At 27.8% G+C, this 60,948-nt stretch overlaps 6 protein-coding genes across 6 annotated transcripts; 1 reads left to right on the top strand and 5 right to left on the bottom strand.

Annotated features, from left to right (window-relative positions):
* Nucleotides 1-4,890: 4,890 nt before the first annotated feature.
* Nucleotides 4,891-5,632, top strand: LOC124912484 (glyoxylase I 4-like). The gene is made up of 3 exons (XM_047453113.1): nucleotides 4,891-5,077; nucleotides 5,168-5,273; nucleotides 5,354-5,632. The coding sequence occupies exons 1-3, from the start codon at nucleotides 4,935-4,937 to the stop codon at nucleotides 5,594-5,596; spliced, it is 492 nt and encodes a 163-aa protein (XP_047309069.1). The 5' UTR covers nucleotides 4,891-4,934; the 3' UTR covers nucleotides 5,597-5,632.
* A 4,874-nt stretch (nucleotides 5,633-10,506) lies between these two features.
* Nucleotides 10,507-11,315, bottom strand: LOC124911657 (zinc finger CCCH domain-containing protein 39-like). The gene is made up of 2 exons (XM_047452160.1): nucleotides 10,766-11,315; nucleotides 10,507-10,688 (listed from the first exon to the last, which is right to left on the bottom strand). The coding sequence occupies exons 1-2, from the start codon at nucleotides 11,313-11,315 to the stop codon at nucleotides 10,507-10,509; spliced, it is 732 nt and encodes a 243-aa protein (XP_047308116.1).
* A 3,080-nt stretch (nucleotides 11,316-14,395) lies between these two features.
* On the bottom strand, nucleotides 14,396-15,412 carry LOC124911656 (zinc finger CCCH domain-containing protein 39-like). The gene is made up of 2 exons (XM_047452159.1): nucleotides 14,620-15,412; nucleotides 14,396-14,568 (listed from the first exon to the last, which is right to left on the bottom strand). Exons 1-2 carry the CDS (start codon nucleotides 15,410-15,412, stop codon nucleotides 14,396-14,398), a joined length of 966 nt encoding a protein of 321 aa, XP_047308115.1.
* A 4,518-nt stretch (nucleotides 15,413-19,930) lies between these two features.
* LOC124912603 (zinc finger Ran-binding domain-containing protein 2-like) lies at nucleotides 19,931-20,999 on the bottom strand. Its single transcript, XM_047453249.1, has 4 exons — nucleotides 20,936-20,999; nucleotides 20,487-20,830; nucleotides 20,225-20,295; nucleotides 19,931-20,134 (listed from the first exon to the last, which is right to left on the bottom strand). Exons 2-4 carry the CDS (start codon nucleotides 20,828-20,830, stop codon nucleotides 20,124-20,126), a joined length of 426 nt encoding a protein of 141 aa, XP_047309205.1. The 5' UTR covers nucleotides 20,936-20,999; the 3' UTR covers nucleotides 19,931-20,123.
* Nucleotides 21,000-30,098: 9,099 nt separating this feature from the next.
* Nucleotides 30,099-31,962, bottom strand: LOC124912465 (protein kinase PINOID 2). The gene is made up of 2 exons (XM_047453091.1): nucleotides 31,301-31,962; nucleotides 30,099-31,228 (listed from the first exon to the last, which is right to left on the bottom strand). The coding sequence occupies exons 1-2, from the start codon at nucleotides 31,885-31,887 to the stop codon at nucleotides 30,304-30,306; spliced, it is 1,512 nt and encodes a 503-aa protein (XP_047309047.1). The 5' UTR covers nucleotides 31,888-31,962; the 3' UTR covers nucleotides 30,099-30,303.
* An 8,437-nt stretch (nucleotides 31,963-40,399) lies between these two features.
* Nucleotides 40,400-41,979, bottom strand: LOC124911834 (probable receptor-like protein kinase At5g20050). Its single transcript, XM_047452359.1, has one exon. It carries the CDS (start codon nucleotides 41,884-41,886, stop codon nucleotides 40,540-40,542), a length of 1,347 nt encoding a protein of 448 aa, XP_047308315.1. The 5' UTR covers nucleotides 41,887-41,979; the 3' UTR covers nucleotides 40,400-40,539.
* Between the last annotated feature and the right edge of the window lie 18,969 nt (nucleotides 41,980-60,948).

The following is a 60,948-nucleotide window of genomic DNA, read 5'->3' as shown; positions in this document are numbered from 1 at the left end:
TTTTAATTAAGGAAACTAGTATGATACCCCACGATCATAACCCCATTTTAACTCAAAACGCTTTTATATGGAATCGAACCATTGACCTTTTGTTCTTTTAAGTCGACTTTTTTGAATTGTATTATGAGTTGAATAAAAAAAATTATTCATCTTTAAAAACAAAATATCATTTACTAAGTTTGTATTTGTTGCTTGTCCTATCTAAGAAATATTAAATTTATTTTGTGTAAAAGTTAGTTGATTAGGCGGCTGTGATCACATTATTATCAAGTTTTAATAATAAGTCAATCTATTTTAATATGATAAAAAATTTGATTAAATATGTAGTTGTTGGAGTTACATTAGACATTATCAGTTTATAAAAAAAAAAGTCATAATCATATATAAGCCTCAAATTATGAATAATATATTCCACTAGCTGTGAATGACTGAAAATATTTTACTACCAAAATGATGACTATAAAACACAAAATTTATCCCCACTTCTAGCCTACTTAAAAAAAGGTTAGGTCTAACTCTAATGTCGTAAGTTCGAGTTCATTAGTTGACAGTTTGCCTAAACAAATCGGTTGAGTGTGCTTTGGTAATTATAGGTTTAACTTGAGGAATTTAGTCGCACACATCTATTTAAAAAAAAAATGATAAACTCAACGAAAGATTCAACGAAAGTAAGTCCACGAATCAACGTGGCATGACATGTGGGTAGGAGAGATTTTTTTTTAAAAATGTCCCGAAACGCTTATTTTAGGTTCCGAAACGGTTTCATAATGTCCAAAAACGGCCATTTTGAGTCCCGAAAGCGCTCATTTTGGGTCTCGAAAGTGCTCATTTCGGGTTTCGGGACCCGAAATGAGTGGTTTCATTACTCGAAATGAGCGTTTTTAAGATGTAGGAATAACCTGGCAGGCCACGTCGGATTTGTGGACTTGTTTTCGTTGAATCTTTCATTGAGTTTATCATTTCTCTTAAAAAAATAAAAATAAAAAGTAAAAAAAAGGAACTTAGTGGCCAACTGAAAGTCTTATTTAGAACATGAGTTAGGCTTTCAAATTAATAAAAATTAAGATAAGAACATTGCCCTCCATAGATATTATGGAATTCTCCAGAAGTTCTATAGCACATTCCTACCATATATTTGAATATATTTGAACTATCTTAGTATGTTTTAATATATATAAATAATTGAGATTGATCTTAATTTATATATAGGACATGTAACCTTAAAAAATGACACAAATTAAGGAGAACCCAATTTCAATTGAAACTCTATTAAGGTTTGCATTAAATTTTGGTTTCTTTCTCCTTCACTTAATTGCATCATTGGCCCTACTAATTCATTTCTATCTCATGATGAATCGTGACCAACTTAAAATATATTACTTTGATAACTTAAAAAGGTTTCAAGCTGAAAGAAACAAAAAAGTAATAATTTAAAGGAAATAATAATCTCTATCACACTTACTGAAAACAAACTAAACACAAAAATATAAATATATATATATATGCTTATTTAGATGATAATTACACTTTTGTTCTTAATCTCTTAAACATATGTGGTATAAAAAACATTTTTTTTAAGCTCCTAATGCTCTTTTGATGATTTTTTTAATGTCATTTTTTAAGCTCCTGATTTATACAAAATAATCTTTAAGGTCATAAATCAAAATAATTAAGTTTGAGGGCTTATATTAATATTGGGAAAATAGTTATATAAGTGATAATTTGTCTTTTATCTTTTGCTAGATTAAATTATTATTATATATCTTAATCAAGATTACTTGTTAAGTAATTTAGATATTATTTTCAATTCGCAAGAAATTTATAGATATATCCAGTTGATAATTTAAAACTCATTAATTATTTGTTCACGAGCATTATTCTAGAGACGTTAGTTGTTCTATTCGATCAGTTTATACTGAAAATGTATAATTAAATTGACAACGTTTTCAGTTTATTGATGAGTACATCGATTTGGACTCAGATAAAAGGTTAGTTATTAAATAATATTAGTTTATCTAAAATTTGATTTTACAAACAAATAATTATAATATGAGTATATTAAATATGTTTATTCAATTAGTTCAATTTAGATCTTTTGGTTTAGAGTCTATTATATTTTACACATTTACTATCCTTTCTTTTTTAAGACATTTGCCAAATATTTTTTGAATTTAAGATAATTTATGAATAAATCAGTTAGCAAAAAAAAAACAAATAAAAATGTACATTCATGATAATGATATTTACATCCTCTTTTTGAAAAATAGATAATTAGAAAGGGTGTGACAAAGGACCAAGGTGTCATGTTTATCCAATAATAATTTAAGTCAAGAAAGAAAAATAAAATAAAAAACACATATTAGAACTCCATATACATATATCAAGTTTTATTTGTTTTTTTTTATAATTATTTATTTAATTTATCAACTAAATATTAAAATAGTTTTACTTATATTTATACAATTTTAATTTTAATAATTCAATCAAATAAAAATTTAAATCTTATTTTTCATCATTTTTTTACAATAAAAAAAATTAAAAATAACCCAACATAAAAAGGAAAACAACACCTAAATTGGTTCGGTTGAAGTTATTTAAGAACAAAACCTAATAAAAAATCATTTCATTACTCTCCTTTCATCGTATAATTTAATTCATTAATCAAAATATTAAAATATATATACCATCTATTTTAATTTTTAAATTATTAATGTTTATTTTATCCTTATATATTAATACTGTTTAAATTTCATTTTCTCAAAATCATCACCAACCCACGCCTTAAAAAAAATCCGAATCAAATTCAAACAATCCATTCATTCACCACCAACTTCATCACTAAAATAAACATGCACTTGTATCATTTAACAATTGAATGAATGTATACTGGTACTTGGAATAGTCAATAACATGTTGGTAAATTGTATTTTATTGTAATTATATATTAATTCAAGAACACACCAACTATCTTTAGGATGAAATTTACTAAATCTCGCTACAAGAAAAATCAAACAAACGAAATTATGTGAATGGTGGTTAAATTTACCAAATCTAAATTAGAAGCAAGGAAAATCAAACATTTGAGATAATCTGAATGATTAATTGTTAACACATTGAATATGTTGCAGTGGACCTGAATTCATAAAGAATATTGAACTTGAAGATGGAGATTTTAGATTCTAATTATTCTTTTTGAACTGTTTTAATGTTTTTTTACTTATAGTGTTTTATAGTTGTTATAATCTTTACATAGATAGATGTTTGATGAGATTTTTATAAATATTTTTCTAAACATTCAAAACAAATTAAATATTATTGTGAATGAAGATGATAATATTTTTAATAAATTAAGCTTAAGCTTAAAATTATTTAGCAAAATTCCAGAATTAATTAGGTTAGGTAAGACAGTAAGAAAATTTGACTATATATAATATGCCTCCTTATTTTTGTCATCACTTGTATTTCACACGTGTGCAAGATTTCTTTGATATTTATTTGATCTAACACTAGCTAGCCAGGGCTAATTTGAGTACTTAATTATTATTTATAAAATTGAATGAAAAAACGTTAGGAAAATAAATAACTTATGAGTAATTAAAGAGTAAAAACAATTACAAAGGAAAAAACAGACACTTCTAAAGCATAGCAAAATATAACAATTTTTCATTGATTTGTAATTTAAACATATATATTATTCATGAAATATTCTTAGAAACATGAAATTAAAGTGATTGAACACTTCTGTTGGAGATGAAAATGACATTTCGGTTATATCTTGAGCCTCTTGCGAAAACTCTACCTGATTTTTTTTTTGTTATTTTGGAGACGATTAGCGGTTGTTGAGATCCTTGACATTAAGCGACGAGGTTGGTAAGAGCTTTTTCTTCTTTTAATTTTTTTAAATTTTAATATTTTTTATAACAAAAATATTATTCTAACTATTTGTTTTAGAACGTTGAGTTCGTTTTTCCTTCAGAGTGCGACCAATTTACGAGCAGAACTTGCCGTATCAACTATCACGTGCTCGAACACAAAACCTAAACCTAAAGGAGGTTGGTGATATCGCTTTTGATGTCGCACTATGCTTGAAAATCACTAATTTTATAGACTAAAATATCTTTATTTTATTTTTATTAAATTTAAATAAAATAAAATGTTAATAATTAAGCAAATTAAAAACCATATAACATAAAACTATCAAACAAATATTTTTTCATAAAAAATTCTAAAAAAATAAAGATCAAACCGCTCTTAGTTATTGTTTGATATGGGTTTTTATGAAATTTGACCAAAACTCAATATTTTTTCATTCAATTCATCTATCTCGTCACTTATTTTTTATTTATCAATAAAATACTGTCAAATATAATTTATTTCTTTCAAAAAACACACCACTCTTTTAGTTAAAATCGAACCAAAATATATTTATTATTTTTTATCTAATTTATTTAAATTGTAGTAAAATTCAAAAAAAATCTAAATTTGATATTTGTCCCATCTTTGCCCAATTCTTCTTTTTCCTTTCTTAAGTTGTCCTTCAACCAAACATTCTAACTCAAAATATTCAATAATCAAAAGAGAGCTTTATGTTCCGATTTTGAATCACTCCTCTTTCTCTTCTGAAAAAAATGAAAAGAATTGTGTTTTTAATTCTTACAAACTTTATGCCAAATTAAAAAAAAAATAAAAAAATAGAAGAAGTGAGCAATTCAATTCAATTCATCTTTCTCTTTCTCTATTTCTATTTCTCCTACGTGTCTCTGATCTCAATCTTTTTGTTTTTTATTTCCCTTTTTCTATATATATATATATATATACACATCACATACAATTCATAACCCTGTTATCTTCTTCTTCTTATTATTATTATTTCTCCTTGTTCTTGTTGAAAAATCTTTTCAATTTCTTAATTCCATCTTCCCATTTATAAGATCATGGAGAATCCTCTTCATTTGAAATCATTAAACCACATCTCAGTCGTATGCAGATCAGTAGAGAAATCTCTTGAGTTTTACCAGAATATTTTAGGGTTCTTCCCCATCAGAAGGCCCAACTCCTTCCTCTTCGATGGAGCTTGGTAATTAATTAAATCATATAATTTATTAATTAATTAATCATTCTTCCAAATTTTGTATTAACAATGAATTAATTAAAATAAAATATTCAGGTTATTCAATTATGGTATAGGAATACATCTATTGCAATCGGAAGATCCAGAAAACATGCCCAAGATTAACCAGATCAACCCAAAGGATAATCACATTTCATTTCAAGTACGTAATCTTTTATTTATTTAAATTTAATTAATTGATGCATGCAAAATGTAAGTGAATTTGAACCGTACACGTGGCAGTGTGAGAGCATGTCGGTGGTTGAAAAGAAGCTTAAGGAGATGAAAATCGAGTACATCGAAAGTAGAGTAGAAGAAGGTGGGATCTACGTTGATCAGTTGTTTTTTCATGATCCTGATGGATTGATGATTGAGATCTGTAACTGTGATAATCTTCCCGTCGTTCCACTCGCCGGAGAATCTCTCCGATCATGTTCGCTAATCACCTGTAACATCCAGCAGCAGCTCCGATCATCAATTGTTTAGTAATTCCGATCATCATTGTCAGTCAGGGTCAAATATGTAACTTTCTTTCTTTTGTTTATGTTCTTGTTTGTGAGCTTTTATGGGAGGAGGGTATAAATGTAATTTTACAGTTTTTATGTAATAAAATTAATAATAATATATAAATATAATTATTTTCATGTTTATAATATTATTTCACAATTATAATTCATTTTTTTTGTTTTTTAAATTTATCCAAGAAAATAATTGACCCAATTATTAATTATTATGGTAGGGTAGGGTTTGCAAATGAGTCAAGCGGCTCGGTCAAAACTTAGCTTGAGCTTGACTTTGATCGAGCCGAGCTCGAGCCGGCTCGTTTAAAATTCGAGTCGAGCTCGAGTTTATATAATGCTTGCTCGATGGATTATCGAGCTTTTTCGAACCTAAATATATAATATATAATTTTTTTATTTAATATTAAAACTCAAATAATATATTTTTCTCTCTTTTTTTTTTCAAAGTCCATATGCATATGAAGGCCCACAATCCATAAGTAAAACCCTAATTTTTAACATATCTACTACTCTTCATCTAACTTAATCTTCTTCATCTAATCGTCTCTTCTTTCATTCTCATCTAACCTAATATTCTTCATCTAATCGCCTCTTCTTTCAATCTCATCATCTAATCGTCTCTTCTTTCATTCTCATCATCTAATCGCCTCTTTTTTCATTCTTCCTTCATTTTCTCTTCCATCTTTATCATATCTAATATTTCATTTTTAATCTTTTCTTCATCCATTCTTCACCATTTCTTTAGCTCTTAATCTCTTATTCTTTAGTCTTCACATATTTTTCACTCTTCATTTATTCATTTTCTTCTTTTTTTTCTTCACATCGATCTCATTCATAAGAGAGGCTTACAAGTAATTAAATTTATTTTCAATTTTATGATAACTATTGTTTTTACTTTTTATTTAACTTTGATAAGGTAAGACTGATAAGGTAAGTCTTGTTCATTTTTTTTCATGTATTAAAAGAAATTTATACTTATATAACCTTTCTTTTTTCCATTTATTAGGATAAACTTAGACTTCCATTATTCTATACATATACATAGGTTATACATATACATATGTTAGATGAATATATAGAATAACACTGAATAGTTATAAAAAAAACGGAAATAAAAAAAATTAAGAGATAAAAAAGAGTTAATATATTATATATAATAAAAATAATATTAAGATATAATAATTAATTTAGTATAAAATTAAATAAAAATGATTAATATTTTATTAATAATAAAAGTATATTATACTTTATATTTTATATTGAAAATAGATAAAAAAAGAGTTAATATATTATATATAATAAAAATAAATATTATGGATATAATAATTAGTATATTATAATATATAATTATTTACGTATAAAAATAGTTAATATATTATATATAAAAAATGTTTATTATATATAATATTGAAAGAGATAAAAAAATGTTAATATATTTTATATAATAAAAGTATAAAAAAAGTTAATATATTTATTATATATAATATGGAGGGAGAAAAAAGATATATATATTATAATATGTTTAGAGAAAAATATAATTTATAAGATTAATAATATATATTATAATTAAGGTTTTGAAAACTGTTCCGGTTATCGACCCGGTTTTTTTGGCGAACTTCGGTTCGACCGGTCAAACTGGTTGAACCACTGGTTGAACCGGATTTTAAATTTAAAAAAAATAATTTAAATATATTGGTATATAAATGATATATACATGTGCAAAATTAATCAAATACTTTTTAAATATTAAGACGTTTTCTAAATTTAATACATTTTTTTATTAAATATTATGTTCAAAAACACCTACCTAAACGTATAAATTAAAAGAGATATCAATTTAATAATTTATAATTATATTAAAATAAAATATAATATATATTTTTATTTCTAAAAATCTAATTTAATAAGTAATAAAAAAAACTACATTTGAAACCTCAATTAATAACAAGAAAATAGTACACTCAATTACTCAATTAATAACAGGCAAATAATACAGAGAGAGTAAGAGTCAGACAGAGAGAAAGAGTACAGAGAGAGAAAGAGACAGGTTTTGGAGAAACCTTTCTAACCGGTTATTTCCGGTTCGGATTTCCGGTGGAACCGTCTGGTCGGACCGGATTTTGACCGCTTCGAAAGATAGCCGTATTAAAGTAAAAAATCGAACCGCCTCCTCAACCGTTTCGCGGTCGGACCGTTTGGACCGGCAGTCCGACCGCGTATTTTAAAACCGCGTATAATTTATAATGTATAAAAAAAATAATAAATTGTTGTTATATATTATAATAAATTGTTTTAGTTATTTGTTTTAACATTTATTTTTTATATTAATTATTTTTAAGATTAAACATTTTATATTATTGAATGTAGGTAATTGTAAGTGTGTTATGATTGAAGAACACGAGTTAAAAAGATTAATATGTTGAATGTTCAAACAATTTTTATAGTTTTGTACTTTAATTTTTGAATTTTATGTTTTAGAATTTTAATTAGTAATGGTGATTTAATGTTTTGGATTATTATGTTTTAGAATTTTCAATAGTTATGATTGTTTCATATTTTAATTTTGAAATATCATGTTTTAAATTATTAATATGTCGAGCTCGAATTTTGAGCTTGAAAATTAAATTTTTGCTCAAGCTTTCGAGTCGAGCCTGTAGGTAATATAGTCGAGTCAAACTCGAGCTCGAATTTATAAACTCGTTCGAGCTCGAGTTCGAGTCGAGTTAATAAATACTTAATCGAGTCGAGCTCAAGCTTCAGCAAGCTTGAGCTCGGCTCAGCTCATTTGCAGCCCTATGGTAGGGGTTGGGTATTTTTATTAGACTAAAACTCAAACTTTTAATTATGTTATATTAGATCATACTTATCATAATTTTAGTTTTTTTTTAAAGTTTCTTAATCGGTGAATGCTTATTTTAATATTTGTAAGTCATTATTCAAATCGTATTTAATAATTTTAAATGTGTATATCTCAAAATTTAAAATATAAATACGTGTAAGTTTTTAGACCGTATATAAAATTATGTCATAATGAAATTATTTGAAAATAAATATAAAATCTATCTTCCTTAAATTACACATTTTTAGTAATTAAAACCAAGTTTGATAACTTAAAATATATAATTCTCGAAACAATACTCAATTATTTTAAAAAAATAATAATTCAAAACGTTTTTTTATATCATTTATTAAAAACGTAATAAATTAATTAGAATACGTTAAAATAATATAACAAACGTTTTATTAATTTAAAAAAGTTTAAATAAATAAAATGTTTACTAAAATAATGTTTATTTTAATTTTAATGTAAAAATATTGAAGTAAAAATGAATTAAAATAATAATAATGCTCAAATCTACCCATTTAGGCAAGGAGGATGCACTTGTACAAATTCAAATTGAGGAGCATATATAAGACTCAAAATAAGTCCAATAAGCTCAAGTCCAAGCCCAGACAAACTGTCAAGAGTTACCAACCATAGATTCAACCCAATATTGTAAAGCCCATTAATCACCCTAAGCAGTCAAGTACTCATATTGATGGTCCAAACTGTAAACAATATTTTTTTCTAATTTTATTTTCTACAATACTTCAATTATTTACAAATGAGAACACTAATATATGTACTAAAATGAAAACAACACCCAAAAAAAATCAGTAGTATATATATAGGGTAGCTCAAAATTCAGTCCACATACATTAGAGACGACAATTTTAGTTCGACATTGTTTTCCGATTTAAAGACAAATTTTCACTGATTTTATCGGTAAATGACCGAGAATTAGGATGATTAGTAGACCTTCTCTGTTGTCATTTTTGCCCTCGTATATAAATATGCTTGAGCTCGACTTGTCAACTTTATTAAAGGGGATCCCACTCTTTTTTTAATTATTTTTTTTCACAATGTTACATGATTTAAATAATGAAAAATTTTAAGATTTTAATAATATATTATCCAAATTAGTCTAACAAAATCCAGTTTTAAGTTTAAAGATTTTAAAATTGTTTGACCTTAAGACCACCCACCCTTCAATTATAAAGATTTTTCATTGTTGAACCTAATTAAACGCTAAACTAGGAGATATTCTTTTGGTTAAATTTTGATTTTCTTTTTTTTATATTTTTGATTTCTTGTTTGAAATGTGAGACATATATATAAAACTACTTTAAGATGGATAATAATTTTTCTAAATGTTAAGACTATCACCAATATGATTAACAACCAATATATAAGAAGTATTAAAGAATTTTCTTATAAATATAATCTCTTTATGCGGTTAGAAGGTAACGACAAACGGTTAAAAGAAAACGACAAAAATATTTACAAACACAAAACACTCAATGCTTCCCAAAACCAAATCCAAACCATGATCGAGTTTTCTCGAGCCTCTTCTCATCAATGAACTCTTAACTTAGCTAAACCAGTGGATATTGAAGTTCTCCCAAATGTTGACTCGTTCACTAAACCACCCGTTAAGGTTTTGAACTCACTTCAACCTAAAAATTCAAAACATTACTCCATGAGAAGTGCTAATTTTCATTAATAAAAATTATTTATCAAAAATTGAAGAAACAAAAAACTTACCATTGTCTTGAGAAATCTTACCAAATAGAGCATGATCATTCCCAACAATCCATTTCATCTCCAATTCAGTCAAGCCAGTGTCGATCTCCTGTAATCTTCACAACATTTCTAAAAATATATATAGTAAATAAAAGAACACCAAGATCAAACAACAATTACATAGATAGTATCTTCTTGCAACAAACCCTAGTTCCTTTAAGTCTATATCTATTACAAACAAAATAAAATCAGTCCAAAAGTAAACAAACAATCCAAATCAAGAAACAATAACAACATTAATTAATGATCTGCTACTCCCTTGGTGGTGACATGCCGTCTATCCAATCTCCATAAATCCCAACAATCTTTCTCGGCAACTTCTTCCTCCACCTTGTCTGCCAACTCTCAACTTCTCCGGTCTTCTCAACGGCCTCCTCCGCCGGCGCCGCCACATCTTCTCTGGTGCTTCCGCCGTTACCCGGTTTGCGTAATTCTGACATAAAAGAGTAGTTACTAAGAGAATAAATATCATAAATCCGAGTGAAATGTCCTAATAAATATATAATTTACCCAACAAGCCATGAGCAAACTGACATGAATCGCCATAAGGACAGCAACGAGTCATCTCCCATTTGGTACAAAGCCTAATCTTCCAAAAGTTAATAGGAATATTCCTATCTGGAAAAACAAGATCAGAATTTTGAATACTTATAACAGTATCGTCTCTCTCTCTCGTCAGGGTTTTCATCAACATGCTCACGTCAGCTACCTTAAATTTTGATGGGTGTTCGTGAAGGAAAATACAGTTGTTATCGTTAGAACATGATCTGTTTCCTCCATAGATGAATCTTCTACAGATATTCATCCTTCGAACTATGTTTTCTTCATCGTTCCAATTCGCAAGAGCTTTCTCTAACTCTTTCTTATAAACTGTTTCTTGCCAGTTTAATGGCGGCTCCATTAGGTCTTCATATCCATGAGCATAATTACAGTTTTCACTTATCAAACATCTACCTTTCGCAAATTCATGACATAAACGAGTCTTGTAAAAGATGTTTCCTTTCGATGTTCCTGTTTCTGGACGAATCGAATTGGATCCACCGACATTGTGTTCGGTCATGATTTGGTAGAGAGAGATTACTGATGATCAAAGAATAAACAAACAAAATATTATTAGAGATGAACCCTAGCTAGCTAATAGGGGAGAGACAAGAAAATGTAGAGAGAAAGAGAGATTGTAAGTTGAAACCTGAAAGACTTTCTCGAAATGATAGCCGCTTCTGTTGAAAACAATCAAGACCACTATGATCTATATATAGATATGAATCCTGTTCTAAATTATAAACCCTAATTATATATTTTCGTAATCTTGGAATGACTTTTTGTTGTTGTTGATAAGTTAGAATATTTTCATTAATTAAGATAGTAATCTAAGGTCTCAACTTTGTGAAAAGTTTTTAAAGTGAAAACTCCATTTCAATTTAAAAATATTTATTTTCAATATTTTATCTAGTTCTTCTTGTCTTAATGTAGATTAATTAAGCTATAGTTAAAATAAACTAAATGAGTTGAAATGATATATAAAATTTTGGGCATAAAAGTGGAATAAATCTATTATAAAGAATTAATCACATTAATAGAATTGACAATAAGGTTAAATAAGTTATATATGAAATTGCGCGTCAATCCAACCGATTTTATCATGAACGATTAGTATAATTTGAAATATTGTTAATAGGGCGGTAAATGAACATGAATTTCGTGCTCTTGATCCCAACAACTATTTTTATTTAATTTAGTTCTTAAATGCAACCTAATATGTTTATAACCATTTGAAGATTTTCTTCTCAAACTTTCATGTTTTAAAATTACAAATTAAGGAATTAAAATTGAAAGTCAAATGTTTTGATTCAATTTATTACCAAAATGATACATATATTGCAATTTTAAAATAATTGAAAGAGTTTTAATTTTTAATTTTTTTTTATCATTTTTCCAAAAACAAATCTAATATTTCAAAAATAAATTCATCCAAGTCAAAGAATCTTTTTTAAAAATTAAATAAAATAACTTTTTTATATTTTTTTATTAATTATTCACCTACCAAAGTTTAATTTAATTACACTTTTTATATTAATTAATATTAAAATGTTACTTTCCATTTTATTTAAACAATTTTTTAATGTAATTGTGAATTTAAAATATCACTTTCCAAAATTTTATATTGCCATGACATTGAAAAAGAGTTATTTTTTAAATAAAAAAAAATACTTTTTTAAGTAAACATTAATTAATTATATATATATATATATTAATTATGAGTGATAAAGAAAGAGAATTTAGGAAGGGTTAGAGAAGAGAATAACGTATTATTATATCACTATTGAATAAAAGATAAATAATAAGGAGAGAATAAAAAATAATAATTTTTTTTAGTGAATCAAATTACATAGTGTCACATCAATGTTATATTCTTCTCAAATGCTATCTCTTAATAATTTATATTTATATATATATATATATATAATTTTTTACTTAATGCCCAAAATTATGTCAATTCCGATCTTCATCAAATTTGTGACCTCTCACAACTAATATTAATACTAAGATCTGAGTCATAGAAAAATGATTTGAAATATATATTTTTTAAAATTTAATATTTGTTATTTTTCAATAAAAATAAGTTAGATGTCTAAATAACACCTAATGAGTAACAAGTATGTTAATTATGTGTGATCTACCCTCACAATAACAATCAAACTTAATTAAGAGCTATCTAATATATTTTTTACTTATCTTTTATATGTATCAAAACAAATTTTAGAATAAAATGAATTTTGTTAAATAATAATAGTATCATAAATTATATTGGATTTAAGGTGGTTAAAATCAAGAATTTACTTAAAATTCATTAAACATTTATAAATTCCTAAAATAATATTAGTTATAATTACTATTTTATAAATAATTAAATATACAATTAATTAATAATAATAATACTCTAATTACAAAATTAATTATATAAATTCATTTATTTGAATATATAATTAAAAAAATATTGAAAGTACGAATAAGTTCTATTACATAAAATTTATAAAATCCTAAAATTAAAATAATTTATAAATTATAAAAAATTAAAATTATACAAGTTTAACTAATTTAAGAGTTTATTAAGATTAAACAAAATAATATTAAAAAAAAAACTATTGGACTAGTTCTATTAACCAAAACTATTTTATTAACAAAAAATAATTTATTTTTGAAACTCAGAATATCAACAATTCAATTCAACTTAACACATTACGACTACCTCCTAATGATGATAATTGATGAATCCTCCTATTAGTGAAGCCAATTATCTTCGATCTACCAAAATAACATAAACGAATAACATAAAAAAACACCATAACATAATCAAACAACAACAATTGTGTATAAGTTTGAATCAACATAAACCAAAACCAAAATCCAATTCAAGAAAAGAATGAATACGTACGTGTCCAACCAATAATGAAATTGTATATTGCCCGCTAACATTACAGAAAATACAAATCTATTAAACTCATGAAATTGTATATTGTCGGCTAACATTACAGAAAACACAAATCTATTCGACCCATGAAATTATATATTACCCACTAACATTACAGAAAACACAAATCTATTCGACTCATGAAATTGTATATTGTCCGATAACATTACAGAAAACACAAATCTTTTCGACCCATGAAATTGTTATTGCTCGCTAACATTACAGAAAACACAAATCTATTCGACTCATGAAATTGTATATTGTCCGATAACATTACAGAAAACACAAATCTATTCGACCCATGAAATTGTTATTGCTCGCTAACATTACAGAAAACACAAATCTATTCGACTCATGAAATTGTATATTGTCCGATAACATTACAGAAAACACAAATCTATTCGACCCATGAAATTTTTATTGCCAGCTAACATTACAGAAAACACAAATCTATTCGACCTATGAAATTGTATATTGTCCGCTAACATTACAGAAAACACAAATCTATTCGACTCATGAAATTGTATATTGCCCGCTAATATTACAGAAAACACAAATCTATTCGACTCATGAAATTGTATATATTGCCTGCTAACATTACAAAATACACAAATCTGTTCGACCCATGAAATTGTATATTACCCGCAAACATTACAGAAAACACAAATCTATTCGACCCATTCGCGGGGCGGCGACATACCCTCCAACCAATCTCCATAGATTCCATTAATCTTCTTCGATGTTTTATGCATCCATTTCTCCTTCCAATTCTTAAATCCATGTGTCTTAACCTCTCCACTTTCCATCGGTTTCACAGCCACACCCTCATTGCTTCCACCACCTGCATAATTAACAAATATTAAACAAAGACAAATTTTTAAAAAAATAATAAAAAATAACAATTTCATACCTATGACCCCATGACCAAACTGGCATCTTTCTCCAAACGGACAGAAACCCGTTGTCTCCCATTTTGTACAAACCCTACTCTTCCAAAATGTCGGATTGATCAAATCATTCTGACCATGACCATGATGACCATGATCAGAATTGTTGTTGTTTCTGTTAACAGTTGTTCCTATGTTTATAACAGAGCTTTCTCTAATCTCCCTGTTATCCTCAGGACTTCTAAACTTGGACGGTTCCTCATGAAGGAAATTGCATTTGTCTCCATAAGGACATGAATCACCATTGTAGAACTTTCTGCAAATCTTCATCCTCTGGATTATCTTCTGATCATCATTCCAATTCGCTACACCTTTATCCCTATCTTTTGATGCAACAATCTCTTGCCAATTCGGAACTGGATCCCTCAAATCTTCATTTCCATGAGCAAATGTGCAACGTTCACCAACCCAACATTTCCCTTCTAAGAATTTTTGACATATACGAGTCTTGTAAAATATATGAACTGTCCCATTCCCATTTGCATTTCCATTACCATTACCATTACCATTTCCATTTCCATTTCCATTTCCCCTGTTCATCTGATTCATAGATTGGACTTGAATGTTGTTCGAGGAATCCATTGCTATGTTATACGGATCTGGGTTTTCAGGTACTGGTACTGGGTAGAACGAATTTGGATCTTCGCTGTTAATCGGGAATTGAGGCGCCGCCCAATACCCACCGGATTCGCCGCCGTAAAATGACGGCGGCGGCGGAGGTGGATCGGGATAAGACATGGGTAGGATCAAGAATGAAAGAAGAAGAAGAAGCAAGAAGGATAAAAGTCACAAGCTTTTCTCTAAATGATAGCCGCCTCAATTGAGAACAACCATTAAGAATGAAATAAAATGATCAAAATCTCATTTAGATTGCATAAACCCTAAAACACTAGAAAATAAAACTTTTTATTAAAATAAAATAAAAACTTTTAAATATATATTTAAAAATAATAAAATATTGATTAAAAAAATATTATTATTATAAAACAATTATGTAATTACCTAATGTAAAATTAGGATTAATGGAGATTTGATGAATCCATGATATTTATAAGTTTATTATAATAATCCTTATTTAAAGTTATTGAGATATATTTCTATTATTAAAAAAAAAAAGTTAATATTGGAGATTTGATGAATCCAGGATATTTATAATTTTAGTATGATAATTCTTATTTAAAACTATTGGAGATATATTTATATCTTTTAAAAAAAATTAATATTGCAAATTTGATAATCCTTTAGATAACTTTAAATGAATATAGATTTAGAATTTACATTTTTTATATAAGGATGCATTTATTTAAATTATTGGAGATTTGGTGAATTCTTATGTATTTAGAAATTTTTATTTTATTAATAGAAATAATATTTTTGTTATTTAAAACTTGTACTCTTTAAGAAAAAGAGTTATTATTTTATAGATTTTTATATATTAAATTTATATAACATAATATTTTATTTGAGCATGCATTAATTGAATTTAAATAAATTTATACCTTTTATGATTATAGAAATCATACTTTGCCATATAATTAAAAATAAATAAATTCTTTAAAAACAAAACTATTTTTGATAATAACATTCAATTTAATTTGACCATATATTATGGATTTGTAGATTAAAATAAACACACTTTATTTTTGTGTCATATTATTAGTAAATAAAAATCTTGAAAATTAAATTCTAGATTTGTTAAACATTTGAATATTTTATGATTTTTTTTTTAATTTGTGAATTAAATTATATGATATTTAACTATTATTTTTAAATAAAAGAAACTAATATATATGACATTATACCAATTACTCTCTCTTCAATTTGAAGTTATATTAAGTGAGAATCAATAATTTTCAATCATATTAATCATTTTTTAATACTATTGAATTAAAATAAATAAAAGTTCTGATTGTAAAATTTAGGACGGACATATTAACGGGTCTTCAGCCCACCCCTAAAAAACATAACATTAACTTGTAATTTTTTAATTTTAATTCAACATTTCTTTTTCTAATTTAAATAAAAAGATTAAATTTAACTTTATTAACTTGTTTTATTTATAATTTTTATTTTTCTAGTCTCACCCTAACAAAAACTCAAGCCATCTAACTTTTATTTTGTTCTTGAATTAATGGTGTTCAACTAGTCTCGATTAAGTTCGATTTTATTCATTATTTTATAAACCTGTTAATCGATTGATATTGTTATCGCTTTTAGCTCAATTGTTTCCGGTCAGAAATCGTTGATTCAATTTTTAAAATAAAAGCAATCTTTTCGTTTTAGTTTATCGGTTTAAATATTGTCGCACCATGTTTAGGTTGCCATTTGGCATGTTCATAATTAATTAAAATATTCTTGTTGCAAACTTGATTGTTTTGGTTATATCAAGTGTAAATGTTGTTGTCACAAAGAATTTAGGATAAATCTTTATTTTTATGGATATATTAATATAATTTATAACTTATGACTATTTTCATCCTTGTTTGCTATTATTATTTAACGAATTTCACAATAATTTTAGTGCATTTTACAAAATAAAAATAAAATATTAATTTAATAAAAATTAAATTATCATTTAAAAATATAGGAAACATAGTTTAAAATACCTAACGTGTAGATGAGGTTTCATATATAGGATCATTTCTATTTCAATTCAAATTTTAAAAAAATTGCATTGAACTAAAATTAATTTATTATGCTTGGAAAATTTTTAAAATTGTAATTCACTTAAAATTTATATTTTTGAGAAAAGTATAACAAAAACAATTTCAATATATTTTTTTTATATATTATTAAGATATTTGTCACGACACAACAATAACTTAACTAGTAAAAAAATTTGTTTAGAGGTAACTAGAATATTCTTATGAAGAAAAAAAAAATATTGAATCGATATTTTTTTTAAAAAATATTTGTTCGATAGGTTAATTTACTAAATAAAAAATATATCGATTCGACATATTAACATACTAAATTCAAAAACAAAATATTAGTTCAACATTTAACTTGCTAAATACAAACAAATATCTTAGTTCAAAATGTTAAATTACTAAATTTTTTACAAAAACATTATCGCTACGAAATTTTAACTTTTTAATATTAGATTTCGAAGAGAATGAAGAGATCTTCGGAAAATGTTAACTGTGTTGTAAATGATAAAATAATTATATATTTTATTTAAAAAAACATAGAAACAAAAATTAATATTATAATTTTGAGCTAAAAAGAGTGAAATTTAAAATTATAAAAATAGACTAGCTTGAATTTCATTGTAATTCTAATTCTAAATCTTTAAATGTTTTACCACATAAGAATTGGAATTGGACTCTCCAATTCCATTGTTACCAAACACACCATAAATGCAAAGCCGACCCTAAGTAACCCTAAGTAAGCCCGACAAACTATCGGGATAGGGCACCTTACTCCCCAGTACAACCCATTTATTAAATGTCAAATTTATATAATTTAAAACATAAAATATTGTAGTTTAGTGGTTTATGATAAAATTTAGAATTTTTTATTTGGTTATGGGTAGTGCCGACCCCGAGAATTGGGTTGCCTTATCTCATGTAGAAAAACGCGATTTTTTTTGCCTAACCTAATTTCAGTTAATTTTTTTTTTTTGTTAAATAAACTGTTTTAGTGAGAACATAACCCATAACCAAATAAAAATTAAAATTATTCATCACAAACCACTAAGCTACACTTTTATGTTAAAAAACTTACTAAATTTATTTAAAAACTTAGTGTATTTTATTCAATGGGTTACCCTAGCCAGTGGGCTTGTCGGGATTACCCTAGGGTCGGCCCTGATTATGTGTTCAAATCTCACCAAAAATTATATTTTTATCAAAATTTTAAACCATACCTAGAGCAACAAAAAAAAATATCGATATTTTTTAAACCGTGGACTGGGAAGCCCAAAACTCCCGATCGACTCTTCTTGATTGAATACTATTTTTTTTTAAATTACGTTCCAAGGAAAATCTCGAATTGAATCATAATTTATGGGTTAGTATAAACTTATCTTGCGGGTATGCACTCTTCGAATATGAATCGATTTTCTGAAAGATTGTGTATTACACACTCTTAAGGGTCGCCTAGATCATTTCGATGACCAATATTTGTTGAAGAGTTATTTATAATAATGTGATCGATTGTGTATATCCCACGGTAAGAATCGGGTCCTTACCAATACGTTACAAGGAAAATTTCGAATTGAATCACAAATTGACAAGTTAGTGTAAACTTATCAATTCGAGTGAGAACCCTTCAAATATGAATCGATTTAATGTGATTGATTATGTAAATCCCGCGGTAGGAACTAGATCTTACCGATATGTTCCAAGAAAAATATCGAATTGAATCACAAAATGACAAGTTAGTGTAAACTTATCCGTGTGGGTAAGCACTATTTGAATATGAATCGATTTTCTGAAAGATTGTATCTTTCGTGCTCCTAGGGGTCTTCGGGATCCTTTCGATGACCAATATTTGTGGAAGGAAAATTTATAATAATATGATCGATTGTGTAATCTTGTTTTTTTTTCTATTATATTAGTATTAGTTAGATTTGAATCAATTAAAAACTCATCTTCATTATAATTTATTTTTTATTTTTTCTTGAGTTATAAATATACAAATAGATAACCATTTATGTATAGGATAGTATAGCTCAAATTTTAAGACACTAAGTTTCAAAATCTCCATTAATGTTGAGAGCTTAGGGAAATATGGTCCCGCAAAAAAAAAAAACATATATTTGTTTATTTATTTAAAAGTGATTTTATAATATAAGCGATTTCATAAAACATTGAAATTAATATTGAAAATTGATATATAGAGTTAAAAATATATGATTATTTGAAAGTTGGGGGTTTGACAAATATAGCTTTGGAAATTGGCAACATTGATATGTCTCTATAATTGAGGGGATAGGCATCCGGATCCGGTTCTCATCTTCTTCATCAATTATTATTACTTTCTGCAGATTTTTATGCTTTCAGAATCCTTCTTTTTCTTTCCTTCTATTTACTTAATTGAATCTCATTTTGGATTCCATGTTTTAACCTTTTTTAAATTGTACATTTTTTTAAATGCTTGGTAATTCAAATTAGTACTAACCCTTTGGTATATCATATGTGTTATATATATACATTTCCCCCATTTTTCTTATTAGTTCAATTGAAGGAACTCATATTTCCTCCTCATTTCACCGTCGCAAACATAAATATAAACGCTAATAGTCGATATCAAAACTCATGAGATCTTTTTGATTGCAATTGGTCCTTACAAAGGTTTAGTCAAAAAGTTTGATTAATGAGTTGATTTGGATAAAAAGAAAAGAACAAAGATAAAAAAAAAAAACAAAAACAAAAGAAGGGGGCCAAATTAGTAATTTAGTAGTAAGCCCTCAAATCATCTTCTTGCTTGTAATATAAAATTTCTCTTACATTGCACCTGCACACACAATAAGAAATAAATAAATAAACCAATTAATAATAATATGTACTCCACCCCCCAAATTTGTAGTGTAGACATAATTTATACCATAATCTCTTGCGGTTTTGCATTTATAGCACTCCATCCTGCTAGCATAATTATGCCAACCACATCCAAATCTGTCCATAAATTAGAATGATATTATTAATTGAGAAATCATGGAGAGATAATAATTTGTAAAAAAAATAAAATGTGTCAATTTTTGAGTGAATTGAAAATCTAATACAAAAAATTTGTAAAAATTTCAATCATTTCAAAGAATGACACGATATTGGTGTGTGCCATGACATATTGACATGCATATACTAACCTTTTACATAGCCAGTCACCGGATTTCCATCCGGGTAAGCCCGAGCCATCGTGAAATGCAGCTGCGGCCATGATTCCGGCGGCGGGTCCATAACAATACTCGTCTTTGAACCCGCCGCACATGTAGCAATTAGTTCTGCTAGCGAAATTGTGAGCACCGCAGTTAATTGAGGTGCAATACCAGTCACCCGGTTTTGTCGCCGTCATCATCGTCATTCCGTAGGATGCCATGTCAGCAGCCGCGTCACCTCCAAACCTATGACGTGTACACTGTTGGCATGCGTCTCTTCTCCTGAAATTCATGTGTTGGCATGTACCACACATCCAGTCTCCATCTCTGTTCATCTACACATCACAATAATGTCCCATTTCATTAATTAACAAAATAAAACTATATAATACTAATTTGTTATTGAATATATAAAATGTAACACTATTATATATCCTTACCTTTGAGTAAATTGAATTTGCAGTGGCTATATCTTTCTTGCTGATTGAAGATTGAGGATGGAAGATGGTAATGGACTTGGTGTTTCTAAAGAATGGGATTGGGGTTCTTTATATACTAATAAGGTGGGGCCCTTTTGGATAAAGTCCATTTATTTTCTTTCATCTTATTATAAATATTTATTTTTTTTAAGATGTTGTCATAAAGTATATATACATATTGATATATATGGTTTCCAAATATCATGCAACCCTAAACAAAGTCCCCCATGCATATACACGTAATTAATTCATTTTCGGATTTGATTGTAGTTGACACTATGGCGAATCTAGGGTAGGATTGAGGTGGACTCAAGTAAAAAATATATATTTAATTTGTATGTTAAAAATGTCACATAATACCTTAATTTTTTAATTTAAATAATTTAATTAACTATTTTTACTCTAACTCTAACAAATAAACAAAAAATAGTACTTTTATCTACTCCGTTCATTCATAATTTATCAAAAAAAATAAATTAAAATCCAACCCATTTTTTTCAAGTTTACCCAAACTTTAATTTATGGATTCGTCGTTGGTTGTCAATTAGTAGCGGATCTACATTAGGATTGAAGTCAGTTTAAAATCACCCTGACTTTTTTTATGCTAAAAATGAAACATAATTGCCTAATTTTCTATTTTTTAAAAATTTAATTTATTATTAATTTTTAAATTTTTTAAATAGACAAAAATTTACGCTATTCTACTCGTTTCATTCACAATTTTTCTAAAAATAAAAGTCCACAATTTTTTTTCAAGTCTACCCCGATTTCATTATTGAATCTGTCCATAGTTGTCACCAGGGCCGACCCGGGTAAGCCCAACAAGCTTTTTGGGATAGACAACTCTTTTAATAAAACATATAAAATATTTAGATAAATTTGTGGGTTTTTAAATATAAAATATTGTAACTATTGGTTTAAGATACAAACTTAGAATTTTTGAGTTCAAATTTCAAAAAAAAAAATCATTTTTTTAACAGGTCTGGGACCGCCTAAAACTAGGAACCAGCTCGGTTGTAACTATAATTAGTTAGACTTATTGTTATTATTTAAAATGTAGTAATTGAGATCAGAGTCGGCCCCGAGTTTTGGGCTGTCCCAACTTAAAAAAACGTTAATTTTTAGTTTTAGTGAGGTTGAACTCATGTCCATATAATATTCTCATGTATTTATCTTAAATCACTAGGCTAGATCTATTTATATTAAAAAAATACTAGAAATATCTTGTTTATTTTATTAAATGGGATGCTTGGGGAGTGGACTGCCCTAGCCCGGGGCTTGTTAAGCTTAACCCAGGGTCAGCCTTGCTTGAGATAGTGATCGAAATTAATTAATACTATCAATTTCCAATCTTTTTAAGCCTTTAAGGATGAGCATATATATGAGAAAAAATATATATTATAAAAAATGGTCATTATTCTAGGAGCATTATGAAGAGATCGAAAAGAAGAGCATTATTCTTTTGAATGGTCTATTTAAGGTAAGGTTATATAAGGGGGAGCTGTTACTTGATCAATTAAATGTATGTGAGGGTAAATACTCCCATATCTTCTTCACATGGACATATCCTACGTGGACAGAACAACTAGGTACTGTGATATGTCCACGTGGAATCCACGTAATCAGATGTATAAAGGTAGTGCCCTGTTTGGCCAACTAAATTGAGAATCAATTCCATTCATCCATATATAATTATTAAAGCATGTATTATTTTCTGCTGTCAAATGCCAATATTCTCTCAAGCAATAATTCAAAAGTCGATCAGTTCAGAGATTCAGTGATTCATTATAATTTACAAGTTTATATCAACCAAAATGTGTATGAGAGATAGCTAGGTTTCAACTTTCAAAGTTGATTCATATATATACTTACATTGAATTATGCGAACTATATAATATAATTATTTAATAAAAATAAATTAAAAGAGGAAACAGAATAAATCTTAATTGCAATGGCAGGCGCCACATACAGTAGCTAGATTATTAATTTTATTATCTTATCCCAAATTAGAAAGTGAAAAGAATGTCCTATGAAGTCTTCTTGATCCTTGACCCTTTGAAAAATAGGGTATAATTTCTTTATGTCAGTCACTCCAGCTAGTTTATGGTCCTTCCTGTCCTCTTAACCATATTGTATTATGCAATATATATTTTAAATAGACCTCAAAATTACCACAAAAAATATACAAGAAATTTGATGATAATCGCTTCATTCGGGTTAAAACTAGTTATTCACCACTAGCACCATAAAAAAGTCGTGAACATGTGGACCTTTCCTTCAAAATATTTTAAAACTTTTTTTTGTTCTTGTTACTATAAATTGTCAATCTTTGCGCTGAATCTATGGATCTAATTAATAAATAATCGCAAAAAATATATAAAAATTACCACTTAAAAACATAACATTCATTAATAATTTAATATTTTATCTAGTTAGCTATGAGAGTTCAACGACTTGATGATAAATAGTGAGGAGAAATAAAAAAGATAGAACCCACAAATCTAAACTATATTAACTCTCCAAATAAACAAAATCTCACAAATAAATAAATACTAAAAAGACAATCAAATTATCACATGGTGCACAACGAGAGTCTTAACTAGTAGTGCGGAACTATGTTATGTTATAAAAATTAAAATTAGGATAGATTTGTCATATTATCTCTTAATTTTTTTTTAAATTTCAATCTAATTTATTATTAATTTATTTCTTAAACAAATAATAAAACTTATATTTATATACTCGTTTTATTCATATTTTTCTATTATTTTCTTAAACTCTAACCAATTAAAATTTTTGAATTCGTACACAGGATCGGCCCTGAAATAGCCCTCGGATAAGTCAGATCAATCTCAGGGTAGCCCATTTACTAAAAAAAAAAAAACTAAGATATATATGTATTGTATTTTTCAACATAAAAGTTCTAGTATATTTGTTTGAAATAAAACTAAGAGTTTTTACCAAAATTATTTTTTTATCAATTTTATAAACTAGACATAGGTCAATAAAAAAAATCAACATTTTTTCGTGGGGCTGAGCAGCCCAAAACTCAAGACCGTCACTATTCGTAAATCATCTAAACTTCAAGCAAATGATAGTAGCGTTTAGTTTTACAATTCAATGATGGAAGAATAAATCTAGTAGAAAACTATTGTGATTAGAAAAGTGGTATAGATCCGAAATTATAAATGTAATTAATAATGTATGTATGTATGTATGAGTCACAAAAATGGGGGGACATGATTGGTGGTGACATGGCAATGAAAGAAAGCTACGTGTTGAGGTGAGATTCGATAAGAGGGAATCATAATCCCCATTACAAGACAGTAACACAATGCGTTGAACCATTTTTATTAATAATATTATTATTATTTTTATTTCTAAAAAGGAGGGCAGACAATGCGCATATAATAATATAATATAAATATTCACTTCTTCGTTGTCCAAACGGAGAAAAAAAAAACCTCAGACAAGAAGTGGCCAATTCTCTTCAATTATTTTCCACCAGAATCCACACCATTAATTAAACACTCTTTCTACATAATAAAATATATGGCCAAATATATTTAGCCGTTGCTTTTAAATCCTGATCAATGTTCCCATTGTTTTTTTTTTATTTATTTTAAAGATCAATGATATATAAAACACGTGACTCGTTTAAAAATAACGAAACAAAATATAATGTTAAAAAACAAACAAGGTTAGTAGACAACATACAACAAAATAATTAATCGTACGTGCACAAAGGTTTTGAAGAAGGGCGTCCCTCCTCTCATTGTTGCCTAACTACAGATTTATAGAGACGGATCCAGGATTCAGAGTTGAGTGAACTTCAAAAAATAACGAGAATATTTTGGAAAAAACGATTAAATAAAATTAAATTTTATAATTTTTTTAATAATTAGATAAACCTCCAAAGAATTATATTGAGATTTTTTTTTAAAATTAGGGCTAATTACACATTTTTATAGTAAAAAAAATTGTTTCTTTTTTCGGATGAGTTACGTAGATCCGTCCTGGCAATAGAGACGGTCCAGTAAAAAATAATGTAAAAAATAATGAAAAAATTATAGATAAAATAAAGGATAAAAAGTAAATTATCTATTTTTGTAAGAATTAAATAAGCAACAGTGAATTAATTTTAAAAAATTTAAGAAAATAAAGATATTGTCACATTCTAACGTTAAAAATAAATAAATTATTATATATTATTTTGGAAGTGGACTAAAGATCCACCCTGCGAATATAAATATATATATATATATATTAAGCTTAATCCACAAAATTAAATTTTATGATTAACGTTAATTACTTCTAACATATACTTGAACTTCCATCATAATTATATACATATCTTCATTTAGCACTACAATATTGAAATAACAAACAAATTAAAGAAAACATCATATACAAAAGATAGTTAAAAATTGTTCAAATTTTAATCTTTCTAAATAATTAGTTAGGGCTTTTAAACAAGATATTATGACTAAGTAACACCTTAATTAATATGTGTGCATGCACAATTTTACCCCGTACCTTTCTATTCGAAGTAATAAGATATTTATTTTATTTTTAAATAGTTATGACAATGTAAATAATAAAGTATTAATTTAGAATTATGGAACTTTATATTTATTTATTTTTTTTTTTATTTGTATCTTAATCTTGATTCTAAGTCCTAATTTTGAAGCATAATTATTTAGTTGTTTGTTTAGAGTTTTAATTTCACTGTTGATTGAGTTTTGATAGTTACTCAATTTATAATTTTTATAAAAATAAATTAATAGGTTTTGTCATCATCTTTTTGTACACCCCACCAAAAATTGAATTAATTAGATAAGATTTAATTCTTTAAAAAAATAAGCATAAGCATAAGATATATTACTCTAAACTGTGAGAGAGAAAAGAACATATCCATTGTGTCCATAAGGGGGTATGTGGCCACCAAAGCTGGAATCATATTAAATATTCCAATGACTCAAATATATATTTAATAATATATATATAGTAGTAGGCTATATTTAATAACAGTAACGCCTCTTACCCCCTATATTATATATATATTAACTATAAGTATTTTTTCTTTTCTTTTTTATTAAAGAATCTGATTTGTATCACAACTTTACATAAAAAGTTATTTTTTTATTAAGGAAATTATCACAAACTAAATTAACATCACTCAATTTTAACACTACAAACTCAAGAGTGATTAGCAAATGAAAATACAATCACAAATGTCATGTATCTTAATAAGTGATTTTTCAAAATTAGGCAATATTATTTTGAAAAATTGATAAACTCAACCAAAATTTCAAGAAAAGTAAGTATACGAATCGACGTGGCATAAAATGTGGGTAGGAGAGATAAAATTTTAAAAATGTCATAAAATTCACGTTTTTGTAAGAGAGAAAAAATTAAAAATATCCTCAAACGGTCATTTGGGTCCCGAAACACACGTAAATAGGAGAGAGAAAATTAAAAGTATCGTGAAATGTGCGTTTCAGGACGTGGGGCAACGTGGCAGACCACGTCAGATTCATGGACTTGTTTTCGCTGAATTTTTCGTTTAGTTTATCATTTCTCTGCTACTTTATTCACAATTTGGAAACAATATAAAAGTTCGGATTTACGTAACCTACTCCTCCGAAATTTGTTATTTTTATGTAAAATTGTGACTCCTTCTAATTTTTTGATTTTTTTTCAATTTAATTCAATATTTATTTTACTATTTTTTTAAAAATGACAAAATTTATATTTTTTATCTCGTTTTATTCATAATTTTATCGTTATTTCATTTTAAGTTTACTCCAAATTTTTTTATTCCTATCTCAACTTAGATTTTTGGATCCATGTACTTTTCTGACACTGTAATATTTTATTACTATTCTTATTTTCATTTGTTTTATTTAAAATATTAACCTTATAACTATAACTTTAATACATTAAAAATAATAAAAATTTGATAAAAATAAAAAATATGCTCAATGATTGTACTAATTGGGGCCACCATAAAATATTCTTAGATCGCAAATTCCCTTTATTATTTTTCCCGGCCACCGTTCGCTGCATTTTGCGGCATTCCCTTCTGGACTTGTTGATATCCTTGTCCGAGAGAATAAATTATAGATTCGAAATTTAACATTAAATTATTCCATTCATATTACCAATCTTATTTTATAATATTTTAGAGCTGTTTTATTTTATATGATTTTTTAAAACTTTTAAGAGATTAAATTCATGCATAAATTTGGTCCATAAAAAAATATAACTATATAAAGAATTTTTTTTTTTATTTCTTTCTACTAATATTTTTATAGTATTTTCATAGGTTTAATTAACATTTTACCTTATTTTATGGAGTGTTAAGTAGTTTTTTTTTTAAGTAAAACTGAAATTCACATTGAGTATTGTATACTCAGTAGATATTGAAAAGTTTGGATCGAGACAGTAGATATAGAGGGTCTAAATTGTTGGGTTAAGATATATTTCGATTATCTTTGGTGGACTCTTTACAATTGGTTTGAAAGAAAACGTTTGTAGTACTTTATTCGATCTATTTGTATTATTCGTAACGTTATTATTATGATATTTTCTAAGATTCGTTCTCGAAAGTCTATTGAGTCGGTTGAGAGTTTGTCGCCCTTATCGAAGACGTACATATATTTTATTTTATTTATTGTCTTTTAACTACGATATTTTTTTTCTTATTGTCTTTCAATATTTTATTTTTCTTAGGTTATGATTTTTTTCGTTTTTGCTTAAACGATTCATACTGTTTTATATTTTCGCCAATAATCTAATTTCATATAAACTCATACTAAACAATATTATTTAAATAATTCAAATATGAATAATATTATTATTATTTATTTTTAATTAAACACTTCATTAATTTATTAACTAAAATACTAATTTTTACTTATTTTTTTAATTGAAATTATATATATATTATACTAAGTTAAAAAATAACTTATTTTTCCAGACAATTTATTTTTCATAAAATAATGAGCTCTAAATAAAATGGTGGTAGCTAATGGGCCTGCAGATAAATAAATGGATCGAAACCCTCACAAACTCATTGACAAGTCAAACCAAGCCACGTCATCCTATTAGCTTTGCTAGCTGGATGTCCAGTCAGCTTGAGTAACACAAAACAAGTGCGTCACAAAATTTAGAAGATCAAATGAAAGTTATATATTTCAGGTTATCAAATTAATTTTAATACTTTATTTAAAAGTTATAGAAATATAGATGACAATTTATTTTTAAGCTAATACTACTTAAACAAAAGTATCCACATTATTACCAAACATACCCGAAATTCAAAAATATTAATTATTTATGAGAAATAATTAAAATATAAACAAAAATATTCATGAACGAACAAAATAAAATTTAGCATTAACGACATCAGAGATTCTTAACAAATTCATCGTCTGTCTCCACTGATTTTCCATAATAGAATTCTCGGTCAACTGTTATCACTGAAAGTCCTACCATTTATTTTGAAATTCACAAGACAATCATCAGAATAGAGTCCCGTTAGACTAAATCATGTAGGTAGCAAATGTGAAAAAAACTATAAAAGTTGGTAATGTAGACTAAATCATCTAGGTAACAAGAGGAAAAAACTATAAAAGTTGGTAATGCTTTTGTTCTCTTTAACTCACTTTATATTTCTTCTTATTCATATAAAATTGATTGTCACTTTAATTTATATACAAAGTATTTGGCTCTTCAAATGTTTGTCTCTTCAAATGTCAAAATAAACTATAGTACGTATTAACAGGGTCGGTTCTAGGGTAAGCACAACAAACCGTGCACTATGGCAGCTCACTTTTTATCAATATTTTTTGAGCGGACAAAATTTACGTTTGTCTAAGCTGGGGCGCAGCTTAAACTTCGGTGTCAACTCTGTCTATTAAATAAGTCTCTCATTTATATCTATGGGTTATCTAACAAACCCCCCAAACAGTAATATTATTCTAAATTACTAAAAAAAAAAATCTTAATTTAAGTTTTCAACAAATCCAACCGATGCAGTTCTATCCAAACATTGCAACAACCTACTAATGACTAAGACACAACACCCTCAACCAAATTAATTCTACTATTGGCCTAATCATGTTTTGATGGGTTTCCAAATTATTGCATGATTTTAATCCAACTCAACTACTTATAATGTTAGTGCTTTGGACAGTCCATGATTTTAAGAGCTCTCTCTCCCTTCTTAGTTAGTGCTTTCCACAGTATAGTCACTATCAAATGTTTCCTTAATGCTTTCTTTTGTAACATTTTGTTAAGAAAATATATATATCTTTTCTAGTATTAATCAACATCTTATTAAACAACATTTGTTTATCTAGTACTAATCCTAATTACATTTCTGAAATTACACTAAATTAGTGCGATAATCTAGGGGCGCTGGGGATTTGTTTTATGTGATATAATAAGTGGAAAGATCATTATGATGATGATGATGATATTCATCAAAATAGTATATTATGTGATGATCGTTCAAAGTTCGTCACAGAAAAAGAAATATTGGGTGACAGACTGAGACGATAATGATGATCAATAATCAGATATAGATAAATAAATAAATAAATATGTATATGATTACTCTTTTCTCATCCAGGGCCAGTCACTTTCACTTTCATTGTGGGCCGTGCTTTTTCTAAACCCGCATGCAAATTCAATCTGACAAAACAGAAAACACATCATCCATCTACCATCAAAAGTTGTTTTTTTTTAGTGTTTTATTGTTGAATATCAAACCACCCAGGTCAAAACCCTAGATTTTGTTCTTCCTTTACAATCATCCATCTGTCACGAATTCCAATGCTTCCATAAACCAAGAATTGAGTCTTATTTTGTTTTTAATCTAATTTTAAAAAAACAAGATAACCCAGATGAGATATTAACAAAAAGATGTTTTCTTTATAAATTTAAATTCAAAATCAAGATAGGTATATAGTAGTAGTAATAATGGTGATCACATGAACTCATGAGAGAAACATGGTGGCAATTATGAGTTTCACCTCTCTTTCCACATCATAATAATTAATAAATATGGATTAATAATAATTAAAGTTATGAAATCAAGATGGGTTTTGAGAATTAGAGAAGCAATGATTTGATTTGTCATTTCATTAGTGATTACAATAAGATGATGAAATTATATAAGGTAAAATAAAAACTAAACCTTTTGCTTAACTAATTAGCTACCCAATTACATTTATATTATATAATATATATATATATATTGAGATTAATTTACATTAATATTTATATATATATATATAGCTATTTATTATTAATTTTATTAATTAGAAGTAATCAAAATGATTTGGGATTTGAAATGGAGCATCTCTTTCTCTCTTACTCATCAACCTTGTCATGATTGCTCTTCTCCCTCCACCGCCGCCGCCGGTCGTCGGACTTATCATCGCCGCCGTCTTTCTCAGATCGCCGGGAACTTCAGGAGGTCTAACTGATCTAATTAAAGCCCAGTTTACACCTTTGAAAAAATCATGTCTTTTGATCTCCAACGACCCTTGTGAACTCCCAATCCTCTTCTTTGGATTCTTCACTAACAACTTACTTATCAAATCTTGAACATTAACCAAATCATCGTATTCCTTGCTTGTATTAACCCCAATCCTCGGAAAGTTCACCGGCTGTTTCAAAATATTAACTAGGGTTTTCTCATTGTTTTCTCCTTTAAATGGAGTTTTCCCATACAATAGTTCGTATAAGAAAACCCCAAATGTCCACCAATCCACCGGCGACCCATGTCCCTGGCCGGAGATTACTTCCGGCGCTAGATACTCATGGGTACCCACGAATGATTTTGACCGTGCATGTATTGGTTCGGCCACCAGCTCTGTTTCGTATTCTTCTTGATCATCATCCTCTGTTTCGATTCCTCTGTTTGGATTGCCTACTCGTTCTGTAATTGTTCTTACATTAATGGAGTTGGGTTTGGTTTTGTTTTTCGAGAAACAAGAAAGAACTGGCTGCATGGGGATTGAACAAGAAGGTGTTGAGCAAAAACTTGACGAATGTGATTCTCTTTTGGATTTGCATTTGATTAGCTTTGGAACAACGTCGCATTTGAGTGAAAGATCGAAATCAGATAACATGATATGACCATCTTCTCTAACCAAGATATTTTCTGGTTTGAGATCTCTATAGATTATACCCATCATGTGTAGATATTCCAAAGCTAGAAGAATCTCCGCCGCGTAGAATCTGAAGAAAAAAATTCAAATTTGAGCAAAACCCTTAATTTAGAATCCATAAAGTTTTCAAAAAAACCATTACTTGGTAGTGGAGATGCTGAAACGTTTGGTCGGCTGTCTTTGACGGGCGGCGTAAAGATCGCCGCCGGGACAAAACTCCATAACCAAACAAGAATAATGAGAAGCATCAAATTGTGCATAAAGCGTCGGTAAAAAAGGATGATCAAGCATTCCCAAAATCTCTCTTTCAATTTCCGCCCTTTGAAGTTTCTTCCTTATAGCCAACGCTTCTCTATCCACAACTTTCATAGCATAAAAACAGTTTGGCGGCGCCGCCGCCGTTGTCCGTGGAACGACGTCGTTTCTTATCTGACAAAGATAAACATTTCCAATATCGCCGCTACCTAGGCGACGAAGCAAACGGAAGTTATCGAGCCCGACCCGACCGGAATTAGATTGTCTGACCCGGACCATTGCTTCCCAAGCGACTTGATGGGCTTTGTGGGGTTTGTAGATTGGAGGAGATGAGTCGGTTGAGACGGCGGAGATGGAGCTCCGGCGACTGCTGCTCATCCAACTGAGACGGCCGGAGCCGGGGACGGTGGTGGTGGAGGAGCTGCTGCTGTCATAGTCGGATTCGTCACGGTTGAGAGGTGTTATGGTTGTCATTTGATGATGGATGGATAGATAGATAGATAGGTATAGGTAATAGGGATGTAGTAATTGTAATATAGGGTTAGAAAATAAAGGTGGTGATGATGTCTTTATGTTTATGTTTTGTAGCTATATTTATATAAGAAAAACCCTTTTGAATTCTACGTACTACTTTTTCATAATGCCCTTTTCTCTCTCCTCCTAATATTGCCTAGTTTGATTCAATGTTTTAAATTGTTAATACTTTTTTTTTACACTAATTTGATTTTGGAGTTTTTTTGGGTTTTATTAGGTTTTTGTGTAAAATCTTTATTTTACTTAATTTTAAAAATAGTTGGTTTTATAAAGATTAATGACTATTCTATGGTTTAAAATAAATGAGATAGATAAATGAGAAAGAAAGTATTAAATAAAGGGTAATTTGATATTTAAATAGATTAAGAAAGTAATGAAATGAGGAGGAATAAGGACGAGAGGGTGAGGAGAAAGAATGACGCGAAATTATTGTTTAAAAAAATTAATAAAGTGTGAGAAAATAGAGTAGAAATAAAAAATATTGTATTTTATGGTCAATTAAATTGTGTCACTGTCATTTTTTTCTTATTTCTTCACCCAAATTTTTTACTCCAAATCGTGATGAAATAAGGAATATCTATTTCTTATAGAAAATTGGTGTAGTTAGTTGGTGAATTCATTGATTTATTGAAGATCTCTTAGTTGTTTTTTTGGTTTTTTGGTTACCATTTTTCATTTTGCTCTTAAATAGTTAATTTAGTTCACTTTTGTGGTATATTTGGTGATTATTTAAACACTCGTACATTTTTTAAAATTTTATTTTTACTTAAAATAACGAAATAAGGGAAATTTCTTCTGAAAAATCGTTGATCTTTTTAAAGTTTTTTTGTTTTTGTTAGTTAATAAATATTTTTCAATTTTGCTCTTAAATAGTTAATTTCGTTATATTTTGTGTTATGTTTAGAGATTAGGCGAACACTCGTACTTTTGTATTATTTTTGTCATTATGTTTAAATGATTATTATTTATATAATATTGATTAATTTTTTTAAAATAAAAAAAAAATATATGATGAAATAGATGAAGATAAATGAGGGAAAATATTGAGTTTTAGAAAATAAAAAAAAAAACAAAAAACCCAATATCAAACAAGCTCTGAATAATTTTAAACAAATAAACTAAGCTTAATCAAACAGGATTTAGCCATTGATTGGATCAAACAATACCCTATTAGCTAATAAATCTATTAATAAGTTTTATTAGAGCAAAAACCATATTATTTATATGAAATTTAGACAATATATATAAGTTTTTATAAATAAATTTATTGGATGAATATTTAAATATATTTGGTGTTTTGTTGACGGTCAAAAAGGATTTCATAATCCTTATGGCAAAAAGTGCTGCCAGTTGCTTTGGATGCCATTTGATTTGGGGTATCCAAGTAGGGGTAGATTCGTAAACTAGCTAGCTAGTATTTAAACTTTTTTACTTTTTTATAAAATTTATTTTACTGTAGTTGAATGATATTGACATTTTGAGGCGATTGATAAAAAGTAAATAATTTGTTTATATTATTAGTTGGTATATAGAGTACATGAGACATCCGTGGCCAGTATTCAATAAAATCTGCCTCAATTTGGTCATTTCAAAAATTAAATATTTTACGACAATGTCACCTTTTTCTTTTATGTGTTTATATGTTGGCTGTTTTAATTAGCTAGGTTACTTTGTGACACATGTGAGTCCCATTGAATTGATTCTTCTATGACCTATCTTTCAATATAGTACAATTAATGTTGTGAGAATGGAAATGTTATCTGTATTTTTACAATTAAATATTTTCTTTTTTTAATTTATTATTATAAAATAACTTCATTTCCTTTACCCCTAGTTTGTGGATTTTTTGAGTACTCAAAACTAGTTATTATTTATGTGGCTGAACTTTTGTTCTTTCATCATTTTGTTTGTTCATCACAAATATTTATGATATTTTTTATTTTGATTTAGTAGATTTCAAATCATTTAGGTAGGTCTTGTTTGATTGAGTGTTTAAACGACCGTTCGCGTAATAAGCTGCTACACTAACTTTGCCTAATAAGCTCACGTAAAAACTTATAATCTCAACGTTTTTCTCTCTCTTCAATTTTAAATATTTTTTATTTATCCTCTTTCGTATATTTCATTAATTTTTAATTATTTTATTCATTCTCTCATATATTTAATCTCTTTCTAATTATTTTATTTATTATTTCTCATCTATTTCATATATTTTTAATATTTTTATATATTTATATAAAATTATAATAATAATAAAATATACATTTAAATACATTTTTATTTATTATTTATAATATATGTATCTTAATATATAAAATAATTAAAAAAAATATGAAATATAAATACATTTTATTTTTTTTTAATTTATAAATATATTTTAAAATTTTTTTAATTAATTATCTAAAAATACATATTATAATTGAGATGAATTTAACTTAACTTAAATAAATATATAAAAAGAGGGTGAGATGGCTAAAAATAAAATTAACAATTAAAAGAATTAAAAGATTGAGCAGGAGAGAGTGTAAAAAAGTGAATATATATATAATAATAATAAATTACTTTTCTTTATTTAATGAATCATTTAAATATTTTTTGAAAAAATTAAAAATAGAAACAAAATAGTGATTTTCAAAGAAAATATAAGTTTTTGGAAATTTAAAATATTATTAAATATTTATATATGAGAAGTGATAGAGAGAGAATTTGGTGAGAGAATGACTTGTCATCTTGTAAAATGTAAAAGTGGGAGGAAAGAGAGAGAAAAGGGAGAAATTATTTGATTTTTTCAGCGAATAAGATTACGTCAAGTCATTCCCTCACCAAATTCCCTCACATAATCATTTTTCTTTCTCTATATATATTGAATATATTTAAAATTATATATTTATAATAATTAATATATTAATATCATTTATTTTAAAATATATTAATTTTTAATTTAAGTTATTTATTAATATTTAAAATTATATGTTAATAAAAATTAATATATTAATATAATTTATTTTCAAATAAGTTATTCTTTAATTTAAATTATTTAAAATCAAATTAATATATATATATAATATTATATATATAATATTAATTATTAAATAAATAAACTTAGCTTTTAAGCTGAATCAAACCTATCCAAACTTAACGATTAAATAAGCTAAGAACTTATCAAACGTATTTTCGAATAAACTGACGTCAATAAGGTTAGAATAAGCTAAATCAAACTAGCCCGTAAATTAATGTCATAATTTTTTTAAATTTTTGTATGAGTTTGTACTATTACGTTGATATCTCAGTCATTTGAAAAGAAAAAACAAATATTGTAGAAGGATATCACAAATCTAACACTAATCATGGGAAAACCACTCAATTTGCTTAGGAATGATGTTCCACGGGACAAATTATTTTTATGTTTTTTTTTAACTTTGATTATATACAAACATAAACGGATTCATAAAAAAAATAATGGATCATCCATTACTCTCTAATTTCTTAATTCTTTCAATTTCATTTATTATTTATTTATCTTAATCTTAAAAAATAACAAAATTTATTTTTTATTTACTCATTTTATCCATAATTTTTTTTATTATCATTTTTAAAAATTCACCAAACTCAATTTCCTAAATTCATTCCTAATTACAAAGTTGGAATATATTTAATTTGATTGTCATGCTTTTCTTTAATTCTAAATTAAAATGGCCTAAGTTAAAGATGTGGTGTCAGTACGATAGTGTACTAGTTTCTCTAAATTTACTAACAAATATATTAACTTTTACTTATGACGGCCGAATGTAGCTAGTTTTTAACTTTTAAAAAATAATTAATTAATTAATTTAAATTTTTATTTTAGAAAAATACCTGTTTATTTGGCAATTGGAAAATTGGATCATTTTTTAAATCTTGGTTTAGAAAGATATTATTTTGACGACTTACTAGATCTGAAATATGATTGTGAAACCTGTAGAACTTCCACTACTTATATATAATTAATTTGATGATTTTTGGGATGGACCCATTTGGGTATGGAATAATATGATGATATGGCCATCAATTGATGCCCATGGATATATTGATGATTATCAATTTATCATCATGATACATTGATACATCAATTCAAGCAAAAATAAATAAATAATTAATTAAATCATTGTTCCAGATTCATGAATGAAGTCTACACTGATCACGAAAGCTCAGATAATCCCATTTTATATATTCATACTTTATTGGAAGATGATAAAATTAGTTAAGTTCAACTTAACATGAATTGTCAAAACTACTTAGCATAATTCACCTTATTATAATATACTTATTTCTTCACCTCATTCATTTTTCTATTAGTAATTTAACTTAGAAAAAGTTGTAATCTTTTAAATCATTCGAATTAAATATCATGACGAATTTCTTAAAATTTGTAAGTTTTTTTCTATTTCAAGCATTCGAGCGTTCAAATGATGTGTGTAATTCCTCTTTAGAACAGGTATTGACGACCTCGTCTTAACTAGCTCGGGCCATATCCTAATCTTGGTATATCTTGTGTCAACTTAACTGGTTCATCCTCATCCACTTTTGAGTATATGAAATCCACTAATAAGTGAATGACATATTTACAATTAATTAAAGAATAGTATAGTAGTAAATATGGTTTGATGATCTTATGGCATATAAATATATGACATGAATATGGTTGACAAGATTGGATCTTGTCAAGAATTGAAAGGTATATAGATAGAAAACATGGCAATAAAACATGTTTGTTTCTTATCCTTACTTTTATGCCTGCGAGATCTTATCTTGATCAATATTTGGTTTCAATTTAAGGCAACAGAATACTGTGTTTTTATATATTGTCTCATGGGCAAACTTATTGGGACTTGCGAACCTCCATAACTTGCCCCATCCATGCATATCACATTCTCTCTCTCTCTCAAGCCATACCCTTTCAAATAGTAACTTGCTAGAATTGAAGATTCGACCTATTATAATGCATGCATGGAATCAAATACACTAAAAAGGTCGGCAACAATATGCCTTTTTTTTAAAAAAAAAAAAAATCTATTAATCATCTCTTTATAAATATTATAATATTCAATCATGGCGGTGATCAAAGCTATAGCTAGTTTGTTTGTTTTTGAGAAGAGAATTAGGTTTCATGTAGATTTGTCATTCTTCTTCTTCTAGATATCAATGTCTTCCATGGGTCTCTCTCTTTTGATGGCTTTGGTGATTGATATTTCATGTTTTGTTTTCTAAAAGAATAATTGCCCGGAGTCTACATGATTATAAACTAGTTTCACATTTAAAAGAAAATAATAATAATTATAAAAAGGAGAAAGGAATTAATAAAAATAATTGAAACTTTTAAAAAAAATATATCGGGATCTTATTGCCCTTATAGAAATCTTGACAAACATTAATTTTATTAATTTGTTTGATTTTTTTTCCATATGTTGTTATATTTTTATTGTTGCGTGTTTACAAAACTATTCATTGACCCATTAAAAAAATGGATTAAATTTAATAACTAGATAAACTGGCCATTTGAATTAAAATGGAGAACATTTGTGTAATGGATTTAGAAGAAGAAAAATCGAGGGTTTATATAACTATTTTTTTATTAAGAATTTTTATCTCTATTAAATCTTATTATTATATATATCTTGATGTTTATGAAAAAAATAATGGAATAATTGGGTCATTTTAGGTTTGTTTTAGATTTTTATTTATTTCAATTAATTTTTTGTATTTGTTAATAAAATTGTTCTAATGAATTTTACTTTTTTAATTGTGTGTGTTTTGAATAACTTATTGCAAACACTTTTGGATATAGATTTTTTAAAATTGAGTTTTTTTTAGAAAAACATTTTTAAAGCATTATTATATGATGGTAAAATATTTCTTTTATAAAATAAGATGTATTTTAGAAAGTCTTGAAATAAAAAAAAAAAGATTACAAATTTAATAAAAATCTAATACCCGTTTATATATATATCCATCAAACCAAACGCTTTGGAATCACGCATATCACAAAAAGGCAATTACATAATTGGGTCACCTAATTCACACAACCTAGTTAGCTAGCTAGATAAAGAGGACTTTACTTATGTACGTGGCATCGTTTGATTGGAAATACTCAAAAGTTTGATTTAATTAATCCACCTTCATTTGTCTAGGTTACCAAAAAAATAAAAATTATATAATATATAGTTATAGAGAAAAACTTGATGGGTCAATTAAATCAAACTTTTAATCGACCGTCGTGACATAATTTTATTTTTAAAGGAGACATGACATGATTTGTAGAACATGCAGTTGGAACAAGATCATCAATAAATTATCAAAATATTTTTACTTTAATTGAAAGTCGTAATTGTAGTGTGAAATGCTAATTTTCTATATTCAACATCAAAATAAATAAATGATTTAATATTTTAAATTTAAATTTAAATTTAATTATATTAAAAGTAAAAGTATTTTAATATTATAAATAATGGTTATAATAATATTTATGTCATAGTTTCATAGAGATAATTTTCAAAAAAATATGAAAAAAACATGAAGAATAGATCTAATAATACTCTTCATCATTATGCATAGATAGATCTTTCAGTTGTTGCATTTCCATTTCAAGTTTAGTATTTTGAATAATATTTTTATGATTTAATATTATATTTACAATTTTTCCAAATTAAATTTATCAAATTAACTATCTTAATTAATTGGTTGCACATATTTAATTTATTTAAAACAACATAATTCATTTGTTTATACTATAGACACGTCATTTTGTCAATTGGGTTGAGCTGATTTTTAAGGTTGGATATCTATGAGACCTTACGCAATTTTATTTTTTTAGAATTTTTAAAATATTTTTTAAATAATTATAAAGATGTATAATAGTTAAAGATAAAAAACAACAAAATTAACTATAACATTACTTAGCTATTATCTTTGTAAACTTAATAATTTTAAGTTAAGAGTTTAAACACTCAAACCTTTTAAAGAAAATATCTTTTAAATATTATATTTTTTTATATACATAATTTTGAGGTGGGTGGTCCCAATGCATATACATATAACCATTGGGCCGACCTGTTTTGGTGGTTAGATTTCACATGAACTTTATATCAAGAATTACATAATAAAAACAAATGAGAACATAAATCAATTAAAAGTAAAATTTTAATTTTATTTTATTTTAAGCTCTTGTTAGCAGTCAAATTTAACTCAAGGTGAATAGACTTTTTTAAATAAATTAATAAAATTGGGGACAGTAATATAAAATGTGGAATGAAATATAATATATAAAAAATAAGAAATACTAAAAATATGTGTTCATTTAGTTGTAAATATAGAAGAAAAAATCTTATAATGTGGGTTAATTTTTATGAGGTTTGAAAGTTTGACAAACTTGTTTAAAAAAAAAATCTTTCTAATTTAGTAAGTTAGAGAGGCACCCTACTCCAACTTAAAAGATATTTTTAGCATAAGTTAAAATTCAATAACAAAAATTTGAAAAATAATTTTTATACTTATTTATGGTAACATAAATGAGACGTCCAATTATATAATATGTGATTTTTTTTCTCAAATATGTATAGAATAAATAAAAAATTATTTGTATTGATGATTAAGTTTGAAACAAAGTTGAAAACTTATATGTAATAAGGTGTTTAATTGGTCTGGTAATTAACTGGATTCAGTTAAGTATGGTTTTGTCATTTATTTTATAAACCAAATATTAAATTTATTAAATGAATTTTATTAATTGAACAAGTATATATTTATGGTAAATGGTGAAAAAAAAAAAGAATTAAATGATGATTTAAGTTACACTAAACCCCAAACTCTCTATTTTTTTTTAAGAATCTTAGTTGTGTCTGTTCTTACTCTTAAAATTATATACTATTTACAAAAATAACTAATATATAATATAAATTATTATCGAAATCAGTTAAATCATTAGAAAAATAGTTTAACTAAACCGTTAACGTTAAAACCAATTAATCGGAACCATTAAAATAAGTTAACTGATAAAATAAAACCGATAAACTACAATCTATTGGATTTTCCAAACTTATTTAGTTATATTTGATCATAGTAGCTGTGAACTTAAATGTCACCAACTAAGTTAGGTCAGATGAGGAGTATATTACCAAGTACAGATCCAAAATTCAAGTTCTGAATGGATTTCAATTAGTTTTGGAAAATTCAGATAGATAAAAATAAACTTTAATATTTTTAAAATTATATAAATAAATAATAAATTAAATTAAAAAAAAATAAGAATATTATGAATTATGTTACTTTATTTTATGAGATTGGGCAAATCCACCTATCTCCGATTTATAATGCAATTCCATGCAATTCAAAATAAAAGTAAAACAAATTAGACTTCAATTTTAACAACTCCTTTCAATATCAATAAATATAAATATAAATAATTGATTAGTTGGAAAATATTTTATATTTCACCATCAAATTGACTTGAATATTTTATCACAATTTATTTTTTGTTATGATAAAACATTAAAAACACAACGTAAATTATACGGAACTAAAAAAAGTAAAAAATGAATCACAATTGGTGGGCCCAATTTACCGGCCAGTTATTACCGACAACCCAAACGATAACGTAGAAGACAACCTACTTTCCTGATTCATCGCCGGCGCCGCCGCCAATCTCGGTCCTCGCCGTCTTTCATTCCCTTCTTGATCAATCGACAATAAATCAACGACAATCATCTGTGTCTCCGGCGGTTCTTCCACCGGCAACCGTCCTTCAAGCATTTCAACAACATCCGCCATTGTTGGTCTCAAGCTCGTATTCTCTTGAATACACCAAAGTGCAACACAAACCAATCTATTCAATTCAATCTCATCAATCTCACTTATCTCCAATCTCTCATCAATTATCTCAATCAATTTCCCTGCTCTTTTCCTTTCCCAAACCAATTTAGGAAAATATTGAAATTTCCTCATTGATTTATCAGGACCATGATCTATAACACAAACATTTCTCCTACCTCCAATCATTTCTAATAAAACCATACCATAACTATAAATATCTGTTTTTTCAGACACCCCATGTTCTAACAACCATTCCGGTGCTAAATAGCCTCTTGTTCCTCTTACCGTTGTCACAACTCTACTTTCATCTCTACCCATTAGTTTCGACAAGCCGAAATCAGTAACCAGGGCACGATAATCATCGTCCAAGAGTATGTTCTCCGGTTTCACATCAAGATGGAGGATTTTTTTCCGGCAATCATGGTGGAGATATGACAAAGCTCTGGCGACATCTGACGCCACGCGCCGTCGTAGATCCCATGACAGAACCCCTCCCCGGCGCGTGGGGTTTTTGGCTAGGTTTTTCGGGAAGATCCAGTTGTCAAGAGATCCGTTGGGGACGAAATCGTATACTAGGAAACGTGGGCCGGTCGGAACTATACAGTAACCTAGGAGACGTACGAGGTTTCTATGTTGAACGCTGGCGATGGCGGAAACTTCTGATTTGAATTCTCTTTCGGCTCTTTCTTCACCTTCTATTCTTTTGACGGCGACGGCGATGCCGTCGGACATGATTCCTTTGAAAACTGAAGCGGAAGCTCCTTTGCCGACGAGAGATTTGAATCCATCGGTTGCTTCTTCGAGTTCACGGTACCGGAATTTGGTCGGAACGCCGGCGACTTTTCTGAGGAAGCTGTATTCGATTCTTAATTCTTTACCTTGTAAAGCGAATTGGGTTTCTAGTAATCGGCGACGACAGTTGAAACGGTGACGGATTAAGACGAAAACGATAATAGCGAAGATTGCTGCTCCACTTGCGCCGGTAATGAAATAAAAAGTTTTGGTGAGATGTAAAGTGATGCGGAAGATGATGATGAGAAGGGTTAGAATTATGATTGAAATTAAGGCGATTATATTTGCCTTTTTGTCCTCCATTAAACCTGCTTCATTTCTGCTGGATCGAAGCTTAACCTAATGGAGATGATGGAGAGAAGAAGAAGAAGATGAAAAGGTTTAGGAGAGTGAAAATGAATTATTAATTATTTTTCAAAATTTTATTTATTATTTATATTCTTTCGTCCGTCAATGAAGACCGAGTTTTTCTTTGACTAAAGTCAACATAAGTTTTCTATTGAACATTTGAACTATTTTATTAGAGATTTTGTGAGGTTTATAAGATTCACTAGGTGTTCAAATTTTTTGAATAGTCAATTGGAAGTTTAGATTAAGATAAGATAGTTATAGATTCAAAATTAGGGTTGTGGTGTGTAAAAAAAAATAAAAAATTAAATAAAACTAGGGTATAAAGTTAAATTTAACCTTTTTTTTCAATAATTAGATATAAAAAAAAATTATATTGAATTTTTTTAAAAATTTGGAGTACTATTATATTTTTATTTTTTTAACAGGCTTTAGCTCAACCTTTCCCAACATAGATTTGGATTCGTATAATTTATATTGATATTATTATTAAAAAAAATTTATAGAGAAAAGAAAAACTAATATAGCATCATAAATTATAATTATTTATTATTTTCTTTTATGTATATAAATATGTTTATTAATTTATAATTCTCCTAGTACTTTTCATTATTTTGAGTTTTTGTTTAGATTTTTCTCAGAACTCAACTAACTATTTGAATTTTACAACTCAGGTATATTATTTAAATTCCCACAACTACTCTCTCTTTTTGACAAATTGCTTAGGTTTCATATGAAAAGAAAATTTATTTATTATTTGAAATTTAATCGGTTGTGGTGAAATGAGAGAGATGTGAGTGGTTGGTATAGTTAATAAGAAATTGTTTCAAGTCAATTTAATTTTTAATTTTTATATATATATATATTTTTTTGTTAAAGATAAAAAATATTAATTTTTTATATAGTAATTGTTCAAAAATACAATGTTTTGAAAATCGTTTCGGTCATCAACCCGGTTTTTTGGTGTACTTCGGTCCGACCGGTTCAATCGGTTAAACCACTGGTGGTTGAACCGAATTTTTTATATATTTTTTTAATAAATTTAAATATATTAATACATAAATTATATATATAAATTATTTAGGCATATAAAAAATAATCAAATTATATATAATAATTTTTTTATATAATATTATAATATATTAAAAATTCATATTATTATATATATATATATATATATATATATATTTATATATAATTTTATGAAATAGAAAGAATTAGGTAGTCTTGAAAAATAACCGTCGCTTTCTTCTTTTATCTTCTTTCTCTCTATTTCTCTTTATTGTAGAAGGCTAAAGTTAAAAGCAAAAGTAACAAGTAATGCTCATAGACATAATACTGACATTACATAAATAAATTAAATATTATAATAATAATTATATAAATTTTATATAATTACCTTTCCAACTGGAAAAAATCGGTTTGTTTTGCAGGTTAAGCCGGACGGTCGAACCGGATTTTGACCGGTTCGTAAGGTGTTCGTTTTGAAGACAAAATCCGGACCGCTCACCAAACCGTTTCGCGGTCGGACCGGTTGGACTGCCGGTCAGACCTCGTATTTTAAAACCTTGCAAAAATAATTTGGCTATATATAGATGCACTTTAAAATTTAATGGTTTTCAGCTCAAAAAATAAATTTAAAATTCGTTTTTCATTATTTTTTTTCTCCTAAAACGTAAATATGTTATTTATAAATGCATAATTTTATTTGAAATTTAAAAAGACCCTTGAAATTTATAGAAGTTTTAATTTAGATATTTATTTTTTATATAATTTATTTTAAACATTTAATTTGGTTTTTAATTTTTTATTAAATATAGTTTTTTTTTATGTTTAATTTTTTTTATCCTATATATATTTTTTAATATTTTTTACATATCATAAATGTAGAATAATAATAAACAATATTAATAAAAAACTAAAAAATAACCAAATATAATAATTACATTTCTTAAAAATTACATTTCTTACCATAATTATGTGTATAAATAATTAATTTATAATTAATTATATCATAATTTTTTTTTAATGGGCGTGAGTTTGAAAAAATATTAGGGTTTAATTTGTAAATTTGATAAATATGTAGGTAATTATTAAAAAGTTTAAAAAGTTATTATAAAAAAGAATATTCCTAATTTTTATTTAATTTGAAAATAAGTTTTTGGGTTGAAGATAAATTATTATTTAATGTGACACTTACTGAATTTTGAGTTTAAGAATGATTTTTTGGGTTGGAAATTGTCTAATTGGGTTGTTCATTCAATCTAAATCGAAATACTCAATCCTTATATTTATACAAATTTATATTTTATTTTATGTTTTTTAATATTTTATTTATACAAAAATGACATAAATTTTTTTATCGAACTTAAATTAACTTTCCGACCGACTCTATCGACTTTCCGTAATAAACTTTGAAATTTTTTATAATAATAACATTATGAATGATAAATATTAAATTACTACGATTATTGAAAATTCGAAAATTTATATCTAATGAGATGGTCTAAATTATTTGGATGATAACCAAATTATATAGGTTTGTCAAATCAATAAAAAAATTCTCAAAAACTATTCAAAGATTTGTACATCACTTACTAAATTAATCTCATTATGGGCTTCGTTTGATCTTTGGGTTAAAACTCAGGTTTTATCCAAAACCCAACAATCACATCACAATTCAAATCAATTATTTTATTAATTAAAATACCAAAACTAATCTTCAATTAATTTAATATTATTTTTATTAATTACCTTAAATAAAAATTAAAATCCCATATAAATCTAACTATAACATATCATATTATTTATCCTAACATTTAAATTTTAAATAATTCAATTAAATAAATAATTATATGAATTAATTTAAGTTATATTTTTTTAATTTAATAAAATAAAAAATATTATAATGTAATTAAAAAAAAAAATATTACAACTCTAACAATCTTATATAAACACATCTATTATCAAAATTATATTTGTATGGATATAATACATGACATTCAAATAAAGAAAATAATGACAATAAAATCCTAAACAACCCATATAAAATTATCATTTATTCATGTCTAATACAATCATACACTTTTTTAGAAAGTTCATCTCTAAATTGATCCATTTCATTAAGAGGTAAAACATTAGGCGACAATAAAATATCAACGTCTACTTGTACTTCAATGTCATCGTTGTGGTTATCATCCACCATGACTTCTATTTTGCTTGAATTATTTGAAGTTGTTTCTTAAGATTAAATCCATGTAAGGATCTTCCGTTTGAGATAATTCGCCACTTATTTTTCCAAATTCCGAATGTCCTCTATATGGTTGATCTGAGTAAAGAGTGTTGCATATTGAACATCTCTTTTCTCGTAGAAGGAAGTACTCCTCCGAAATAATGAGGATGATAATTTGTTCGAGGATATGGGGCTAAATACCCTATTTGATTTGAATGCCCAGAATCAACCAGATAATATTTTCCTGTAACAAATTAATAATTAGTTATAGTATTATTTACAATAAACTTGATATGTGTTTAATTAACGTACCCGAGAGTGGAGGTGGAAAAAGATATTGAGGAGTATGTTGTGTTATATCAAGCACAGTTGAGTCGTGCATTGATCCTTTTGCACCAGACACAAAATAAGTGAACATGAGATCATGGTTACATATTGCTATTACGTTAGTGGTTGTGTGCACCGATCGTCCACGCCAACAGTACACATTTTCTGCTTTAGGATACACTTCCATGTGAGTACCATCTATAACACCAATGCAATTAAGCACATATGACAACATAAATTAGATAATTTTTACACAAGACAACACATATAAAATTAAAAAAATAAATTGAAACCTTAAATATTTGACGTAATGGTGTTGTTGTAAACTTTGGATGTATAATATTTTGATCAATCAGTTGTATCTCAACAATACTTAGTCGATGAAGGGACTTTAGTACCATTGAAACGTATCGAAATACTGTTTGTTTAGAGTGACCAAATATTATTCCCACACAAGACATACTATGACCATGTGCTAAATATTATAAGGTCATCACCACTTGTTTCTCAACTCGAATTGAAGATCGTAAAATAGGCAGCCCATACACTTGTACAAGTTGTTCTATAAGTAGTCTAAGACAATGAGTCTCCATTATAATCATGTTTAGACATTTCTCATTGTCAGACATTAACACTTGTACAAGTTCCATACCTCGAGTAGAAGGATCCTTCATTGGGCGTGTTAATGAATAATTGAACGTGTCTCTCAATATTTCCATCAATAATGTTAAGAAAGATATATAATATTTGTCTAACTCTGGTGGTAAATTAGAATGATCCATTTTTTTCCTGCAATGTAATGAAAATATAAAATTAAACTATATAATTACAAAATACATTCATTGATTAACATATAATAATAATATATTAATTATAAAGGTGACACATAATTAAACAAAATACTTAAGTACCTTAAAAAACTCATACATAATTAATACGATAGTGGTTAAATAACAAGTACAACAGATCAATAATCCGTTGGTGGTGGGTAATGATAGTATGATGACTTGAGAGATCTTTACTCATTGTTCTTAGACGAATATGCTTATTTTAAGCAACTATGAACCGAAGATAGTCTAAATATTCTTCTTGATCATCAATTGCCAAGAAACTAACCATTAGATCTGAAAGGGCACTGAAAACTTTCACTCCAACCCTATAGAGCTCTGATATGCTACTAATTTTGTGTACTTTAAGCATTGTGTCTATACACTTCTTTATAGTAGGTTGAGACCCCACCGATGGATTTATAGAACCGTGTGCAAACTGCGTACTATCATTCATGTGTTCATACGGTTTCGATATATTAATGTAGTCAGATTTCTCTTTGTTCTTATCTTTCTCTTGAAATAACATAGAAATTATTTTTTTGCAAGGAGATAACCATGCGTTCTATTTTTTGGGTGCATTGGATGAACTTGTTTTTCGTTTGCTCTCTAAACTTTCATAATTAGAATCCGTACCTTGTCTCCGGTTACCAACAAGTGGGTCATTAAAACCTTCATCAATGATTTTATTAGAATCGTCAGACCCCTTCGTCTATATTTAATGTATGTTCCATATTTTCACCAGTAGCAGCACGATGATCCCCAATTTTTTTTCCAACAAGTCATAATCTGTTATTTGCTTGCTTTTATTAATTGTAATAGCCCTATCCAATTTTGAAAAAAAAAACATTCCAATAAAATTAGAATCCAATAAAATTTTATTATGGATTGACTTTCTAATTTCAATTGAAATATTATTACCTTAAGTTCTGCCCACCATTCGTCTGAGGCCGTAATCTCTTTTGTGTCGTTGTTAAATCCGATTCTAGCCCGACATATCAAGTTCCATAATTTTTTTTATTCTTGAAGTGTTTTTTGAATTGTTATTCGTGTAATAAATTCAAAATCTCTCCCAAAATCTTTCAGGTAACATTTCACATGTGGGTTTCCGAAGGCCTCCTTCTACAAGTTTTTTATTCTTTTTTTCAATGACTGATAGTTCAAGAAAGTAGATTGCTCTTTCGGGACATGCTTCCCACTTCACAGTATTTGGAGCAATACTTTGCCACTTTGGCAAACTCATTTTCCTAGCTGAAGGGAGGTTATTATTGTAAAATCCAGCAGGTAATATTATCTTCATATACTATCATATCTATTGTACCATATATACATCATTTATATAACTTAAAATATTCTTCCAAATAAATACACAGTTACAATAGATACACAGATTCATATTCTTTTATAAATTACTTCATTCAAAGACAACAGTACAATTATATATAATAATGATAATTATAATTTTAATTATTTTTATTCCTTTTTAATTAGCTCATTCACAAGCAGTAACTAATATATTTTTAAACTAAAAAATCTCTTTTAACGGAAATCTCTTCATTAGAAGAGCAGTACTAATCAACATACAAAATGAAATGAAAAGTAGTACTAATCGACATACAAAATGAAAAGTAGTACTAATCAGTATATCTTCAAACTAAAAATCTCTTTAACTGAAACTAATCAATATATATTTAAACTAAAAATCTCTTTATTCAAAAATAGTACTAATCCGCATACGAAATAAAAAGCAGTACTAATCAACATACAAAATGAAAAGCATATGAGAACAGAACAGAAGACTAACCTGGAGTTGCAGTCGTTCACCTGGAATTAGGATGCGACGAAGATCTTAGATTTTCTAAAAATAAGTTATTTCCAGGTAACTACAAAGTATCAATGAGCAAGTTTATATAGAGTTGATGAAGGATGAAAATTGGTCATAAAGGATGATAATGAATCTTACCTGCTTCATACTCGCTGAAAATATTCACTGAAAATATTCACTAATTTGATTAGATTTCTGATAAAGGTTGAGTTGAAAGAACTTATAAAGGTTAAGTGGAAAGATCAGAGGAGAAAGGAGGATGTGATAATTTTGGAAAAGTAGTCGGTGGAAAATGAGATCTGATTTGGGTTATAGAGAGAACATGAATCATATCTGATTTTGGATAAGGAATCGGTGAAAAATGAGATCTGAGAGGATAAGATAGAAATAAGTAAAAAATGAGAAGGGTAAAACAGGAAAAAAATAAAATAAAAACTTGGGTTTTTCCTAATTTGGTCAAACATGATTTTTTTGGAAAAACCCAGGTATTATCCTAATAACATTTTCCTCAAATGAGGCCTAACTAATAATCACCCATCAACAATACAAAAGTAATTGAGTTATTGATTCAATATTCTTATGACACATACGACAACAACTAACTATAATAAAACATTTTCCATGAACATATCATCCGCTAGAATTTATCTTTGAATAACGCTCAATCCAAAGAACGAGATATTTGATGGAAAAAATAAATTGTAACATTGTCCCACATCGAAACTATAATTGTCTTATCAATGCATAACGTATTATTTAGACGAGAACACTCCCCAATGTTTAATCCCATTCTATATCTAATTCGTCTAACGAAACCACTAAACTAGGAATCAAATATATCATTAATTGTGGCATTTCTACATATAGTAATGGAAGCAAGCTCACGATACGTTCTAGTTAGACTTTTGACACTACAACAAATGTCGTCCAAAAACTGATCAAAGAACTATCTCACAAAAACTTTCCACATAGAATGAATTCTCTTTCAAATGGTACACCCCGCTAAATGATTAGATATTTTGGTGAACAACTAGACCAATTTTGACCATACTTACATTTAATCATCGATGCCTACACACTATTCGGCTCTATTATAAATCTATTAAACGAATTTAATATAATAGTCTTATTAAAGGAAACAATATCTCAAATATTCATATCTCTTTAATTTTTAAAATATTTAATCTTATAACAACTAACTATATGACAAAATAATTAGTTAAAAGATCCTCACAAAATTTACACATTATTCTCTATATTTTCACTGTCACAATTTAGGAAGAATAAATAACGACATCATATATGTGGATTTTCTTTTTGGGAAAACGGCTTATCGCCATTTTATTAGAAAAATCCAAAATGGGTAAAAACCTACAATGTTTTGAATTAGAGCAAAACAACATTTGCTATAATTTTTAGATGAGTTCAACAAAGCAACAAACAAGTGACATCATATCTATTAAACTACAACACACATTTAAACAAATAAAAGTCTACCAAGCCTTAAACAAATTTATTTTTGTGATTTCATTGAATTTGATTGACCAATTTTGACATAGCTCCCAATTTTTCGGGCTAATGGCCATGTATGTATTATTTCATGTTCATCATTAACAATATCTCTCCAAATTTGATCACCATCACGCCTGCTCTTGTGAATACTCTTGCATTTCTTTGATTTCATATATAATACACAATAACACCAAAGTAGCACTTCAATATGTTCCCAAAAAGGGAGTCGCACTTAGTATTTCCGAGCATAAAGTCTTTTATTTAATTACAGCCCTTGGGAAAACTATGCAGCCTCATAGCATTTGAATAACATCTCCAAATTTCTCTTGTATAAGGACAACCTCCAAGAAAGTTATCAATCGTTTTTCTTCATTGGAGCAAAGAACGCAGATTGTGCTTGGAATTGTCATGTATTTGCTAACTTAATCTCTCGTCATAAGCCTCTTACGAAAAATCAGACATAAAACAACTTGATGACGAGGAATAACCTTGGAAGACCATACTAAAAAAAGCCAAATTCACCACTTCTCCCCTATTTTGAAAAATCTTCCATGTTGCATTTGTATTGAATCTGCCATAAAGTTTAATTTTTTAATAGTGTGAATCATTTTCATCTTGCATCTGAATTTGATTAACATTCTCTAATATTCTTTCACCTTCCGGAATAGATCTCAGAATTGAATTTCATTTCCCCTCTTTAACATCTCGCATCGTCGCTCATTTGCATTCCCTTCTAATGCGAACTATTTCAAATTCATGCTTTTTAATAATCGATTGACCTTCAAACCATGGATAATGTCAAAATAAGGTAACTCTACCATCATCGAACTTGACTTGAATCATGTTTCCAGCGCTGCTCTTCAGCTTTATTATTTTTTAGTGATCAGGCCATATCTTCCTTAACTTTGCATGTCCAAATATTAACTTCAGCCTTCATGAATCTTGAGTGAACCCTTCACTTCCACTAGATTATTCTCAACTTGAAATTTACATTCCTGACTGCTCTCCAAATTCTAGATACCATCCACTTGTACCGGCTCATTCTCGACCTTAACTAAATTTTCCTAATTGCTATCTACATTAATATCAACTTTTGTATTTGTCTTCCAGTATTTCATCCTTTTTAGCATAGCTCCATTATTATCCATTTCTAGATCTTCTTTTTTCTATCATGATCAGTTGTATTGGTATAAGATTGATTGCTTGGAATATTTGGATTCTCCTTTCTGATCATTTTACGTGGACATCTATTGATAGAGTGAGTGAATGTGTTATAGTTCATGCACATATATGGTCTCCATTCATATCAAATGCTCATATGGATAATATTTCTATATCTATCTTTGAGTTCAAGCTCATCTGGTAGTACACTTCTAAGATGTATTTCCACACTAACTCTGGCTATTGAAGTTTGTTTAGACTTCTCTATATCCGGATCTAAGCTAGAGATTTTCCAATAAGACTTGTTTTATAGGTAAGAGAAGTTGAATTTTAAAGGTATGGTGAGACATATCGAATATTGACCCATATCTGTTCTGATTTCTTAGTCTTGCACCTCAAATCAATATTTTCCTCCCATTTGAACATTATGAAACATTAGTTTGAGATAAAAACAAATTTAGAGGAGATTACATCCTTAATATCATTTCTATTTCTGAAGATAAGGAAATAGTATCCATACTCATTGATCAAATTACTTCCAGTTAAATTTTTTCCCAGAATTCAAAAAGGATATTTTTAACTATATAGAATGTGACATTTATATTCCTTATAAAATGACCAACCATAACATTATCCCATTTTTTGACACATTTTTCTTCAACTTTAGATGTAACTCAAACTGAAATGGATGCTCAAGGATTTTCACCTTAGAAAATTGGGCATCTAGATATAATTTGCTTCTCTCTAGATTATGGGTTTCATTTTTCTTCTCTAGACTCTGTTAGCTTGCCAAATCTAGTTAGAGTTTGTCCTTGGCAAGTATAGTTTGTTTTTTACGCACTTTTCCACTTCTTGTAAGAAAAGTGTCTACTTTACCACAACTTTATATTCATCTTTTTTGAATTGGTTACCGTGTTGAAGAAAAATGAACGTTAAATTGTATTTTAAGTTATCAAAATCTTTCCTTCCTCATGGTAAGATCCTGTATTTGGATCTGCAAAAGAATTTTCTAATTTGGTTCCTCATCCTGCAATGTTAGCAATCTCATTCTTGCCCATAACTCAATCATTTTTATCAACAAACTCATTAGTAATATCTTGTGTATTCAGAGACTCTTCTACTTGCCCTTCTTGATGTATAAATTTTCCACCCAGACTTGGATCATTTAGAGTTTGTCCTTAGCAAGTATACTTTGTTTCTTACGCACTTTCTCACTTCTTTTATGGTATCAACTGCCTACTTAACCACAACTTCATATTCATCTTTCTTGAATTGGTTACCGTCTTGAAGAAAATGAACGTTAAATTGTATTTTAAGTTATTCAAATCTTTCCTTCCTCATGGTAAGATCCTGTATTTGGATCTGCAAAAGAATTTTCTAATTTGGTTCCTCATCCTGCAATGTTAGCAATCTCATTCTTTCCCATAACTCAATCATTTTTATCAACAAACTCATTAGGAATATCTTGTGTATTCAGAGACTCTTCTATTTGCCCTTCCTGATGTATAGATTTTCCACTCAGACTTAGATCATTTAGAGTTTGTCCTTAACAAGTATACTTTGTTTCTTACGCATTTTCCCACTTCTTTTATGGCATTCACTGCCTACTTAACCACAACTTCATATTCATCTTTCTTGAATTGGTTACCGTCTTGAAGAAAATGAAAGTTAAATTGTATTTTAAGTTGTCCAGATGTTTCCTTCCTCATGGTAAGATCCTGTATTTGGATCTGCAAAAGAATTTTCTAATTTGGTTCTTCATCCTGCAATGTTAGCAATCTCATTCTTGCCCATAATTCAATCATTTTTATCAACAAACTCATTAGGAATATCTTGTGTATTCAGAGACACTTCTACTTGCCCTTCCTATGTATAGATTTTCCACCCAGACTTGGATCATTTAGATTGTTACCATACTGATTGCTTTTACTGACTTGAGGACTAGTCTAATTATTATTCATACCCTACTCGATTCTTATGATAAGTATTGCCTCAACTTTCTTGTCCCCATTATTTTTATCTAACCCGGATAAATTCTCAATGACACAATTGTTCTGCCTAGGCAAACTCCTTGTCATATTATCATTAACAACATCAGAGATCCTACTTCATGCACATTTATGGTGTCATTTTCCTCATACATGAGCGTTTAGGTGTGAAAAGATTTGATAGCGATGGACGCAACGTTTAGCTGCGAAAACTCCAATGTTTCGAGGGCGGTGGGTGGTTAGTGTTCTTCTGAGTAGGAGAGTAGGATGGTTTGTATGACATTTTGGGTTTGAAGCATAATGATTCGGAATATTTTTTCCATCTTCATCATGTCTTTTGGTTAATCATAATATATTATTGTATAAAAAATCTTTTATTCCCATGATTTTATCTCTATATATACCATGTCTTCTTCTCAATCTTATTATAATAGTATGATTATCTTATCTTTGCGATCTTAACTGTATTCACCCCTTTAGAATTCCTATGAGACATGATCGGATCTTGCGTTTCCTTCTAGAAGCTAATCCAACATTACTTTACAACATTCCTTTACTTTATCTTGTTAATAAAGTTGATCCATTGATCAATCACTAACATTTTAATCATATGGTTAAATCATCTAGCTAACCTTATCGATTTTAAGATCGCCGAAAAGTTGAGATTGATGGTACTCGGCGATCAAAACTAATCAAATAAATAATATTTAAAACTCAAAATTGGATTCATGTATCATAGATAGATAGTAAGTAAATTAATAAAATTCCTAAAACCTGCAAAACTTCCTTCCTTCTATTGGCATGCAATGTTGAGGGTGTCTTCAATTCGTGAGATATCAACGTTCCCAAACTCTAAATCAAAATCAGAAAGAAAGACTGCCTGAATCATCCAATAACCCATCCAAATTTAACTCAACAAGATTCACAAATTCATGGAACAATGGCATGAAACCATCAAAGGACATTGAAACTAGGTCCATTTTAGTGAATAGTCTAGCACCAATCTGTGCCATAAGAGGTTCATCAATGACAACATCATTTAGTGGTTTTATCTCATCATGGTAGATAATCTGTTCCAACAAAAAGAAAATCAAAGATCAGAGGGGCAATAGGTACTTTAGTGCTAAAGTTTTGGATTTAATCACAAGATATGTCATAAAGAATTGCTTGATCAATCAGGTAAGATAAATTACACTCTACAAGTTTCTCTTGTACTCTAATGAGTCTCCTAATTAAGACTAAATGTTTATTTTATCTAAATAGTGGCATAATTATAGGTCTTCCTAGTTATAATGGCTAAGTAGCCAAGTTTTTCCTCTAAGGATATCATAATCGGAAAAAACAATGTTAGACCCAATATAGTGGATGATAATCCAAATTTTAGGATTATTGCAAGCATTAAAAGAATTCAATATTCACATTGTATTTCAACACCAAATAGTCCTGACAATAACATTAATGATTTGAGATAGTTTAGAGCATTACAATTATTGCATGTACAAACATCTTGCTCAGATGTTTATATAAGTTGAAACATCTTTTAATGAACTATCACATACTACTCTCAATAATGTGTTTCAAAGTTTATAAGTTTGCATTGTGAAAATTATCAAAACAAAGGGCTATAACTACTACAAGCTCCCACACATCAAAAAAACATTCACAACTTAGGGAATACATGCTTCCACATACCATAGAAGTGGATCTACACTTAGTAAATGAATGCATGAACTATTTGATGGAAGCAAATGAGATAGATGGATTGGAAAATCTTATCACAACTATTGATCAGATAGAGGGTGCACTCTAGGGAGGGTACATGTTAGTTTTTGTGAAGATATGTTAGTTTTTGTAAAGGAAAGGTAGTAGGAATGAAGGTAAATAAGTTTTTATGAATGTAGGACAATTTCTTATGTTTACAGGTACAAAATACCTCCAAATAATGGAGTATGTTTTAGTTGTGAACATAACGATGATATACAAATTTTCATCAAAGATTTCAGTCATAAACTCACAAACCCATGTATAATTCATCCAAAAAATCTTACATATTTTAGTCATACACATTTCTAAGACATTACATATTTCACAATAAATAATTTCAATCAGATATCACCTGAGCATATTTTGGTATCAACAAAATGGTAGGGAAATAAATAGCCAAAATTTCCATAGTTGACCTACCTCTCTCTATTGCATCGGTGTCCAGTACCATGCCAAAGAGTCCGATTCAACCAACATCGACGAAGGGGAGTCCGATTTAACGAATATCAGAGTCAAAGTCTCTAATTCAACCACCATCGATGAAATACTTTCAATATCCGATGAATAAAGCGAGTTGAACCCACTAGACGTCGAATTCGACCATGTATGTAACCATGACTCCGACATACTTTTAGGACCCGTGAATCGAACAAGAAATTGACTAATTCTGGCTCAATCCTAACATGCGAGCACGAATCGATTTCACTTATAGTGAGAATAACAGATGAATCAGACTCCCATTCGTCTATGGTATATTTAGAGAATATGTCGAGTAGGAATGATATTTAGAGAAGAGACTTTCAATGAAGTACAGAGAGAGGGGAGTGGGGACGAGTGAGTGGGTGGGTTAATGTTTTTAATTGTGTGTATTAATTGTTTAATTTAGTGATATATTTTTTGTAATAGAAGTATGAATAGTTATGTACGGTATATTTTGACTAAATTGATTAATAAAATTAATGTAAAGCTATGGTGGGACAATAAAAAAAAAGAGAAATGTAAAATTGATGAAGTGTATACATTTGCCAAGTAAGACTTAAATTTTCAAATTTTCACTAATCACATTTACATAACAAATGCTAAAAAAAATTACTTTTAATTTTATTTTTTTTATTTTATAACTAACTGTAATGATAATATTAACAGAATAATATTTTCAAAAAACACTCAATATTTGTATTTAAGTTTTTTTTTTTTCAATATTGAACATATTATGTAGCAAAAAATAATAAGAACAAACAAATTTCTAAGAAAACTCTGGTGATGGTGATGGACAGATTTATGTTTCCTAAAAAAGTTATATATATAAAGAGAGACCATTTCAAAATACTTTTTTACATAGCTCTTTAAAGCCCACTTAAGAGCCCAAACCAATAATATTATAATCTATCAAAAAGGCTTTTGGGCTCATTTATATTGAACAATTAACCCAACCAAATTAATTGAAGATCCTAAATCAAAGTTATTCATGTTTTTTGTCAAATAATAGTATTTATGTCTAACAATTTTTGTTTTCGAATTTTAATAAAAATGTATAAATTATTTTATGTTTAGAAATAGTGTTTCTACCCAAGTTTGCATAAAACCCCCCATTACCATGAAATATCAGTTTAATTCTAATATAATTAACTAAAAATCAAATATAATACATTTATTCTTGTGTACAACAATATAGCTTAAGTGGTTATGTTCAAATATTTTTATAAACAAAGTAGATCAATAAAACAAAATATGACATAGTACTAATAGTAGAAGAAGCAGGTACGCGTTTTTCGCATGAAACTTTTTCAACGAGTTGTCGATACTTAAATTTGGCGGGTGGGTTAAGGTAAGGACAAGATGAAACAAATAATAATGAATTGTGTAAGAAGAAAATAAATGAGATAGAAGCCATACAATGTCCGGATGTCTAGAAGATAAAAAAAAGTGTAAAAGTTTCCATGTGACATTGATGGCCATAAGGTGTTATATAATTAACTGCAGAGAGTTTAATATATATGGACCCTTTTATAATTTATAATTTTATAAAGAGAAACACATTGAAAATGATTGATAGATGGGGAAGAAGGCTACAAAAACACTTGTACATTTATGTGGTTCCACCAAATCCTCTGCCATGGTCTTATTTGAAATTATTCATGATTACAAAATACATATATATATATTATATAGTTTGTATTAATATAGTGCCCCATGTGACCATGCCCCCTCTTATATATGCATAATACTCATACCATAGACAAACCGAGAAAGAAGATGAACAATTAATGATTGGGTGATGATATAAATTCATTTACAGTTAATTAGTCATTCATTTTAAATATATCAAATCTTAAACTTAGTCACATATGATTCATAGACATATATATATATATATATATATATATATATATATATATATATATATATATATATATATATAATTATATTATATTTTCATTAAAATTTATGATTTAAAGGGTGAGATGATGGTTGGGTCATGCTAACTATCCGAAAAATAAATCAATGTAAAAAAATTATTTGTATGTCTATCATGTGGTTACAATGTAAAAAATTGACCGTATAACTTTAAAAATATGAATTTTGCTCTAAACATTTGAGTTATGAATTTTGACAATTTAACCTTATTTGTTTATATAATGTATGTGCCTATTCAATTTTTTAGTATATATAATAAAATAGATAATTGATCACTTTGTCATCATCTACTCTTATAAGACAAACATATATATTTAAATGATGTGATGATATATAGTCTTTCCAAAAATAATTTCACTAATGATAAAGGGGCACATGATGTCTATATAAGGTCATTTATTCATTTATTCTTCTTGTTTTATCTAACAATATTGTTTATATAAAACAAGAAGAGGAGTATCTAACAGTTGATTAAAAATATCGAAGGATTTTTCGACACGAGAAGAGGAGTATCTAACAATTATTCATTAGTCATGAGGACGACATTAGGTTTTTTCGGACGACATTAGGTTTTTCGATTTGAGGTTTATATAAGTTCTAGTGTTTAATGTTTTCACGGGTTTTTTATTTGTTAGGCGAGAAATGGGACAGAAATATTTTTTATAATTTGTATAATTTTCATTTGTATGTAAATTGAATGTTAGTGATGGGGATAAAAATATATAAATAGATAGGTGCAAGCAAGTGGCACATGTAAACATGTGAAGATCCATTAATATGTTTGGTGGAAATGCATCATATGTATTGAATGAAATTATATAGTAGACGACACCATAACATGATCATCAAGAAATTAAAATCGATGTTTATATTGCATGCATTTAGACTTTGAACATAATTAAATTCATGTTTAATATATTATAATTATAAGTTTAGTATAAATGCATGAATCGAGGTCGTGCTTGATCATGAAAAATATATTAATGATCATGATCGATCATGATGGATAATGTATATATAATGATAAATATTTATTAGTTGGCAAATGAAAATGAAATTTATTTTGTGGCATATCTGTAACTAACTTGCTAGCTATTAGATGGGTTGTGAACAGTTGGAGAGTTTACTTATTTGAAAATTATTATTTTATTTCATTTTATTAAATTAAATTAAATAGAGAAAAATAGTCCATACTCTATTAATAACTTTGAAAGGGAGAAATGGGCAATGTGTCTGTCTGATCGAGGACTTGTTGGTTAGGGGGCCGACTATATTATAATCACATTGTTTTTATTTTTCCAAGTATTTACACTTTCATATTTTTTTCTTTGTCGCGTTTTTTCAAATGTGTTTTATTTAAAATATAATTCAAACAATTGTTATTGAATAATATTAACCTATTTCGAAATTAGACTTTTCAAGACAACAAAACGATCATTTAAAGTTTGTGCAAAAATTCTTCATCTATTTCGATTTTTGTTTGATTTGGATTAAATTCATTAAGCCACTATTTACAAAAAAAAAATAAATAAATAAATAAATAAATCTAATCACCATCTCAAATATTAAATAATTTTAATTGTCTTTTAGAAATTTACAATAAAAAATTATTTATTTCTAAATAGTGATGAAGGCTTAAAATAATAATATAAAAAAATATTTATATTTTTACTCAAATAATTCACATTTACCTTAAATAGACATTTCTTTCTTCATGTATTATATTATAGTCAAAGTTTGTTTGATAAAAGATTACATCTTGAAAAAAAAAATATATTGTTTATATTATCATTCATCAAAACATTTAAAATATTATTATTATTATTTTTATATAATATAAAAAAACATTATAATAATTTAATCCAAATACTTTTAAATATATTCACTTTTTATCAAACAATTTTTGTATTGTCTAACCTATTGTTTTTTCAAATAAACAACCCACGTCAAACAATCTCTCATAAAATATTTTACTATTTATTTAATAAAAAAGAAAGTAGTTAAAACCGTAGGACGTAAGATAAAGCAAACCACTTAATTTAGGTAAACAAGTAGAATTTTTCAATTTTTATATATAAGCTTATAAATAATTTTAATTTTATAATTTATATAAAAAATAAATTTATATTTATAAATGTAAATATATATATATATATATATATATATATATTCAAATAAATAAGTTTTTGTAATTTTATAAATCTTGTTCTATTTATTTTTATTTTAAAATAAATATGTTAGATAAAATTAGACCGGTCAACAGAACTTAACATAAATAAACCTCTCATGCAGGAACAAAGAACCGGACCAGTCAAAGTACCCAACCGGATTGAGAAAACCAACCGGTCAGATCACTGAACCGGTTAAGAAGATCAACCGGTCAAGTTATCAAACCGACCAGGAACATGACCGCACAAAGAAAGATAGGATCGGTCAAAACTAAAAGCCGGAAACACCAGACAGCCGGTAAGCTAGAAGGCAAAGGGATAACCGGAAGCCGTCCGGTTAAACAGATCACACCGGAAGTCATCCGGTGAAGATAAATAACCGACCAGCATAAGAAGATACTTCGGGTATCTGTTGAGAATGATACCAAAGGAACAGACTGAACATTTCCATATTCATACAAGTCTGAGAAAAGTCTGCAGGCTGCAGAAGACAGTCCTACAAGATCTTTCCACTTCAGGATAAATCAGAAAGACAATCTTCCAAGTACAGACAACTGTCTAATCGACAGTTACCACATTGAGCAAAAGACAAACCTAGCCGGTTTGTCCTACATACTTGAAGAACAGACTGCCAATTCTGAAAGGTTGACCGCCAGGTCTGAAAAGTTGACCGTCAGGTCTGAATCACTGAACCTCTGCTCAACCAATCAAATTCAAGGAAATGAAATATGACCGTTGCCATATTTCACCTATAAAAGGAGCAGCTGAAGAGGAGTAAATGCGGGACATAGTGAACAATTAATTTACAAGTGATAAGATTGTGTTCTCTCTCTAGAAAAGGCCTAAGTGTTAAAGTTGAAGTGTGTATTTACAATTTCGGGGTAAATTGTACGGGTGTTATCGAGCAGGAAATAAGTCTCGATCGGATTGTATTTGTATTCCTTAGTGAATATCCTTCTCGCGGTTTCGAGAGGAAGGGGTGACGTAGGAGTTTTTTCTCCGAACATCCATAAAAACTTGTCTTGTTATTTACTTTCCGCCTGACTTACTTTATAACCGAGTTGTACTAACCGACCTACACCATTTTGACCGACTCCACACTATTTAAACTGAATCACCAAGTTACAAAAACCGACCCATCAATTTCCAAACCTGTCTTATTCAAAACCGGTTCTGCCTATCTTGTGAGTGTGCTGCTTCAACCTGAAACAAACTTCTTCCGCGCTTGAACCTGGTTCAAGAATTTGTGACAGTTTGTGTAGTATTGAAACCCCGGTGTTAATCTCTAACCGGATTAATCACCACCCTTTGAGTGAGACGCGTTAACCGGTCAAACCCCGGTCCTCCAGCCGCCACCTAGATCCTAACAAAATAGTTAATGTATATTAAAAATGATAAAAAAAACATTTAAACAAAACGATATAAAAATATGTTATCCCCTCTTCTAGCTTAGGACAATAAGAGCTGGATATACCCAGCCTCCTTAAAAGGTTATGGGTTCGAACCCGTCAAGCGGAGAGTTCTATGTCTGGTTAAATGTGTTTGCAGGCTATTTGCTTAACTCCTTTATTATCATTTTTTTTTATAAAAAAACGTTACTCAATAAGTTATCAAGCCAATAGGTTCTCGAGAATAATGATTAACTTCCTAATCGACACTAAATGGATCTCGAAAAACATTATAATAATATAATTATGAATGATATGAATCGGACGACTCCGATCAATAAAATTTTGACAATTTTTCTCGAATCAAATAGTCAACCAAAAAATAATTGTAATTATAACCTCAATTA

Source organism: Impatiens glandulifera, chromosome 8 (assembly GCF_907164915.1).
Source record: "Impatiens glandulifera chromosome 8, dImpGla2.1, whole genome shotgun sequence".
Taxonomy (NCBI): Eukaryota; Viridiplantae; Streptophyta; class Magnoliopsida; order Ericales; family Balsaminaceae; genus Impatiens; species Impatiens glandulifera.
The sequence above is the reverse complement of the archived record's forward strand: the minus strand, read 5'-3'. Positions and strand labels throughout refer to the sequence as shown.

Coding starts and splice junctions, on each gene's coding strand:
- LOC124912484 (XM_047453113.1), top strand. CDS start 4,935: ATGGAGAATCCTCTTCATTTGAAATCATTAAACCACATCTCAGTCGTA. Junction 5,078..5,167: donor TTCCTCTTCGATGGAGCTTG/GTAATTAATTAA, acceptor TAAAATATTCAG/GTTATTCAATTATGGTATAG. Junction 5,274..5,353: donor ATAATCACATTTCATTTCAA/GTACGTAATCTT, acceptor TACACGTGGCAG/TGTGAGAGCATGTCGGTGGT.
- LOC124911657 (XM_047452160.1), bottom strand. CDS start 11,315: ATGACCGAACACAATGTCGGTGGATCCAATTCGATTCGTCCAGAAACA. Junction 10,689..10,765: donor GTTTGCTCATGGCTTGTTGG/GTAAATTATATA, acceptor CTTTTATGTCAG/AATTACGCAAACCGGGTAAC.
- LOC124911656 (XM_047452159.1), bottom strand. CDS start 15,412: ATGTCTTATCCCGATCCACCTCCGCCGCCGCCGTCATTTTACGGCGGC. Junction 14,569..14,619: donor AGGTATGAAATTGTTATTTT/TTATTATTTTTT, acceptor TTAATTATGCAG/GTGGTGGAAGCAATGAGGGT.
- LOC124912603 (XM_047453249.1), bottom strand. CDS start 20,830: ATGAACAGAGATGGAGACTGGATGTGTGGTACATGCCAACACATGAAT. Junction 20,296..20,486: donor GGTGACTGGCTATGTAAAAG/GTTAGTATATGC, acceptor ATTTATGGACAG/ATTTGGATGTGGTTGGCATA.
- LOC124912465 (XM_047453091.1), bottom strand. CDS start 31,887: ATGACAACCATAACACCTCTCAACCGTGACGAATCCGACTATGACAGC. Junction 31,229..31,300: donor TTCAGCATCTCCACTACCAA/GTAATGGTTTTT, acceptor TTTTTTCTTCAG/ATTCTACGCGGCGGAGATTC.
- LOC124911834 (XM_047452359.1), bottom strand. CDS start 41,886: ATGGAGGACAAAAAGGCAAATATAATCGCCTTAATTTCAATCATAATT.